Source organism: Cricetulus griseus, chromosome 3 (genome assembly GCF_003668045.3).
Source record: "Cricetulus griseus strain 17A/GY chromosome 3, alternate assembly CriGri-PICRH-1.0, whole genome shotgun sequence".
In the NCBI taxonomy this organism is placed as follows: domain Eukaryota; kingdom Metazoa; phylum Chordata; class Mammalia; order Rodentia; family Cricetidae; genus Cricetulus; species Cricetulus griseus.
The window spans coordinates 273,083,315-273,154,807 of NC_048596.1; the positions used below are offsets into that span (position 1 = coordinate 273,083,315).

At 45.5% G+C, this 71,493-nt stretch overlaps 1 protein-coding gene across 3 annotated transcripts; it reads left to right on the plus strand.

Moving 5' to 3' along the window:
* The first annotated feature begins 5,237 nt into the window (after positions 1-5,237).
* Positions 5,238-42,488, plus strand: Sfxn1 (sideroflexin 1). Of its 3 annotated transcripts, none has more exons than XM_027409887.2 (11): positions 5,238-5,369; positions 17,791-17,965; positions 21,619-21,789; positions 24,841-24,939; positions 26,014-26,089; positions 26,614-26,699; positions 27,535-27,662; positions 29,918-29,967; positions 39,314-39,363; positions 39,771-39,818; positions 40,516-40,612. In XM_027409887.2, exons 2-11 carry the CDS (start codon positions 17,802-17,804, stop codon positions 40,610-40,612), a joined length of 969 nt encoding a protein of 322 aa, XP_027265688.1. In that variant the 5' UTR covers positions 5,238-5,369; positions 17,791-17,801. The 3 variants fall into 3 exon arrangements, with proteins under 3 accessions (XP_027265688.1, XP_027265686.1, XP_027265687.1); XM_027409885.1 differs by lacking the exon at positions 5,238-5,369 and adding an exon at positions 15,704-15,814 and having other exon boundaries at positions 40,516-42,488; XM_027409886.2 differs by lacking the exons at positions 5,238-5,369; positions 39,314-39,363; positions 39,771-39,818; positions 40,516-40,612 and adding exons at positions 15,704-15,814; positions 38,527-39,279.
* The last annotated feature ends 29,005 nt before the right edge of the window (positions 42,489-71,493 follow it).

Genomic DNA, 71,493 nt, shown 5'->3' on the forward strand with positions numbered 1-71,493 from the left:
ACAGCACCACCTACTGGGGACCAAGCGTTCAAACATGCAAGCCTACCTAAAAGGGGTGTTTCACATTCAAGCCACAACAGGCACCATGCATATGGCCATGCCTGTCTGTCTAGAGGTGATATCCAGACAGTGTGAACAGAAGTTTGGAGGGTAAGAAAAGGAAATATTGGAAGGAAGTGTAATAAAAGAAAATCACTGTTCTCAGAGCAAGGGAGATGGCTCAGCTGTTAAGAATGTATTGTTCTTGCAGAGGATTTGCATTTGGTTCCCAGCACCCACACTGAGCAGCTCACAGCTGCCTTGAACTCCAGCTCCACAGAAGCTGACACGGTCTTCAGACCTCTGCAAGCATCACATGCACGTGGTGCACATAAATTTGTGCATACACACACACACACACACACACACACACACACACACACACACACACTTTAAACTAATTAACTAATCTTTTTAAGTACAGCCCTTACCTCGAAGGAAATAAGAGGTAGCTCATTTTTGAGCCAAATATGAGTGGCCATGGCCCAGAAACACAGTCTCAGTTTGCTCCAAATAACATGTGCAATGTGGAGACTGTATCAAGATTTTCTGACAATTACAGAACAAAAGAAAGTCACAAATCACAGCATTTTTCAAACACATCCGTAGAAACATCAGTTAGATGGTCACAGCAAAGTGAGGAAGTCTCTGCTATCGGCTTCGGCTACCTTACTGCCTGAGCATCCTTATCTTCACATTCTGAAAGCTTTTACTTACTATGGCTAATCAGTGGCTATTAACAGGACTAAAGTTAACCGGGGTCTGTTCCTGCAACATCCCAACTCTGTGTAATTGCAAACTTCTAACCAGCCAGCCTGGAGTGGATCATTAACACAGGTGTGGCTTTGGTTTAAAGAAAGATACTAAACTCATTTCTGTAACTTCAGTTTACAGAAAGATACTAAAACTCTGACAGGAGATTCTGGGAGGTCCTGCTGAAAGTGCATACATGCTCTTCCCATACTTATCAAGTGTGCTGGCTACTTTTGTCAACTTGACACAAGCAACAGTCATCAGAGAGAAGGCAGCCTTAACTGAGAAGATGCCTCCATAAAATTGGGCTGTAGGCAAGCTTGTAGGGCATTTTCCTAATTAGTGATTGTTGTGGGAGGGTCTCACCCAGTGTGAGTGGGGTCATCCCTGGGATAGTGGTTAGGAGCAAGCCAGTAAGCAGAACTCCTCCATGGTTTCTGCATCAGCTTTGCTTCCAGGTTTCTGCCCTGTTTGAGTTCCTGTCCTGACTGCTTGATGAACGGTGATGTGGAAGTATAAGCCAAATAAACCCTTTCATCCCCAAGTTGGTTTTGGTCATGGTGCTGCAATAGCAACCCTAACTAGGACATCAAAGTTATACCATCATATATTTCTTTTATCATCAAAACTATCTTGGGCATGGTGACCCTATCCCCTTCTCCAGGGGACAAAGTTTGTCTCTTTTAGGGTCTTCCTTGTTTACTAGTTTCTCTGGCAGTGTGGATTGTAGGATGGTAATCCCTTACTCTATGTCTAAACTCCACATCTGAGTGAGTACATACCATGTTTGTCTTTTTGTGATTGGGTTACCTCGCTCAGAATGGTTTCTTTGAGTTCCATCCATTTTCCTGCAAATTTCAAGATTCCGTTGTTTTTTTGCTCACCATCCCCTGAGCAAATTGAGAACATGGGAAAAGGGGGGAGGAAGTTACAAGAGTGAGAAGGGAAGAAAAGGAAGGATGCAGACGTCATGAGGAAGCAGAAAGGTTGAGTCAGGTGTAGATTAGAAGAAAGGACATATCATATTATAGGTAGGATTTTAGTTGGGGGGGTGGTAGGGGAGGATGGGAGGGAGAAGGGAACTGGGATTGTCATGTAATTCAATCTTGTTTGCAATTCAATTTGCTGGTTCTCAGAGAGTGAGCCTCACATGCTGAAACCGTGACTATACTGCATGCAGGGACATTTTGCTCTGATCACTAAACTTTATGATGCTCAGAAATGTGCCCCCACTTTTGCTGACTTCATCGCTGCTTTGTTCAGCTCAAAGTCCATTCGAATGCAAAGTTTTCACAGGCTCAGCAGTGTGGGAGAGCAAAACTTCCCAACCATTCAAGGCAGCTTAGTCCCTCCAAAGCTACTTCTGGGGAAAACGAACAAACGACAAAAACCACCTATTTTAAACAATGCTGGAAACACACGGGGCACCCTCTTTCCATTCTAATGCCTCCTCCAATTTCTTCCTCCTTTGCCCACCTATGCCTTCTACCTTTTCAAATTCAGTTCTATTCACCTCAGCCAACTAGGGCTGGAAATCCAACTCAAAAGACATACATGGGGTGGGGGAGGGACAAATTTCTTGCTCCTATAACCAGAAGCCCAGGGACAGACCTAGCTCCAGGATGGGCTAGGCCTGAGGTTTGACATGCCCTCCAATCTTTCAGTCTTTCGGCATGTTCACTTCTAATGGCAAAAGGGGTAACTTGTCTCCCTTGATTCAAATCCTCTTAGCTCAGCACCCCCAGTCTGTGTTCCTGTGCACACGGCAGAGGCACTGGAGAGGAGTGATGTGTCTCTCCCGGTGTGTAACACAAATTCAGGCCAAGAGTCTGTTTGACCCAGTGTGGGTCATGTGCTTGCAGCTGAGGCCGATCTGAGAGGAAAAAGGCCCATAAGTGTTCAGCTGGCCGGATCAAGTGGAAGGAGGGTCTATTCCCAGAAGAACCGAGGGGCTGAAAGGGCAAAGAGGTATATGACAGGATCTGGGGGACACCCAATTCCTCACCTGCACAGTGTGGCTTGGCAGGGATGTGATCTTTTCTTCCTGAATGGGTGATCATTTTGTTGCTTACTTGGACCCCACAGACTACAGCAGAAGTGCAAGGGTGTATGTTTTAAGTCTTGGCCTCTACTGTCTTCCTTCCCATCTGGCCCTTTGCTGTACAAACATACCCAGGGCCACCAATGCAAGACAAAAAAAAAAAAAAAGACTGGAATAGAGCAAAGTCAGCCCAGCCAATTGTTTAGCTAAGGCCTCAGATGCAGAGATGATAAAGCCACCAGCCATTTGGGGTAAATGAGTAAGCGTGCAGAGAGTAGGCCAAAGAAACAGAAATGCACAGCCAACCATAGACTTAAGAACAGAACACACTGTTACTGTTGTACAGCCTGGGGTTATGGAGTTATGTATGATATGTGGTTACTTTAGCAACAGAAAACTTGATGGGGTTGTATCTACTATGCCTTCTGCTCTGCAGCCAACCTGGTGGCCCCTATCTGGCTTGCATAGCACTTTGTTACAGATACTGTTGCAAAGATGTCAAGTTAGAAATTCTACTGTTGCAAGTTTTACACTGGGTTAATGCCATTTATCTTAGATACTTGTTTGCAATCTCTCTTTGAGTCCATTAGCTCTTTGTAAGACTCTGTGTGTGTGTGTGTGTGTGTGTGTGTGTGTGTGTGTGTGTGTATGTGTGTGGTGTGTGTGTGTGTGTGTGTGTGTGTGTGTGTGTGTGTGTGCTTTGTTGGGTGTCTTAGGGCTATCATTGCTGTGATGATACACCTTGTTCAGTGCAACTTGGGAATGAAAGTGTCTATTTGGCTTACACTTCCATATCACTATTCATCATCAAAAGAAGGCAGGAACCTGGAGGCAGGGCTGATGCAGAGGTCACGGAGGGTGTGCTTATTGGTTTACTACTCTTCATGGCTTGCTCAGTCTGCTTTCTTATAGAACGCAGGACCATGGGCCCAGGGATGGTACCTCCCACATCAATCACTAAGAATGTGTTCCACAGCCTTGCCTATAGCCTGATCTTATAGGGTTACTTTCTCAACTGACGCTTCCTTATCTTTGATAACTATAGCTTGTGTCAGCTTGACAAACAACTAATGAGGATATTGGATCTTTGTTTTCCTTCTCAATCCTGTTTTTAGTCCATCTTATAATCAGATTAAGGATAGACAGGTGTTCTGAGAACAATGAAAAACATCCAAAATGTCTGTGAAATATTGCTCAGAGTTTTATTTTCCATTTTGGTTTATGAATTTGCCTGCAATTGCGTTTGTTCTATGTTGCCTAAGGCAGGAATTCCATTGATGATGGTATGTTGAGTAAATACCTACCCTTCCCCCTTGCCTTGTGAAACAAGTATATTCAAGAGCCACATCACATTGGGGAAGTCAAGGCAGCGAGAGCTTGAAGCAGTAGGTCACATGGCATTCTCGGGCTCCAAGGCATAGCCACTGGTAGCTAATTGGATCTGTGGGCTTGGTCACATCATCCCCTTCCACATTCAGAAGGAACACTGCTTTTCTCTACAGTGTTAGCAGGGGCTTCTGGGACCAGCCTTGCAAGCAGAAGCTCCTGCCAGGAGTGTGATCTCTTTCCCATCTCACCATGGTGACCTTCTTTCCACAGGGTCTGGCATGTCTGTTTGGCTGAATGGAGCTCCTTGTTGGTCCTGGTACAAACACACTTCCTCCCTTCTTTCCCATGGCTCTGTGCCAAAGTTTGTAACTGGGGACAATCTACTCCTTCAAAATGGGTTGGCTGTTTCAGACTCTTTATTTTCTCATAAACACTTAACAGTCACATTGCTGGGTTAGAAATACACACACACACACACACACACACACACACACACACACAGAGAGAGAGAGAGAGAGAGAGAGAGAGAGAGAGAGAGAGAGAGAGAGTTTTCTACCTATGCACAGAATGTAATTCGTCATTTGCCAGATTGTGCTGGCCTTCAAAATGCGTCCAGGATTCAATACATCCCTCCACCTAGACCAAGGTGAACTGCCACCGACATTTCCTTCTGGCTAAGCTCAGTAGCCTCCAGAAAAGGCCTCTGGTCTGCATGTCCCCTATGGTCGGGTCTCAGTCTAGTAGCCAGTGACTCTTTTGAAGGTATAAATGAGGTGGTGGCACGTCTATCATCTAAGTTTCCTTATAGCGATGGTTGTGCCAAACGCCACGTTTTAAGAAACACTGACCCAAATGAATGAAGGAGCGGGTGACTGGATAAAGTGGGCACAGCAATGATGAAGGGTGGACCCCAAAGGGAAACCAAACCGAACCACAGTGGTATTGATTGACCGGGGCGGCACAGCGCGGCGAAGATGAACTTGGGCGAGAAGCAGAAGCGCGGGCACGAGGGGCGTGCACAGACCGCGGAGCTCGCAGCCTGCGGAGTGACGCCCAGGCAGAGGCAGGAGCCTCGGGGCGGGGCCGCGCGTCCTGAGCGCGCGTCAGGGCCGCGCTCCTGGGGGCGGCGCGCGGGACCGGGGCGCTTCCGGCAGCGGGAGGTGGCGCCGAGCGGGAACGAGCGGTGCGGGGAGCGGCCGGGGAGGCGGTGAGTGGCGCGGGGCTGCGGGGCGCGCGGGCCGGTTAGGTCTCGGGTTCCGCGGGGGACCCAGCGGGGTCCGCTGCGCGCGCTGGGGATACCTGGGATGGGTACCTGCGCCCGGAGACCTCGTGGGTCCGCAGATCCCGCCTGGGGCTAGGGAGGGCCCCGCGTGGAGCTGGTCTGGCTCCCCAGCGGGAGGGCGCAATACGCATCGTGCCACGCGTCCCTAACCACCGCGTGACGAAACTTGCTGGGTGCATGCAGCCAAGATGGCTGCCGGGGGACGGTCTCCACGAGGATGGACGCGCTCGATTGCCAGGTGACCAGGTGGCCCCTAGAAGCTGGGGCCCGGAGGTCGGCGAGGAGACCACCTGGTGGCCGCCCTCCAGCTCATAATCTCTTCAGACAGAACGATGGGCCCCAGATAGATGCGTGGGACCTGCACCCTCAGCTCCCACATCACACTGCAGAGCATCGCAGCTTCAGCAACCCCCAAATGGCAATGACCACATTAAGGTCTGTGCCTGCTGGGTTAGATCTGACTTTTGAGTTTATCCAGTGTTGCCAAATCCTTGATATTCTCTCCATAATCCCGATTTGAAAATTGAGGCTCAGAAGTTGAGTAACCCCGCGTAAAGTGTCACAGCTGGCCAGGGAGAGAGCAAGGCAATCCGAGGATGCCTGTATTGCTTCCTCGGTGTGCTCTCAGGGAAGGTCTTTTGAGAGACCTCATGGCAAAGCCTAGCTCTGCTGGCCTTCAGAGTTCGGGCACTTACCCAGGACCCCTTCTCCATAGTTTCTCACACTCCAGATTCCTCTTTTGCTGCACCTGTTTTGAATGCATTTCATCGGTGGGTCGCGCAAGGGGCTGCATGTCAGCTATTTATTTGCTTGATGATTCATAACAGTAGAAAATTACAGTTATGAAGTAGCAACGAAGTAATTTTATGGTTGGGGGGCCACCACAGCATAAACTGTATTAAAGGGTCACAGCATTAAGAAAGTTGAGAACTACTGCCTAGATGATTATCTCTGTCCATTTTCCAGGCAGAGGCGGGAGGAGGGGGCAGGCACACGGGTAAGCAAGGGGATTTTGTGGCTCCTACCATGTTGGGCTTAGGCTTGAGAGCTGTTTGGAGGACAAATGGAAGTTCCACAGGAAGTATCAGGACCTCAGCTTCCCCTTCTTTCCCTTCAGGACTGCAGTCCGCAAAAGTCACAGAAATGACAGTTTGGGAAGAGTTTGTCAGTTCCCACCCAGCTCTGATAAGGAATTGCTTCATCTGTTTATTCAAAGGTTAGGTGTGGGTTGCAGCCAAAGGTCTGCAAAATGTAGAGTGCATTTAGTTTTCTGTAAAAGTTTGGTAAAAACCCGCCTAATATGCAACAAAAGCTACAGGCTAAGAGGGAACATCCGCTTGTCCCTTCTAACTTCCTGCAAAGAAAGCTGTGAAAATAGCCAGGCCATAGTGAGTCAGAAAGTTCTGTCTGTGAGCTGCTAGATGTACAAGATAGGGACCAAACCCATTCCTCTGAAAGAGGACCAAGTGTTGATGGCTTGGCTGTCTCTCCAGCCCCTACTGTGTGACTGTTGCTTTCTGGTGCCTGAGAATGAAACAAAGTATCTGACTATCGCTGCAGAAATGGCAGCTTCAGCCGTGTGAGGAAGGAGCCTTTAGCTGTGGATAAGGCCAGTGTATGGTTTGGAGTTCAAGGTAAGAAGTCCATAGTAGTCTGCTTTGTTCTTTTTTTGTAGCTATTCATTAGAAAGTAAAAATTCATTGTTAGGAGTCTTATCAGTGGTGAAGTTTGTTTATCACTTATTATGTGTGTGTGCCCAGGTACTTCATGTGTACAAAGTTCAAATTTATTGTTTAGTTGATACTATTAATTTGTTACATCATTTCAGACTTTGGTATATATAATCTGTGAGTTGCCTTCCCCCCTGCCCCTCCCCCCTAAGTACTGAGGACCAAATTGAGGGCCTTGTCCTTGCTAAGGAGCACTCTGCCGCTTTGTTAAACTGTCAACCCCAAGTTGATTCTTTGTGAATGGTAAACCATTTGACTGAATATGTTCAAAATATTCTTTTAATTGTTGGGTAGAGCTACCATCTCAAGTAGAAATCAATATTTTTTTAAACTGGATATGGTTTCACGATATTCTGGGTGGCTTCGTAAACAGCCCCGGCTCAGAGGTGATCTTGAGGACTGGAACATGAACAAGGTTGCCTTGTCTGTCACCTGAGTGCTAATAGATGGATCTGCATGGGGGGTGGAGCCAGAGAAGCAGGGCTGACTTCTGTATCCAGCACCATCCTTGAAAGTGAGGCGTTTACAGCACAAACCCATTGCAACTGGACATGCTCTTATTAAAAGTTAGTATTTATTTTATGTATATGTGTCTAGGGCTGTATGTGATTATGGCAAGTTGCAGTCAGGTACCAGCCACTTGAGAATTGAACCCAGGTCCTCTGGAAGAGCAGTAAGAGCCATCTTACCATATTCTTCGAACTAGTAATTCTTTTCACAGAATATAACTTTCTTATCTACGGTTTAATCCCCTGAAAAACCACGACCATTAGGATGGACCACTGGGGGCAGGCGACTAGCTAAAGACTAAGCAGAAATTGGTAAATTGATCTAGCATGATTGTCCATTGCAGACATATCACCTCTTACATCAAAACTGTGGTAAGGACAGAACTGCCCAGGCTGTCACCTTGAACATGGGAAGATACCTCAGGAGGCCGTGAGGATTTAGCAGTCTGATGTTACATGGAAAGTCCCATGTCTGAACCCTAGGAACCCCCCAAACCGTGGACCACAGCAGCTCTATTGGGCTATTTCACACCTGCCCAGCCCCAAAGGAGCCAACCCAACACTAAGCCCCACCTCCATCTCCAGTGCTGGGAATGGAGCCAGGCAAGTGCTCAGCCACTGAGCTGTGTCCCCAGCCCTGGGCCTTTGCTTAACTTCCCCAAAGAGCAGCAGTTTTAGCCAACAACCTGTTTTCCCATTTAATATGATCACCATTGTTAATCTTTAGCCAGGGTTAAAGGTTTGTCACTGATTCTCCAAGGAAGTTCATCCTGTTCATTTTCTATGAAATTTCAGAGAACTCTTAAAAAAAAAAAAAAGGTAATCAAGTATGTTTTGGCATGTAACTAAGAGTTTGAAGTTTGGTATTTTTTTGCTGGTTTTTGTTTGTTTATTTTGTTTTGTTTTTTATCTAAGTTTCTTTTGCTGAGACACTTGTGAGGAGGATCTTTGGGAAGCTAGAGCAGCCATGCTCCATTCTCCACCAGCAGCCGCCAGTGGGGACAGCAGCTTTTTCCACTCCCCAGCATGGCTCTACCTTCTTTCTGTTTGTGAGGTCAATGTAACCCTCTACTTGATGATCCTACCACCTCTGTGAACTAGACTGGTTGTCCAGTTTCTTCATCAGAAAAATGGGATTTAAGGTGAAAAGTAATTCCTGCTTTGTGGGGTTAAAGAATCCATACTCCAAGTCTTATTTGCTTGGTCCAGTTCCCATTCTGTAAGTTGTCAGGGTTGATTCAATCCTTAGGGCAGGTCACAACTGTCCTCCCTATGCAGGAACCAGCATGGAAAAACAGGTCAGTAACAGCAGCTACAAGCTAGGGCATCACTGAAATATTTAGACTGCTCTAGCTCAGGTCTAAATGTCTTAACTCTGGGTCATCTGGTTTTTTGTTTGTTTATTTCTAGCTATGTTTCCCAACTGGCCTTAGGATGTTGCCAGTGTGCCTCTGACAGACTAGGTTTACCTCAGCTCTGCCCCTTCACAGTCTATGATGCAGTCCCTGGTCACAGGTGGTTCTCAAGGGAATAAAGATCCTGCAGCAAGTGACTTAAGTTCCCATTTGGACATTGCTGAGTTAGTGAACTGCCTTACTGTGCCGAAGGAAGTAATGGCTCCAAGGCTTAGATGGGGGGGGGGGTTGCTGCTGTGAGGACAGCTTTTAAAGTTGAAATAAAATGCTTTTTCTATTTTGGGGGGCCCACCACCCAGCTCCCATATGAATCAGACAGAGGCTTAGTCTTGCTTATGAATGTCTAGCCTTAGCTTGGCTTGTTTCTAGCCAGCTTTTCTTACCCATCTACCTTTTGCCTCTGGGCTTTTCCTGTTCTCTTATTTCTGTAAATCTCATTCTTACTCCATGGATTGCTGGGTGGCTGGTCCCTGACGTCTTCCTCTCCTTCTCTTGCTCATATTTATCCTCTCTGCATGCCAGCCCCGCCTATCCTTGCTCCTGCCTCACTATTAGCCAATCATCTCTTTAATTAGACCGATCAGGTGTTTTAGATAAGCAAAGAATCACAGCTTCACAGAGTTAAACAAATGCAGCATAAACAAAAGTCACACATGTTAAAATAATATTCTACCACATAAAGTGACTATTAGCAAATGTCAGTATTTAATTGGTAGGCAGAAATCATGTTTATAAAGATTCTGAAAATGTTGAATAGCGTGTATAAGTTTTCTAGGTAGTCAGCAGAGCTGAGATTTGAACTCGGGATTGGTTACGCCCACAAGTAGAAGTTTCTGTCTTCAGCCTTGCAGCAGTTCTCGTACACACCCCACCCTCCTCCTCCATCTAGGACTCAAGTTACACAACAGCTGGCAGAGATGAGGCGAGTTGGGCAAGGAGCTGAGTTTAAGTCAATTCACGGAACTAGTCCACAGGTTGACAGTGCCCCATCTCAGCAAACTTAACCTGGAGGCACGAAGGCGGTTGTGAAGGGAGTGCCCGGGGCCCAGCTATTGTGAGTTGGCCCTGGCCCTTGCCCTTGCCCAGCTGTATGCTGCCAGTGTGGTGTCAGGCAGGATGCTTCCCTAAAGGGGAGGCAGTGGTATTCTCACAGATGTGCTCGTGAAGATCTGGACTGCACTGTTGTAAACGTGAGGGGTCTGGTTCCCCTGTTACCCAATGAAGCTAAGAACAGGAGAAACAGTGGCAGAGACAAATGAATTTCACTGGCAACAAGCTGGTGAATTGGTTGGAAGGTGGAGGACTAACAGACTCCTTCTTCCCAGGATTGCAAATGCAAAACTTACTTGGCATTTCTAAGGGATCTAATCTTAGAGCCAGGTGGGTAGCCAAATGTTCCTAATTCTTTCAGTAACAAGTTCTCTTGATGTGGTTTTTGCAGTTGTCCACTAGTCCTCGGAGAGCAGAGATGCTTGGGGGGGAGGGGGCCGGAGAGGGGAGGGGAGATGGGGGGGACCCCATAACATCTAAAGAAACATTATGGTCAGGTTGAATGAGGAGGGGTATTCTTTGATATTTTCTCATTGTCAAATAAGAATAATTTTATTGGTTAATTATAATTCTTTGGCTAGAGTATCCAGACAGAAATGATGAAAAACAGGTTTCTAAGTGCCAGGAGCAAGTTAACTCAGTCATTGTTTCAGTTTGCGAGCTGATGCTGGCAGTGAGCTGACCCAGCCATCGGCCTCACTGTATAATGTGTGAGGATGTCGTCATCTTTGTGCTCCTCATTCTGGTTTGCATGTGACTTGGCTGATGTAAATTTTAAATCAGCTTGAGCCCATGGACATGAGGAGTATTTTAGAGCAGTGTGTGTGGATTCAAACACCAGTCAGCGCTAGCCCAGTCTCCAACAAGGTTTGTTGTTTTAGTGGTCTGACAGTACCTCTTCAGCAGGCTTGGATGAGGCCCAGGCACAGTGAGCTTGCTGTGTGAAGGGTCTCTGCGTGCACATTTGAAGAGATTAATGTAGGATATGTTCCATTATAATGTGTTTGCTTTTCAACTTGATGTTCTGCATGTTAAGAACGTTGGAGATGAGCCCAGGCCAGTGAAAAGCCTCAGTGGGCTTTGGCTGCATTTGTTAATTGTGTTGGTTAATGAATTTCATGAACCTTGACTAAGAGATTAAACGTTAGCACTAAGAAAGTTCCTGTCCCCTTTGAAAGCTGTTTTTGAAGTCTGGCACAGTGACTCAATAGGTACCTAGCGTTTAGCCTGAGTTAGAGTCCCAACTCCTGCAAGTTGTCCTCTGACCTCTGCACCAGGCCTTCCATGTTCATGTATGTGGGTGTGCACTTAAACACACACACACACACACACACACACACACACACACACACACACACGTGCAAAATGGATAAACAAACAAACAAAACTAAAAAGGTTACCTTTATGACTAAGCACTTATTGTGGGTGTCGCTGCAAACACCAGAGCCAGCAGAGAATCTGAGTGAGGCAAGAAGGAAGTCATGTTCAGCACAACTTTGAGAGCCTGACACCTGATAGTTTACTGTAGGCATATTTAAGCACAGTACAATTTTGGGGAAAGTTTTCTGGTGACAATTAACTCAATCCCATGTGCACAACAGAGCTTAAGGCATGACTACATAGAAATTCCTTGCACAGTACATGTGACATCTTCCTTAAAGGTGAGTGCTATACGGCGCTGAGCTCCTGGAGTTCATCTGAAGAGAGGGAGGAGAGATCATATGAGCAAGTCAGGTAAAGATCATGAGGGGGAAACCACAGAGACCACCAACCGACCCAAGCTAGCTGTAGCTCACGGACTCTGGACCGATACCTGGAGAACCTGCATGGGACCTAACTAAGGCCCTCTGAATGTGGGTGACAGTTATGTGGCTTGATTTGTTTGGGGGAAGGGGGAGGGGGAGGGAGGCTGGCAGTGGGACCAGGACTTATCCCAGGTAATGAACTAGCTTTTTGGAGCCTAGTCCGTATGATGGGTTACCTTGCCCAGCCTGATTTAGAAGGGAGGAACTTGGTCCTGCCTCAGCTTAGTATCCCAGACTTTGATGACTCTCCAAGGGAGGCCTTATCCCCTCTGAGGAGTAGATGAGGGTATGGGATGAGGGATGAGGGTAGGCAGGAAAAGGGAAAGGAGGGGGAACCGGGGTTGGAATGTAAAACTAGTTTAAAAAGAAAAGGAAAAAGAAAGGTGCATGCTATAGATTGACTATATATGGCATCTTAAGAGTCTGGGGGGGACTTGGCATGGTCTTGGTCATACAGATAGTGCAAAGGGCATCGGCCTGTAAACCATCTTCACTCCCAGCCTTTTGGGCAGACAACGGGTTATGTGTCTCTTTGAAGAGAGGACACTGCATGTTTAACATTGCTGGTTCCCTTCTGCTTATCTGTGAGCGCAAGGACATCTGTGCCTCCTACAACCTATTGCTCTTGCTGAGGACCCAGCAGCCTCACAGCAGCTCACACCATTTGTAATTCCAGTTCTAAAAGCAGCATAATGCTATAATTACTAATGGTCTCGATAGCTGACAACCTAAATTGTCTATGAGGCTGACTGAGAGTGGATGACTAGTAAAAGTTAATGGTTATTCATAGGCAAATGGCTTGAAATCCCTTTGCTTCTTAGTGAACTACAGAAGAAAAGTTTTAAATCTCACTTTTTGTCTCTCATAGAAACGGGTGTTTTTAGAAAACCAAGGTGCCAAATCTAAGTATTAAAATCACTCATTAAAAAAGATCCTTTAGTAAGAATTAATGCCGGTGTTGTCAAGTCACAATTAACCCCCAATTGACCAAAAATCCAGAAGTTACAATTCAGCTTTTGAAGTGCACAATGAGGCCTCTTGCCCCAAGTCATCCTTCTGGTGTGTCTGCTGCAGGCGAGCTAGCTTGATTGCATCACTGATCCCTATCCCAGGATTTCTTCAGACCATGAAACACGAGAAATCTCCCCATGTGGCATGGGAACCCGGTACCAGTGCTCACCATCTTCAGTCCTCCTATCAGCCGATAATGCCATGGGTGCCTCCTCTGCCTGCAGTATTCACTGCCACGGGCATGGAGTGTGGTCCTTTAATGTTCCTGGTTGTCTAGAGTGATTCATTTTTAGTAGTCTGGAGAACTGTCAGAGCCTCCGGTAGACTTAGCAAAGAGAATGTACTCCCAGTCCTTTGTCTCCTGTCTCCCTGGGGCACCTTTCCCTTGCCTCCAGTATATCAAGTTGAGATGTTCTTGAACATTCTCTGGTATCGTATATAATCTGTTCTTTTGAGGTATGGCATTTTTCATTATCTCTGCCTCCACCTGCAGTTTGGAGAATGTGTATCCCCTCCAACATCTTGAACTGTCTGTGGCTACATGACCATCCATGCTGTCTCCAGTGTCAGCCTGAGGCAGAGCAACAGCTCTGCCACTGCAGGCAGGCAGTGGCCTCTCCCAGTTGACTGAAGAACCAGGACCACTGACCATCAGGAACCTCTTGTTTCCTGGCTCAAGAATACTTCTCTAAAGAGTGGTTTGAACTTTGCCCAGTCTCAACCTTCAGGACAAGTCTATGACGGTTGGACAGCTGCTCTCTGCATGCTAGCCTGTTCAGGAATCCTGCTACCTCACCCACCCCACCCATATCCTGCTCCTCACAACAACCTCACTTCTTCTCCAAAGATATGTGCGTGGCTGGCACTCCCAGTCAGTCGGGATCAAGCATGCCAGGTAGATACCCCTGCAGCCATCTCCAAACATCCCTCAGGCCACAAACCCAGGTACCCTGTACCACCATCCAGCTGCTAGTTATTCATGCTGCTGTGGTCTGACCAGATGGGCAGGAGGACAGAGGTATGCCCACAATCCCAGGCAGCAACCCCCTTCCTTAGCCCTCTCTTGACTCAGAGTGAAGCTGGCCCAAGCAACATCTCAGCTTTGCTTCCTCCTCCCCCTGATACACATTGTTCCTGGGTACCAAGTACAAGAGCAGCTCCTGTTCCTGCCCATGGCTGACCCAGGTGAACTTGGGAGTCAGGGTGGGCGTGGGGGTGGGAGAAGAGGCAGGAAGGATGGTTATAAAAACCAACCAATTCCTGGAGAAAATGCAAGTGAAGAAAGTGAAAGCTATGCCTGGAGGTGGAAATTCCTACTTAAAAGGAAGCTTGTGTAATTGATCAGAGTAAATAATTAAGTTTTATCTGGCTTGTTATCAGCCTTGTCTCTGAGGACTCTGATGTGGCATTGCTGAGTAGTCTGGTGGCCTTTCTTTTTCTGGGAGTGGGAAGCACGGGTCACTGTGTCCAGTCTGTGCCAGTAGAGAGCTACTTGGACTCAGAGTGAGGGAATGGAGCCCTGTTTGTCCCCTTTGCCACACTAGCAAACCACACATTTAGTACTTCTCTTAGTGTGCTGGAGGTCAGCAGGCTGACTGGGTCAGCCTTCCACCTGGAGGCCCTGGGAGGAGCCTTTGCCTTTCCAGCCTCCCTTCACCTCCAGCTTGTAATTGTGTCCATTTATCCGGCTCCTATTGTGATCTGGACCTCCTCAGATAATCAAGTCATCCCCTCTTCTCACGGTCAGGGCTGACACCCTCAGCAAAGCTCCAGAACCATGGATGCAGCATTTGTCACTTCTGGAGACCAGGCTGTATGCACCTTGGAGGCCATTCTTCTGCCCCCAAGAGCAAGGCCATCCATGAGGCTTTGTGGTTTCTGAGGTTTGGCAGTTGAACCTGGAGTGTGAAAGTTACTGTGCAGGCAAAGCTGCCATGCTTCCCCCCTTCCTCTGTGGGTTGGGAGTGGCCTCTTAGAATCTTCCATCTGTTACGATATTCGTACTGCATGGAAAGGACACAGCTGTTAGGGGGAATGACTTACTCTAGCACTGGCCTGAGGGGAGAGCGTGTGTTCTTAAAATATCCACAATTATCCCTGTGTTTAAAAGACACAAAAACGTTCACTTCCTGGCCCATCTTTGTCCTTAGAGGGGACATTTGGTGGGGCCTCTGCAGTGTTCCTGTGGCTCCATCTTGTACTCTGTGAGGTTCTGATGTTGGAGGCCTTGCAGTATCGTGGACAAGGACAAAGGGGACCTCAGAGACACCAGTGCTCTATAGACAGTATCGTGGACAAGGACAAAGGAGACTTCAGGGACACCAGTGCTTTATAGACATTAACTTAACTGTCCTTTAAAAAAGCTGGTGAGAAAAGGTGATGTTGCTGGCCAGCCTCCTGGGGTCCCTCTCACCTTCAGCCATTTGACTGGACAGAATATTTCCTTTCCTTGAGTCTCAGTTTCCCTGTCTATATGGTGAACTTGTTGAACAACTCGTGTGTAAGATCCTGTGTAGTTCTTATGCAATACTGCCGCAAAGTATCCATTCTATTACAGTGGCATTATGTTGGTGACAATGTAGCCAAAATGTTGCTTGTACTTAATACATTGTACATAGTTTGTTGTTAAGGGCTGCACTTCTGTGAAAGCTACTTTTAAATTTTTGCCTTGTTATTTGTTTTAAGCATAAAGGACAAAGAGTGCTACAGAGAAAAATTAGGTCTCCTGTGTCCCCCCAGGGAACATCACAGTTCACTCCAACCTAGGGGATTCACAGGGAGGGCAGGAAGGAAGCATCAGCAGGACAGTCTCGTGTAGACCATGGCCAGTGCCTGCCCACCAAGCTGGAGGTTTGTGCCCTGAACACCCTCTGAGTCACGTGTCCGGCCAACTTTGTCCAGACTTAGAGTGTTTGCCTCAGAAAGCCTGTGTGTGTGTGTGTGTGTGTGTGTGTGTGTGTGTGTGTGTGTGTGTGTGTCTGTGTGTGTCTGTGTGTGTCTGTGTGTCTGTGTGTGTCTGTGTGTGTCTGTGTGCGTCTGTGTGCGTCTGTGTGTGTGTCTGTGTGCGTGTGTGTGTGCGTGTGTGTGTGTGTGTGTGTGTGTGTGTGTTAAAACTCTCCACATGATGTATCCTGTGGTGATATCTTTCTTGTACGAATAAAGCTTGCCCAAGGGTCAGAGAATGGAGGTTGCCACTAGCTAAGCATAGAGGTACAAAGGTTTACTGTGGGTCCAGAATAGAGATCGGAGGGACTTCATGAAGTAAGTGTAAGTGAACATCCAGGGACACGGTGGAAAGATTGTAAGAGCCAGTGGGTTGTGGTGGGGTGGACCTGCTGAACGTGCTGTCAGCTGCTGAAGGGGGAACCATGGGATAAGTAGCCCATGCCCAAGTGGTTGCACTGCACCCATGTGCATATGGGTAATAGTGACTGGACTCAGTATGTTTATATGTAGCATATTATATATACATATATATATTGTATAACTGTAGAAGAGCAGCTCATAAATTTGAGAGGGGAATGAAGAGGGGGGCGCAGGAGAGACTGGAGGAATGGATATAGTCAGGTATGAAGCTCTAAAATAAATAGACTTTAAAAGGCTACCAAATTATTTTTATACTTGCAAAGCTTTCCAGCAAAGGAATTTTCTGGAGACAGTAATAATTATTAAAGAGACTGGATTGTAGAAATTTTATTTCTTTGTTATTTGCATAATAAGCTTGTGGCTTTCAGCATACCATAAGCAAGTGGTAAAACACTACAGTGCGGTTCTGAAGTTACAGTAGAACTCAGAAATAAGTGAGCGAGCACTGGATAAAGTAATGGCCGTGAACCAGAAAGCAGGCATTCCCTGAAGGAAGGGGAAAGCGCCATTCTTGCTCTGTGGGGCTGTCAGGGCTGGTTGTTTGCATGCTTCCGGTAAACTGAAGACAATGATTTTTAATTTTTGATTCGTGGTTTATGCGTTGAACAGGCTGAAAGGATCTGCCTTCTTTTTCCGTTTTATAATCACTAACATTATTTATCATTATTTTTAGATTTATAATCTTGTGCATCATCAGGTACTTCCAGTGGGGATGACATTTGTTAGACCAGAACACAGTATCGTTGACATTCACTGCTTAGCTCAAAGGTCCATATACATGGAGGTGGGGCTGACATCAGGTGGCTTCCTCCGTCACTCTCCATTGATTCTTTTGAGACAGTGTCCCTTACTGAGCATGGACCTAACAGCTAGACAGACTGGCAGTGAGCCCTAGGGATCTAAACCTGGGTCCTCCTGCTGTGTGGCAGGCAGTTTATGGACTGAGCCATCATCCCAGCCCTTGTTACTTTAAAACTTTGTGTTTCTATCTTATCTAGAATAATTTTGGCTTTCCTACAGAAAAGGGAGGAGAGAGATATGGCAAATTCTTGAAGTTTGGTTGAGATGCATTGAGGTTTATGAACAGCTCGCTTTGGTTTAAAGGGGTTCCAGGTTGCAGCTTGGGGGCTGTATACACCCCATGGTAGCTATGGAAGTCAAAACTTACTTAAATATTGTGACATATTTTTGTGTGGCTTTTACAATGTGTTGTGTGTGTGTGTGAGAGAGTGAGTATGTATGTGATATATGGGAGCACTCGTAAGCACGTCAATGGCACTCCTGTGGGGTTGATTCTCCTCCCTTTGATGTAGGTTCCAGGAGTAGAGCACAGGTAACCATGCGAGTGTGTTAGAGCTTTTACCCACCGAGCCGTCTTTACACGCAGGTTGAGTGTGACTGCCAAATACCTTGCTTGTAGTAACAGTATCACCTCACTTGACTGGTCTTTCCCTTTTCAGGATCTGGGACAATGTCTGGGGAAGTGCCACCCAACATTAACATCAAAGAGCCTCGATGGGACCAAAGTACTTTCGTTGGCCGAGCCAATCACTTCTTCACTGTCACGGATCCTAGGAACATCCTTCTAACAAACGAACAACTAGAGAATGCAAGAAAAGTGGTGCATGATTACAGGTAGTGCTGATGTGTTTCCTGGCTTGCCGTGTAATGGTCGCCATGTTGCTTTTAAAGTGCTTCATGATTTTGCAGTAAACGAGTGCTTGCCAAAACAAAGACTAAATAGGGAGATCAAGTAGATCCCCAGAGCTGACCCTTCTCACAGACAGACAGCCAGAGCTGACCCTTACCACAGACAGACAGCCAGAGCTGACTGCTGCGTGGTAACCTGTCTGTGAGGTCTCTTTCCCTGGCATCCTGTACCTTTTCTCTAACACTACTGTCCCAGGCACCTTTCTGTCTTTGCATAGAAACAACAGTGTTCTAGAAACTGGCCCCAGAGAACTAGGGGTAGGGCCATTGCTGCTGAGAGACAGTCCTGGTGAGGAAGCCTTTATAGATGAGTATTCAAATGGGGGGAGTTCAGAGATGTCAATATGAGATGTACTCTATCAGCTGAGAGGAGACGCCACCTATGGGGGGGACAGTCCCTATGGGGGGGACAGTCGGCCTTCCACATTCACTCCTCTTTGCTTACAGTTTCCAAAATATTTAGGCATTAGGGTTGTAGGACTCTTTAATCCATTTTCCCAAACTTGAACATAGGCCTTCCCTTCTCCCTGTGACCTCTATTAACGTCCACGGCAACACATTCAGGAAAGCGTGAGTACCCCGTGGCATCGAGGATAAGAGCAAGTCAGGGCGCCTTAATCTTCACTGTTCAGAAACACTTTGAAACTAAGACTAGAGATATTAAAAAGATGGAGCAATTGCATTTCGCAACTAACAATATCCTAACCAACTTGAAACCTCTAACAAGACAATCTGATGAGAGGGTCTGCTTTTAATCCCATAAAGCACCGCGACAGCAGTTCACATTCATCACAACACTTCAGAATACAAAATAGGAGCAGGGGATGGCTCAGAGGTAGAGTCTGCACTCTAACCTTGCAGAAGATTGAAGTTCAGTACCCAGCATCCGTGTTGGGCAGCTCATAAACACCTGTTAGCTCCAGTTGTAGGGGACCCAACACCCCTGGCCTCTGCAGGTACCTGCACTCGTGTGAGCATACCTACACAGAGACACTGCTAAATAATTTAAATTTTTAAGTGTGGAGGGGGCTGGGAACACTCTTACTCAGAAGTATATGACAGTTATAGTTGTAGCTGTCATGCTACAAAGAAAGTCTCCGTACTATGGAGGCAACATTTCTCTCCTATTAACAGTTCCCATTAGTACAGCTGTGATCACCTAGAAGACCTAGAAAATAACTAAGGTTTTCCTGGAAGAATAGTGACTGTAACTAAGGCATAAGAAGAGTAATAGAGGGACAACACTTATCCCACCAGCAGTTAAGAAGGGCTGTTGTTAAAGTGGTGAGCGTGGTCCTCACTCTGCATGTAAGCAGGGCACAGCAAAGGCCTAGAAATCAAGCCCAATGCTCCTCACACCTCAGCTGATAGAAACCAGCCAACAGGAGGTAAACCTAAGCCAATTTCACATTCTCATACTGTACTGGCTGGTTTTGTGTGTCAACCTGACACAACTTTAGAGACCTCAGAGAGGAAGGAACCTCAGCTGAGGAAATGTCTCCACGTGATCCAGCTGTAAATCATTTTCTCAATTAGTGATCTATAGGGGAAGGCCCAGCGTATTGTGGATGGTGCCATCCCTGGGCTGGTGGTCCTGGGTTCTATAAGAAGCAGGCTGAGCAAGCCAGTTAGCAGCACCCATCCATGGTCTCTGCATCAGTTCCTGCCACCAGGATTCTGCCCTGTTTTAGTTCCTGTCCTGACTTCCTTCAGTGATGAACATTGATGCTGAAGTGTAAATCAAATAAACCCTTTCCTCCCCACCTTGCTTTTTGGCCCTGGTGTTTCATCACAGCAATAGAAACCCTAACTAAGACACATACCTTATGATAAATTCCTGCTGCTTTTTAAGACAAACTCAGACTCAAAAGCAAAAGGCAAAAGACATAGTTTTTGTGGCCACAACCTACAGCTTGGTTTCTGGAACCCTAACTAGGGGCAGAGAGGAAAGGAAGAAAAGACACAGATACAGGGCAGCTGGGATCAGGTGGTGATGTGGGCTGTGATGGAGAACGCCTACCAGGCAACCCAGCACCTCGGGTGTTTATTGGGTACAGCACAGAGGAGGGGCTGGCTGTGGTAGGTAGGGAGTCACTGTTGATGACTCTGAGGCTCTAAACATCCTGGAGGAGGAAGCCCAGGTGCTAATCTTTGCACACCCTGGCCACTCACACTGGGACCTGTTCTTTGCCATCCCTCTTGAGCCTGGCCCATATGGGGATCTGGCTTTGCCAATTGCTTTGGTCTTAGTCATGTACATCCTCTCGGGGCTTCCTCCACATCCTACAAACTCAGACTCAAGTGCAAAGGATAACAGTCATAAAAACATCTCATATTTTACATGGCTGTCACTTTAGAAAATTTACTCATTTATCTCTAATTTTGGCTGTGGGGAAGAGTTTTAATTATGAAGGCTTAGTCCCGAATTTACAAATGGAAAAGTGGAAGAATTAAAATCCCAAACTAAAATTAAAATCCCCAATAAGACTCACATTGTGGAATGATCTGTATAGTGTTTAGAGGACAACGTGCCTGCCCCCTTCCCAGTATGGAGGCTAGAAGTCTAAGTCATGGCACAGTAGGCTCACACTCCCTCTGAAGGCTTTCAGCAAGGATCTGCCTTGCCTCTTCCTGGGTGCTGGTGCCTCTGGGAATTGTTGTCGTCCCCTAACTTGTAGGGACATCCTTGGATTTAGTGACCATTCATCCAATAGGACTTCACTTTTGCTTATTATGTCTATAAAGTCACAACCCTGTTCTTCTATGTGGACATGGCATATAGGAATTACCATTCAACCCAATGTAGATGGTTTAGAAGAACGTTATATAAACAAGCGAAAAAATATTTACAAAGTATTGTTGAATAAAAACCATGGTTAGGGAGCCTCTGATTTGGGGTCATGCCTTAAACACCTTGGAAAATTGAAAAAGTATTTGCCCAAATGTTGCCAGTGGCAACAGCAGATAGGCCCGGGGGTAGCTTTAATGCTCCACTAAATTTGTATATTTTCTAAATCTCTGACAATGAGTATTTCTTTGATGAGAAAATCTGACAAATTGCACACCAAGCTCTTTATTTGTACCAAAGGGTCCCAAACTAAAGTTTGCCAACTGCAGGTTTAAAATGAAGTAACAACCTTGAGTGCCCTAACTTTGGTCCGGTTGGTTAAAAATAGTTGTTCCGAGTGTGCCAGATTCAGACTACAATATTAATATGTCACTTAAAACGATTAATATTTTCAAGTTGAATACTCCTTGATGTGAATATTGCTTTCTGTTGTTTTCCAAATTGCAGATAATTGAGGTGCAAGGGTCTCAAGTTCACTGTGGTGGTGTTTTGTTCTTGTGCTGCAGGCTGCCAGGAAGACCAGTGACAGAGCCCATGCCGTGTGTATGAGGCTTCGAGTTCGGCCCCCAGCACCCAAAACATAAACAATTTAAAAATAATTATTACCACCAGCGCTCTAACAGACCTGCCAGCTCCTTGTAGGCACAGTGAGGCTTCAAAAGCCATGAAGTTCATGGCAAACGCCTGAATGGAGCAATTGCTGGGGCTTCTTTCTGTTTTCATTTTCTAGACAAGGAATCATTCCTGCCGGCCTCACGGAAAATGAGTTGTGGAGAGCGAAGTACGTGTACGATTCGGCTTTCCATCCCGACACTGGTGAGAAGATGATCCTGATAGGAAGGATGTCGGCTCAGGTCCCCATGAACATGACCATCACCGGCTGCATGATGACGTTTTACAGGTAAGTTGCAGATGCCTGGGGCGCTTTGTTACTTTGCTATTGAGATAATATGAAGAATATGTTAATATAAATTTTACTGAAACAAATGTCACAGTGATTATGTTAACAAGAGTGAGCGATTCATTCTACAGTGTGTCAAAACATGTTGTACCCCATAAATATATCCAGAAAAAAAAAAAAAAACAGTAAATACAGGGCTGTCGAGATGGCTGAGTAAGTACAGGCCCTTGCCAGTGCCAAACCTGAACACACAGTTCGATCCGGGAAGCACTTAGTGGCTAGAGAGAGCCCAGTTATTGCAGGTCATCCTCTGACCTACACATGCATACAAAATAAATACAAATTTAAATTAAAAGTGGAACTTACAACAGCTGAAAATAAGATGAGGTGGTGGTGTGGCTTGCCTGTACCCACAGCTCTTGGGAGTCTTAAGAGGGTTGTGAGTGTGAGGCCAGCCTGGCTACCAGCTAACGCCCGTCTCAACCTAACAATAACAACAACCAAAGAAAGTAATAAAATGAGGTGTTGTTGCTTTAACATTAGGAAAGGCGTCATTTCATCTTTAGTTCTAATCTATTAAGTAGCACCTGGCATGATTCGTGAAATAAACATGTGTCTTAGCTGGGCACAGGGTCTCATGCCTGGAGTCCCAGCTTTTGGAGGCCATGAGTTTGAGATCATTCTGGGCAGACAATATAAAGCAAACAAATAAAATGATAATAATAAGTAAGTAAATAAACCACATCCATTGTATTTAAAGGTGTGTTTTGCCTCTAATGATGGTAAATCATGGGCTGTGGAGTGGCCCAGCCGTTAAGAGCACTCACTGGGAGTTGGAGAGATGGCTCAGAGGTTAAGAGCACAGGCTGCTCTTCCAGAGGTGTTACGATAAATCTTTCTGCCAAATGCCGCCTGAGCCCCACTGCCACATGTGCGCTTTATGCCAGCCGCCTGCCCGAGTTAGGCCCAAATGAAAACACAGAAACTTGTATTAGGTTCAAAGCTGCTTGGCCAATGACTAGGATTCTCATCTGTTAGCTCAGTCTCAATTATCATACATCTATATATTTTATAAGACTTATCTTATCGGATGCCTTATTGGCATCCCTCCTTGCCGGTGGCTCACATCCTGCCGCTGGAGGAGGCAAACAGGAAAAAGGGACACTTCCTGTTTCTCCTTCACTTAAATATGAGTCTCCTTGCTATGTCACTTCCTGCATGGATCAGCACTTCTCTACTACATTTCCCAGAATCCTCTTTGACTCTTAGTCCTGTCTAACTTGCTGTCTCATTGGCCAAACAGTATTTTATTTAACAATCAATAAGATACACAGTAGTACATTCCCCATCACAGAGGTTCTGAGTTCAATTCCCAGCATCCACATAGTGGTGGTGGCTCACAGTCATCTATAACAAGATCTGGTGCCCTCTTCTGGCCTTCAGACATACATGCAGGCAGAACACTGTATATATAGTAAATCTTTAAAAACAAAAACAAAAAACAAAAAACACAGCATTCACCGGCTGCTCTTGCCGAGGACCACGTGCAGCTCACAACTGTCTGTAATTCAGTTCCAGGGGATCCAGCACCTTCTGGCAGACAGTGCACATACATATACAGAAGCAAAGCACTCATGCACATGAGATAAAAATAAGTAAAGCTTTTTTAAAAGGATACTGTGTTTAGAAAGAAGTTGACATTTCCCCTAAATCTTAGGCCTTAAAGAAAATGAGATAGAAAAAAAAAAAAAGAGTCTAGAAACAAATTCTTCTACTCTTTCTTTCTATAGACGCAGATATGTTTGGATGTCTGAATAGACATAAACATGACATAAGAAGAGCCAAGCTGCCAAGTGGTGGTGGCACACGCCTTTAATCCCAGTGCTTGGGAGGCAGAGGCAGGTGGATCTCTGTGAGTTCGAGACCAGCCTGGTCTACAACAGCTAGTTCCAGGACAGCCTCCAAAGCCACAGAGAAACCCTGTCTGGAAAAACAAAAACAAAACAAAAAAAAGAAGAAGAAGAGCCAAGCCCGTGTCACTTGCAAATTTGTTTTGTTTGCCCAAGAGAAGGGATCTTCTCAATCTACTGTAGGGGTCTCTCTGACCACCCCTCCTGTAGACAGCCCCATATGCTTCAAAAACTCCTGACACCAGCTATCAGAGTTAAATACCAATACATAATCAGGTAATAGGATATTTATTGGGGAAAAATGCCTTACCTAGCCAACTGACAGGAAAGCAGAGCAAGCCAAAGCAGCAGGGAAGAAGAGGGGCTTTTCTACTTGTGTCCCTGACTCTCAAACTACCCTAATATCCCCTGTCCATGCCCTAGGGGGTGTGGCCAGCTACACCTGTAGCCAGCCCCACGAGGTGTGGTCAGAGAGACCCCTACAGTCTACTCTGTGCTAGACTTTTTATAAATTTACTTCTTCATGTTAGAAACTGTTCTGGCTAGTTTTTTTGTTGTTGTTGTTTTGTTTTTTTTCCAACTTGACACAAGCTAGAGTCATTTGGAAAGAGACTTTCAATCATAAAACTGATCTGTAGGCAAGACTGTCAGGCATTTTCTTGATTAATGATTGATGAGAGAGGGCCCAGCCCATGGTGGGTGGCGTCATCCCTGGACTGGTGGTCCTCGTTTTATAAGAAAGCATCTGAGCAAGCCGTGAGAAGCAGGGCAGTAAGCAGCATCCTCCATGGCCTCCTCGTGAGGTTCCTGCCTTAGTTCCTGCCGACTTCCTCTGATGATGGACTGTGATATGGAAGTGAAGCCAAATAAATTCTTTCCTCTAAGTTGATTTTAGTTGTGATGTTTATCACAGCAATAGAAACCCAAAGACAAACCCTGTGAGATTGGTGATAAGGAAACTGGGTGTCAAAGTAGACAGTCTGTGGCTTCAGAGGTCTGCAGCCCTGGCTTCCTCCTGCTGAGTCTGCCTCCCGAGTGCTGGGATTAAAGGCCTGCAACACCACCGCCTGGCTAACATTGTCTTTCTGTCGAAGGAGGCTCATTGGTGCTAGAAGGCATGTGACAACTTCCTCTGTTTCAGGACCACACCAGCCGTGCTTTTCTGGCAGTGGATAAACCAGTCCTTCAATGCTGTTGTCAACTACACCAACAGAAGCGGAGATGCTCCCCTCACTGTAAAGTAAGGCTGCGGGGCTGACTGTTCTCTGTGAGCCTCTGCTTCTTAAGTAGCGATGCTTTAAACACATGGCTTGCTCTGTGCAGTCTCTCCTCCCTCTGTTGGAATAGCTTTCTGCTTTTGTTTTGCCTTCTCTGATGTCATCTATGCTATTAGTGGGTTGGTGCCGTCTCTCTTATATCCCGGGGAGGGGAGGTGCTGCAGAATGCCTGCCAGGCAGCCCTCAGGCCTGTCCTCTGTTGAATAACTCCCCTCAGGGCTGCCTGCGTGAGGCAAAGCCACCAGCCTCAAAGCAGAAGGGGCTTACACAGTGGTATGGCCTTTGTAGTAACTTTACTATGAAAGCACCTCATTGCTGGAGTCCAAAGAAAGCAATGAACTTATGAACTTGTCTCCTGTTTTAGAGTGTGTGTGTGTGTGTGTGTGTGTGTGTGTGTGTGTGTGTGTGTGCGCGCGCGCGCGTGTGTGAGTAAATTGTATATATATTGTATTATGTGTGTATAGAGAGACATATAATGTGTGTGTGTATGTACATTTGTCAAGCTGAGATTAACTAAGACTATAGATATAATTTGCACAACACTTGAGCAGAAGTCATTTTCCTGTTTATCTTTGAAAATGGCCTTTGATGCCCAGTATTCTGCTGTTATCAAATGGAGCACAGGACGTGGAAACTGCAAACCCCATCCCCCAGTGGTGGCTCCAGCTCAGCTGGACTGTTTTTATACAGTGAAATAACCTTCTAAGATTGTCCTGTTGCACTTTGCTTTTGACTTGTACAAATGTGACCCAAACACTTAGTCCTGAGCCTTTCCTCTGTCTGAGCTCTCTACACACTCACAGCTCCACTCCTGTCTGTCTGTCTGTCTGTCTGTCTGTCTGTCTGTCTGGAGTAGTAGCCCATCTTAGGGATGTGTTTGCTTTCCCTCTGGATTCCTACACTGATGGAGTGATCTCAGAGTTACCCTGCAGACTCTCCATTGCAATACACTTCTGCCTCCTCAGTTTCTTCAGATCATATGCTCGTGATCCCTGTCATACACCCATCATTTTACGTGCTGTCTTTGTTGTTTTCAGTGAGCTGGGTACGGCTTATGTGTCTGCAACAACCGGTGCTGTAGCGACAGCCCTGGGACTCAATGCCTTAACCAAGGTAATTAGTTTTACCTCCACGGCAGAGCATCTTAGCCTGTTCTCACCTGTCACTCTGGGTGCCTCTGTCACTTCTCGAAAGAGCTGCAGCCTTTTGGCTTTCTTGTAGCCATCTTTGGCTGCATATTTTAATTTTATCTTCTAGTGGCTTGGAGAAGGGTTGTAACTAATAGCATCAGCCAAGCTGGTCTCTTCCTGGCTCTACGCATTAAGTTCTAAATGCCTCTCTCTAAAAGACTCTCCTGAAATTTGGGGAGGGGGGTGCCTTGAAAAGGTAGAAGAGCTGGCTTTGAAATCAAAGTTCTGGGACATGTGGCTTCCAGCCACATGAACTAAGCTATCCAAGTGTCTTAGATGGGTGCATTGTCTCAGTATGTCCTCACCAGAGATTCAGAAATACCTCTAAGCAACAAGTTTCAGACCCCTGGGCCTGGCTCTGTGCGGCCAGGGCTGCAGTATTTTTAGAAGACGTAAGAATTTCCATTCAATGAGATGATGCTTCTTCTGGAATTATCTTTTCCACAGCGTGTCTCACCACTGATAGGACGTTTTGTTCCCTTTGCTGCGGTAGCTGCTGCTAACTGCATTAATATCCCGCTAATGAGGCAAAGGTAAGATGAGCACATATATGAGCTGGGGACTTGTGCCTGATAGGGGAGTTATCGTGGTGTAGATGAAATTATATAAAATCTGAGGTTTGCTTAAACATACTGTAGGGTGGGATGGTAAGGGCAAGCCCATCAGGGTCCTACAGCTTAGAATGCACAGTCTTCTACTTCAAAGGTGTATCTCTGGCCTACGTCATCTATCTACACAGAAAAAAAATTCAGTAAGATTGAGACCGGAGATGGAGGAAGCCAAGAGCTTCTTGGTTTTTCCCTTGGAATTTTCTCATGGGGCTTAAAGTGATTTTAATATCTATCTTTAAAAATATTTTTTAGAACTGACAGAAATTAAAGGAGGAGAAGAAAGAATAAGCACTTTGGACAGATAACGAAAGAACAGGGCAGTTTCAGGAGTTGGGCTCCTGGAGTTAGGAATTGTGTGTAGCTAATGAGCATCCAGCAAGGCTATGTTCGATTACTGTCTATACGTGGAATACTCAATAACACCATGTACTGTATGTGTTTCTGATCTAGAAGGTTGTTCAGGTTTGTGCATGAGCACAGAAATTAACCTTGCCCTTGAGCTACCATATCCACCCCTCAAATCTTATCATTAGGGAAAGGTACATCCTTCTGAAAGAGTCCTCTGCTATTTTCCCTTGTCCATGACAGGAGGATTGAAACTGTGCGTGGTATTTAAAAATAGACGTATCAGTGCCAGAAATGACACTTGAGTGGGAAAGTGGATGAAGGAGGCACTTGGTCTTTCTCAACAGAGTCCTCCTTCAGGATGCTGCCTGGAGCCATCTGTGAACCCCTCTGCGTGTGTTCTGCCCTTCAGGGAACTCAAAGTCGGCATTCCTGTCACTGATGAAAATGGCACCCGCTTGGGAGAATCGACCAACGCTGCCAAGCAAGCCATCACACAGGTGGTCATCTCCAGGATCCTCATGGCAGCCCCCGGCATGGGTGAGTGAGCTTGGAGGTCCTGCCGTGTGGTTCATGCCAAGCCTTTATGTATCGGTAAACAAAACGGCAAACGGCACTCCCCTTTGTGAAAACTACCTTCTGACGGTGGAGCCTGCAGCTGAACAAGTAGTTACTACGTGCTACAAAAGGGGCATCCTCTACCCTAATGCTTGGGGCTTTCAGAAGCGTCCCAGGTTTAGGATTGTTTGGATTTTAGAATATTTACATAAATATAAAATGAGCTACTTCTCAGGAGGCCCGAAGTTAAATTTGAAGTTTATTTATGATTTGTATACATTTTGTACACGTGGCCTGAAAGTAATTTCGTGCAATATTGCTAATAATTTCGTACATGCAGCAAACGTTGCGTATGGTAGGTATATATCCTGGCTCACGCGTGTGTGCTGAGAGAGGTGACAGTTTCACTTGGGACATCATTTGGTTCTCAACAAGTTTCTGATCTCGGAACATTTCAGAGCTGAGATGGTTTTTTTATGATTTATTTATTTTTGTTTTATGTGCATTGGTGTTTTCCTGCATTTATGTCTGTATGAGGGTGTCAAATCAGTTTGAGACGGATTACAGGTAGTTGTGAGCTGCCATGTGGGTGCTGGGAATTGAACTCCGGTCCCCTGGAAAAGCAGCCAGTGCTCTTAACTGCTGAGCCATCTCTGCAGACTGTAGAGCTGAGGTTTTTTGGTTAGGGATGCTTAGCCTGTGTGTGAGATGGTAATGCAAGCTAACGGGAGGGAATGCTGGGGATGGAAGATGCCAGGCAAGGGGGTGGGTAGGGATAAGGATGGGAGGGCCTCCTTAGCAGGGCTGAATCTGACGTGGAGTGGGCATCAGCAGAGGGGCAGGAGCATCCTTTTGTGAGGGAGGCACTCTGCAAAGGAGGAGAGGCAGAAAGGATTTTAAGGGGCCTCAAAGGCTACTTGGGCATCCTAAGCTCTTTTAGTCTGTGGAATAGAGCACCATGAAGAGTTTTGGACATGGGAATTTGTGATACGGGTGCTCTGTGAGACTAGATTAAGGGGTGCAGCCGTGGTGAGTGGAGACAGCTCAGGGCTTCCTTGGGACCATAGGCAGCAGGCCACGGCTAGTTGGACCAGAGTAATGCAGTACAGTTGATGAGAGAGAGAGCAGCGGGGTGGGCTGTAAATCTTAAGATGACTCCAAGTCCATGGAGACAGGAACTTTGTCCTGACGGTCCCTCTGGAACATGGGACAGTGGTAATGCTAGGACGGCTATTAGGAAATATGCATCTGGCAGCTACTCCATTATTTATATAGTGTGGGGTCAGCATGAGCAGAGAGAACATCTGTGTCATATTAGGACCCTTTGAGAATCTCCTATCTACTCATCGGGCCGCTCAGGGAGCCTAGAGAAGGCTCTTAGACACTCAGAACTCAAAGGGCCCTGAGTGACAGCATTCTTTGTAGGGAAAACGAAGAAAGAAACCAGGAATTCATGTTCTTGAACTTCTTTACCTAAGCTGCGTGTAAACAGCACTTGGCTATTACATACAAGGTGCTCTCAAATGAAGCATATCTGTCAGCTGCTGTTGGCCATTGTCTCATGATGCTGTGAGCGGGCCAGCTTGAATGAGCAACAAAAGTTGAGGAAAGGTACATAAAGGAAAGCTGAGGGCCATTCATCCTGCAGTTGACGCTGTGTGTGCACAGCTCGGCATCCAGAGCCAACCAGCACCAAAAGGAAGACGTGTATTAAACACCTTCAGGCTTTCTTTGGTATTCCCTCCACAACATGGTGTGCCTATTTGCTGTATTATTAGCTACATTTCACCTAGAGATGACGCCAACTCTGAAGGCTGGACATCCATGCACTTTGTAAGCCCCAGAGTCCTGGACCCAGTCTCCTGTAGATGCTGAGAGCAGTGATCATGCTGCATTTCACTAACTGGGGGAGATCAGCGTTATCTGATTGGCCCGAGGGGACCCGTCTATACTCTAGTTGGAGGCCAGTGTGGTCTGTGAAGGTATCTAGGGACCAGCATGCTTGTCACTCCAAAGAGAAGGCTATGGAGCCCCCAGCATCTGAGCCCTGATTTCCAGACTGCCTGGAAACAGTGTTGCGCCCCAGTTTCCACCCAGCTTCAGTCCGACATTTGCTTTGGTTTGAGTCTTTCGCTCTGCCAGTGTAGAAATAGCCTAAAAGTGATGCAGCTTCTTAGGGAAACTCAGCTGAAAACAGGTGTTGGGTAAAGATTTAAGTGACCCTGTTTTTCTTACAGCCATCCCTCCATTTATCATGAACACGTTGGAAAAGAAAGCCTTTCTGAAGGTAAGACCCATTCTCCTGTAATTTCGTGAGTCCTTCTCTTTCTTTTTCTTTCTTTTTTGAGACAGGGTTTCTCTACAGAGTCCTCATTGCCCTGGAACTCACTATGGAGACCAGGCTGGCCTTGAACTCACAGAGACCCACCTGCCTCTGCCTGCCAGAGTGCTGGGGTTAAAGGTGTGGGCCACCACACCTGCCTGTGAATCCTTTTCACTGCTCTTCCTACTTCACCTTAGTGAGTGACAACCTGAAGGTCAGTTTCCCTCGGACACTTCTGTAAATATGAAGATGTCTCTGAAAACATCTATCTCTCCACTCTCAGATATTTTGTACATGAAGACTTCTGTTATGGTGAGACAATGGGTGTGCTGTCTGTGTGCTCCGTGTGGACTCATAGGTCCGTGTGCTCCATGTGGGCCCCGGTAGGAAAAGGAAAGCCAAATGCTGAGTGGATGTGTCATACACACTGTATAATCCAAGAAAATACACTGCAAATAAACAGTGTGAGCACCTCACTGGGCCCCGTAAGGGACAGGAACACTTGGCCATGCCCTCAGAACTCCTGAGGACATAGAGAAGTAAAAACCCCAAGCTCTACTTTCTGAAACATCCAAGGTCTGTCACTCTAACGTGGCAATGTGCATTGGAGTCACTGTGTAGTGACAAAACGTCTCTGTTCTTGGAGCATTGTCAGAGGAAATCCCAAGACCTCACGATGGAGGCTTCTAAGAGTCTCAGCCACAAGTTAGCAAAAGGCAAAAACAGAAGCTGATATTGAAGCCACAAACCTATCGGCATGGCAGTCTGTCTCTTAGGTCTTGGTTACCGAGGGTCACCCACAGTCCACAAATGTTAAATGGAAAATCCCATACACCAGCAACACATATGTTTTCAGTTGTGAGCCTTTCTGAACCGTGCTCTCCCTCCTCTCTAGATTGTGAGTCAGCCTTTGTCCAGAGTGTCCACGCTGTTCCCATTATCGGCCTGTTAGTGACTCAGCAGTCACCTCACTTATCATGTCAGCTGTCACAGTTTCCTAGTACCTGTTTCTAAGTATCCCTTATTTCATGTAATAATGGCCCCAAAGGGCAGGTAGTGATGCTGGCAGTTTCATTATACTGTATAGTAATAATTCTTATAACTAGTAATTGTGTTATCAGTGATTGTCAGTTCCTAAGTGTCTCTGATTTATGTTAAGCATGGTCATAGGGAGGTGTGTATAAGCAGAGCAGAGTACATGCCAGGCTTCGTACCGTCCAAGGTTCCAGGCAACCGTGGGCTCTTCGGTAAGGGGAGGCCGCACCTAGAACACAATGAAATTGCGTCCTTTCTTGACATTTAACCTACTGCAATTTCTTGTTATTTTGGAGCTACATGAAAAGATTTTACTGAAGACTTCTTCTAGTACAAAGTTTAGGAAATGTCACCTTTGATAGTTTATATATAACTGACTCAAGACTTCTGTGTATAAACGAGCAGTTTATAGACAGAAATTGTGGAGACCCTATGATCATATGCAGTTTGCCAACAGCAATCTCTGTGGCTTTTGAATAATCTGAAAACAAACCCATGTACCCTCTTCTGCCAGCCTCTGCTTGACTTATGGGAACAGATTCAGACCCTGGGGGAGAAAACCTACAACATGAATTGAGCTCAGGGATGTAGGTCTTAGAAACAGTGGGGCAGGGAGGGACCTTCCCTCCTTCAGAGGGACCCACACAGCAGACACTGAGTTAGTGTCCTGAGCTGTTGTCGGCCAGCTCTGGTGCTGGGGAAGCACCAGATCTTTATGATCAGCACTCAGGGCATAGATTGGCCCATCAGCCTTTTCACCTGCTTGGTCCTCTCTTAAGGCCCTGGCATAGATAACTGAAAATAAGAGAATTGAAGAACATATTAGATAATGATCCCCTCCTGACAAAAACCAGTGGTACTGGCCTTTAAAAGTAAGACCAGGGCTGGGGAGGTGGCTTGCTGGTTAAGAGGATCCTCTGTTCTTTCTAGGGGCCCACATCCCTCTCCCAAGCACCCACATTCTGTAACTCCAGCTCCGGGAGATGCAGTGCCCTCTTCTGACATCCTGGGGCATCTGTACTCAAGTACATATACCCGTACACAGACACACACAGAAGCACTCACACACATAATTAAAAATAATAAAATAAGTCTATTTTTATTTAAGTGAGGCTAGATTTCTAGTCTTGAATATTGTCATCTTCTGTGTTCATTTTCTGGCATAAAAGTAACAGCTTTTGCAAAAAAAAAGAATAGTAAATATTAGTTCTTTGACCCACAGATCATGGTCTTCAAGATTTTGTAGGTAACCATGGAAACAGTTTGCAGTCCACCTTCAGTAGCAGCCTCACTCCACGCAAGCTTTCCTGGTATAATCCCACACTCAGTTAGCTATAAACCCCTGGTTTCCATTATGTAGGGTCACCCACAGTCCAAACATATTAAGTGGAAGATTCCACAAACAGTGCAGACTTAGTACACAGTGCAGCTTGATGGTGGCGCAGGAGCTGAGAATGTCATCATTTTAGGAAGGACGTCATTCAGAAGAGCCTGGCTCCAGCCTGTGGACACAGGGTATACTCTAACTGCATCTTGATCATGGCTTGGAAGTACATCAGTTCTATAAGAAAGTTTGCATCTCGTTGGTGGAAGACAAATGGCCATGGGGGGAGCCTGAGACATGAAGTCAGTTCCTTAGTATTCTAATTCCCATGCCTTTGAACTCCTGGGGTCTCGGTGTTGGAATGGTTACTATGATAACTTCCATCTCACCATGGCAGATACTGGACAGAGGGCCTCGTTAGCCATATTGTCCATTTTTCCAGCTGTGATAGGTGGAAATTCCTGTGTGTACATCCTGGCATTTTCTTACATGAAAGAGACTAGATGAAACAAGCATTCTGGCCACCGTGGCCACGTTGTCCTAGGCTTCTACATACTTAAAAAGACATACATTTCATGGGCTACCCCACCGTATTCTAATTTTTAAAAATCTATTATTGTTGTGTATGTGTATATATCGGGGAGGGAACACATGTGCCATAGCAAACATGTGGAGGTCAGAGGACAACTTTTTGGAGTTGCTTCTCTTTCCATCTTTCTGTCAGTGCCTGGGGTTGACCTCAGGTTGTCAGGCTTACACCGCAAGCATCTTCACCCACTGACTCCTCACTGCTTTCTACCCATCTTAATTTATAGTTTGCAGCATGGCTCACTTCCAATTTGGAAGAATGCCACTTCACTTTCTCTTCACTCAGAAGCCCTCCATAAAACCCCCAAAGCGGCCACTGGCTTTGGAATCCTGGTGGCGAGGTGGGAAGACATGGCCAGAATAGTTCAGGCTCATTCCTAGAGCCTCCCTAGCTGCAGGGACTCCGGTTGTAACTGCTGCATCGCTGCATCCCTTCCCATTTCAAGGAGCATGTTACTTTGGAAGAGTCAAGGCTAAGTGTTCTTGAAGGACCCGTATGTACTCACACTCCCAAGCTCAAGGGTCAAGTACTACTTCTATGTTATCTTTGCACTTGGGGCTTGTTTGATAGTGTGTAACACAAAAAATAAATGACCGAGAGACTGATATTGGGATCAAGCTTCAAGCTGAAGGTCAGTAAATCAAAGCAGGCAGCCACTGGCTCTCACCTCTAGCTCAGGCTGAAAGAGCTAATCCATGCATGAGCTCTCCACCAAGTCTCAAACTGCTGCCTCTCCTTAGTGACTGTAAAACAAATGCCTCTTACTGAGACCTTGCTTCTGTCTTATATACTTTCCTAATGTTGGGATTAAAGGTGTGAGCTATAATTCTCTCTTAGACTGATTCACTCTTGTGTAGATCTGGGTGACCTTGGACTCACAGAAATCTGTCTACCTCTTAATTCTGAGTCCTAGGATTAAAGGTGTGTGCCACCACCTACTAGCTTCTGGCTGTCGGGATTAAAGATGTGTGCCTGGCTTCCATGGCTTGTGGCTGACTTTGCTTTCTGAATCCTCAGTCAAGCTTTAATAGATCATAAATAATATATCATTACGATAGTATGACCATTATTCAAACATACACTGGGGAAGAATATATCAGTGTTCTTATTTGGAACTTGAAGTGTTTTCTCATCACTTTTGGAAATGCAGATTTTTCTGTGATAACCCAACTCCTTACAAACATGAAACCAATTGAACATTCTCAGCTTTTAAACAGCGGCACTTGGGGAACATTGAGCATGACTCATCCTCCCCCACATCTTATCTTTTTCCAAATGGAGGGCTGGGAAAACACACTATGGGCAGGTGACTCATGAAAGTCCCTACAGCTAACCAAAAGTTCACTGCCTAAAATACAGTGCGTCCTTGAACAGTTGTCTTGAAAAATAGGCCTCATATTCTTCAAGCTGCCTGCACTTTCATTGGGAATAAAACTAATAGATTAAGGTCCTTAGTCTTGGGACTTTTAATTCTGGATCTTTCCTGTTTCTCTAATAACAGACTGCAGTGTGTACTTGGTAGCCATCCGGGGTTGTTTGCTAATGGACATGAATATGACATTCTTCATTTATTCATAGACAGTATGTACTCTTGAGCCCTTTGCTGGATGCCTGTGATAAGCAGTGTTCAGTACTGGAGTCACAGAAGCAGGGCATGAGCCTTGCTCTCAGGATGAAAGACTGAGGCTCAGAGTCAGTGGCCACAGCACAAGGTGATTTCATCTTGGGGCAACAGAGAAAGCAGAGGAGCTGTAGGTGGTGTAGACTCGCAGAGGACCAGCCGGCAGCACGTTCTCTGTAGAAGCGCAGTGAGAACAGAGTGGCTTGTCAAGGGTTTGTGGGTGGTTGGGTTGCATGTAGAGAATTGATTCTACCCTCTATACAAATTAACTCTCCATGGTTTATGAAATCTAAATCTAAAAACACAAGTATAAAAAGAAAGTATTATTGAACACAGTTTGAGCAAAGATTTCTTGAATACAAGACTAAAGAAAAAAATTCAAAATATTTTTAAATTCTGTCTTTCAAAAACTAGACAGAGAATGAAAGGCAAGAAACTGACTAGGTGAGACAAGCAGCAAAGCCATTTTGGTAAGAAAATGCATCAAGAATTTGCGAAGAACTTAAAACCCCCTACAAGAAAATGACAGTGGAAAAATAGGCAAATAGAACACAGAAAGGGCGTGGGATCTCGTAGTCATTGGAGAAATTAAAATTAAAACCACACGAGCTGCTGTTAAACACCTGTTGGACTGGCTACAGTTAAAATTTGATAATAACAAGTGTTGACCAGTCTGGGTAGGACCTGGAACTCTCACAACCTACTGGTGTGTTTGTAAAATGATACAGCCACTTTGGAAGATACTTCAGTCACTTATACAAACATATGCTACAGTGTAAGCCAGCCATTTCTAAGTATTTTCCTAAAAGAACTGGAAGCAAATATCCATAAAAGATAATCACATCTTTGTTTGCATTAGCATCAAAGTGGAAACAACCCCAAAGTCAACCAGAAAGGGTTTCAGCCCATTCAATGGAATACTTACCTTGTCAATGAAAAGCAGTTAATTCCCAAAGTAACAGCACAAAAAAAAAAAAAAAAAAAGTAGATACTGTATATAACCTGAGATCCAGACCTGGGTAGGACCTGCCTGTAATGCCAACAATTGGGAGGTGGAGATAGGAGGGTCAGGAGTTCAAGGTCATTCTTGATTCTATAGTAAGTTTGCTTAGGCTAGCCTGGGCTACACGAGACTGCACAAAAAAAAAGCAAACTCAAAACCTAGGAAACATTAGCTAATACATAGTGAATGAAACCAGAGCTGCAACTTTGGCAGAGGACAGAGGTCTGGAAAGGAGCAGAATCCCAAAAGGGCTCAAGGAACATGGAAAGCACTTAAGATAAAAGACGGGCTCATTGTTTTTATTGTGAGGACAGCATCACAGCTGCACATATAGGTCACAAATTACTTTGTACACATTAAGATGTATAGTTGATTGTGTGCCAGTAAAGTCCATGGAAAGGGAGCCATTAGGAGAAAAGAATTGAGACTCATATTAACATTGAGATACATATCCAAGTCACCATGTATCGCAAGCCACGTGAGTCTGAAGATACATATCTTCTAAACTTAGGGTGTTATTTTTATTTCATCTGGAGTTTCTGTGTAATGTACCTCCTTTTTTCACAGTTTGTTAAGCATGACCTGTCCCTACCCTGAGGGGTTTGTGTATAAGTAGTGAAAGATCAGACATCCTCAGTTCACCCATTTCTTGGCCTCTGACCAAATTCTCTCTGAGGAATGGACAGGATAGGGTGGTGAAGATGTCAGGAATGAGGCTGATGACGGGTTGGATTTCGAAGCAAGTCGGATTTCTCCAGAGTCCTTGACATTATGAAGAACCCTCAGCCAAATCTAGCCTTTAACTTGTGTGTGTCCATCCTGAGGTGACACCCAAGTGCACTCTGTTGGATCCGTCTGCCCCTGTATACTTAGAAAGACAGGCCAATAGAGAGGAGGGGTCCAGTATTACAGGCTCAAGTTCATCTACCTGAACCAGCTCACTCGACAGTTAGCCCGATGTCCCACCCCTAAGGCTGTGCACACCCTCGATGTCTCATGTCCAGAAGGATCTTGGGTGAGAATTATTTATCATCTCCTACCAAGAGACCAGCCCTAAAGCAGGCCAGGTAATGAAGAGGAGGCATGGAGTTGGAGCAACAGCATACACACATGGTAAACTTTGAGGGCGCACGCTTAATTCTTCATTTCATTTTTCTCTTGTCTGCCATTCCTGCTCTGTTCATTCTGTCCTGTCCTTCTAGCTTTCCTTCTCTTTCCCAGTTGTTCTCCTCTCATCTCCCCATGCTCTCCTCATCTCCCCATGCTCTCCTCATCTCCCCATGCTCTCCTCATCTCCCCCATGCTCGCCTCCTCATCTCCCCCATGCTCGCCTCCTCATCTCCCCTTGCTCTCCTCTCATCTCCCCATGCTCTCCTCCTCATCTCCCCATGCTCTCCTCTCATCTCCCCATGCTCTCCTCTCATCTCCCCATGCTCTCCTCCCCATCTCCCCATGCTCTCCTCCCCATCTCCCCATGCTCTCCTCCCCATCTCCCCATGCTCTCCTCATCTCCCCATGCTCTCCTCATCTCCCTATGCTCTCCTCATCTCCCCAATGCTCTCCTCATCTCCCCAATGCTCTCCTCTGCATCTCCCCTGATGTTTTCTTTGACATCTTTCCTTATTTTTCTCTTATCCTTTTTATACCTCCTAAGACAAAAATTTCTACACAAAAGAAGATTACCCTGTAGCCACAAGTTACATACTTTCCAAAAATAAATTAAAATCTTTACACAGGAAGAAATCACATTGTAGTCACAACAATGGTTCTTTTATAACTGATTAACAGAGTTTTAAACAAGCCACCTGTAGTTCAGCCAGTTCCTTCTGTACTGGCAAGCAGTAGTTTGCGGTTTCAATGTAGCAAATTTTTATCCTATAAAGAAACCTGAAACAAGCAGTCAGCTAACCATCTATTTTCTTAGCACAATAAGGTCATTTAATTTCCTTGCACAGTCTTGTTTTTTTCGAGGTGCATACTGGGGCCTGTGATTAATTCTGTAAGTTACATGACCAAGGAACTCAGACCTAACCCTGGGTGTAGGAACATAATTGCTTTCTTTAATCATCAGCCTGTCTTTCCACAGGCAGAATTCATGGGTCTATAAGACATAAAACTTCCTCATTCTTATTTTCTGTATTCTAACAATCTCACATCCAACAAAAGAGAAGGTGACCTTTAGCCTATTTTTGCCTCTTTTTTTTTTTCTTTTTGTATCTCTTACTGGAACAATTGTCAGAATAGCCCAAACCATGTCCCTAATCATCTTTATTAACTGTCCTAACCATCTGTATCTTAGGTTAACTCAGAAAGTCCAGTTAAGTCACAGATCTAACTAATCGTCATCGCTCTTATAAGAATCATCTTCATTACGATCTGCAAGTAAACTGCCCAGCAAGGAGTGGGATTTTCCCAAGAAACACTCACAGTGTCCTGGCTACAGTGGGATCCTTTCATGTAGTATTCACACCATGCCAAATACAGCAGGAACACGGCAGCAGCAAGCAGGAGGAAGCACAGCTGAAGCAGGGTATCCTGGAGACAATCCTCCCAGGGCTTTGCCTCTCCAGGATGTACCCAGTGTCGCTTTGATGTCCACTGGGCTCCATTGCTGACTGTATCTCCTCTGACATGGCCACCAGCAGTCTCCCTCATCAAACAGCCCAGCCAGTTACTTGTGTAGAGGTGGAGGAGTATATGTATTGAAATGATATAGCCCAGTGAGCTGAATTTAGAATGTACTCTAGTGGGTACTCAGACAGCCTGGCCCAAGGATGCATTTTCAGAACATATCCCGTCGTTAAGTGGCACGTGACAGCAGCTTCCTCTTTCAGTGTTTTAGGTTAAGCCCCCCCCCCAGCATGGCCTCTGTGGGTTGGTTTCATTTTGATGATATTTTCCCCTTTTCCTCTTCATTCCTTCTTTTCTTCCCTCCCGATGACCCCTTTTAGCAAAGAAGTCGCCTTGGGCACCAGGGTATGCCTTCTCTGCACGTTACCTTGCAACAGCTTGTGTGACTCAGAACTGAGTGGCTGATTGCATCCCAACCAACTCAGAACTCAGTTGCAGAAATTCCTTTGGTCTTACTGAGATAACCCTGTGTCCTGTGCTATGTATTTTCCTTTTTAAAAATACTAAATATCTAACAATGTTTATTTTCTCAAAGACCAACCTACTCATTCATGACTAGGAAAGATATTTTATCCTGGAAATGGTTTTAACCTACTGACAGCAACTGAACCCATGAAAGAGCATGTGCAAGCAGGTGGAGCCTGGTGTCTGCAAGGCTCCTCCCACTCTGCTAGGCTCCTCCCACTCTGCTAGGCTCCTCCCACTCAGTCACTGTCCTGGGTTCCTAGCTTGTCTTCATCTTCACCCTTAGAGGCACTGCTCATTTTGCATCCTAACAAAGCCCGGGCTCTGCCTGCTTTTCCCACACAGGTTTTCAATGCTGGTGAGGCAGAGATTTAATGCAAGGTCATGTGTCTTCCAGATTGTGTGTTGAGCTCTTCTGCCTCCCTAACAGCAGATAAACTATAATTAAATGCTAGCTAGCTAATCCCCTACCTCGTGTACACTTGGAGGAGCGGTGGCTTACTTCTTGGTCATTCATTGCCCAAGGTCTCGCTAACCTTGCATTGGGTCTTCTACTGTGGGGGTGTTGTTTAGTCAGGAGGAGAGATTGTCTTGAAGCATTGTCACAGGAGAATATTCACACTTGTGCCTTCCTCAATACAGAGGTTCCCGTGGATGAGTGCACCAATTCAAGTCACCTTGGTTGGCTTTTGGTAAGTGGAAATGAACCATTAAAAACCTAATAGCTGCTATTATTACTGTTGTGCGTGTGTTTATTGAAAAGGTGTTATTATGTGTTAGTTACCACGGTAGTCAACACAGAAATCATATAAGTCCTTTGTGCTGCCTGTGGGAGGCAGGATGCCTGGAATTTGTGGCCCAATAGTTAAAAAGATGGAAACTGTCTACACAGGAGCCTCCACATTCAGGGCTATTAGAGTGTGCTCATGTGCATCGAAGTCACCCCTTTGTTCCTGGGGCTTTTGTTTATCGTTTTGGCCATTAAGCAGCACATATTTGTAAGGCAGTAAGAGGTTGTCACTGACATACATGGAGAGAAAAGGAAGCCGAGAAGAGACCACTTCAGCCCCACTGATCTGCCGTTGTGTTTGTTTTTAAGTTTGGTGTTCGCCACCCCCCTGTGCTGTGCTCTGTTTCCTCAGAAGAGGTAAGTGGTCTATCTTTTTTACAAAATCACTGTGAACTTTGATCCTTAAAATGAACTGGAGACATAAGTGTGGATAAATTGATTTCAGTGCTGAGAAGTCAGGTCTGTAAAGGGCCAGGGAAGCCTCTCAAAGGAAGAGAGAGAGTGGGCAGACAAGCTCCGGTGTGTGGGAACCTCAGCACTCCCTCTGCCCAGTTCTCTTCTGCCCCCTACTGTTACTTTTGAGAACATTTTAGCATTTGTGAGAGTGTGGTTGCCTGGTGCACATTTTGCTTCTATAACCTTTAACATGATTCATTTCACTGGAGCCGCAGACAAGCACATCTGTAGTGTTTGTCTACCAGAATGGGTTCCCTGACCACAGCTCTGCCCTTAGCTTGTGTAGCTGCTTGCAGTCACAGCGCTACAGTCACGCAGGCCTGTGCATGTCACTGCCATGTGCTCTTACAGCAATGAGCCGTTTTCAGCTTGAAATAACAGAGGTAAACAGGCTTAGCAATTAGTTCTCCCAGTTCTTTGTTGTGACAGTAGTTATTCTAGAGGGCACAGAATGCTCGTTCTGTAGCCTTGTGCAGCCTTTCCGGTGTGTTCATGCTCCAGCCCTGGGTCTCTGAGCCGGTGTCCCCTCCCTGCTCTTCCTAGTTCAGGTCCTCCTCTTTACCCAGACGGTAACCTTGTTCCCTCTGCCTTGCCCCAGTTCCATGTCTGTAACAAGCTTGGAGGATGAGTTGCAAGCCAGCATCCAAAGGAGTCACCCTGAATTACGGCGCGTGTACTTTAACAAGGGCCTGTGAAGCCAAGATCAAGCCCTGGAGGCTCCTCCTGCCATCTGGGAACCTCCCGAAGCCACAGCAGCGAGGAAATCTAGTGTGACGGGGCCTTGCCAGTTACAAAAACCTCTAAAGATCTGCATTAGAGTCAAACTGCCCCTTGACATAGCACCCAGTGCCAGTCAGGGGCCTGACATTTGGATCATGTTGTAATTTACAAACGTACCCTTCTGGTAGACTTTAATGACACCATTTTCTCAAAGCCCTCACCTGGAGCTTCCAGAGCACCGCTAGGCACAGCATAGGTGCTCCAGGTGCCGCTCAGTCAACGTTGGTTGTCAGTCGTTGGAAAGGTTACCTGTTCAAATACCAATTTCATTTCCACTTCTGTGCCACAGAGGTCTGGGCCATGAATTAGAAAAACACAAAGGTCTGAGACCAGATATGCGAGCTAAATACTAAGGAAACTTTGTCTCGATGGACCAGTCCAAAGGACGCGAACTACACTGAGGTTCAGAAGGTCCACACTCCATACACCTTCCCAAAGTTGGCTCCAGGGCGGGGCGTGAAGCCACCCTGCAGTTAGCATGTGTCCGTGGTACTTCATTCTCTCCCTTAACTTTTCAATTTGTCTAGTGTTCTTACAAAATCATTAATCTGACCTCAAAGGTACTTTATAATCATGAATTTCCACCAAACAATTAGCTGAAATGTTTAGGAATATATTCAGTACAGTGCAGTGTGACTGGATGAGGCTGGTTTGTTGTTTTTTTTTGTTTTTAATTTTTTTTTTTTAAAAAAAAACTGTGAAAACAATTCCCAGTCCCTATTTGCCCTTTTTCTTTTTTTGGGTCTGGCTTTAAGAAATATACAAAGACAATACATGAACAAGTCAGCAACGGTGATTCTTGTGTTGCATTCCACCCTGCTTGAAGACCAGGGAATTACGTGGCATGTCTGCATCTCTACACATGTTAGGTGTAGCTGAGGTCGTGTTGGAAGTCTGTAGATGTCTCATGTCATACACAAGCCACTTGTTACACTGAGTGTAAATCATTGTAATTCAGAGATTTGTAAGTGAAAAACAAACAAACAAAAAAACTAGAAACTATCTAGTTTCTCTAGATCCTTTTCCCCCATAATGTGTCCAGATTGAATTTCCTCATAAAGAGAAACTGGTGTACCTGGTGTCTGTGTTTCCTTTTCTCTAAAAGGCTGTATGGATCTGAAGCTCTCAGCCTTCCCCCATGTGCTGGAATCTTCTGTAGAATTAAATGCCAAGCCACTTGAAATGCAATGGCTTCCTGTGACATTCTGGATGAGCCTTGTTGCCATCAGTGCTTCTGTGTAAATGGCAGTGAGAGCCAGGAGTTCAAGGCAGGGCTCCACAGGTGCCTAACGGACATTGCCGTGAGAAGCCACAGGCCTTGAGGCCCACCCCACCCAGCTCTTGCCCCAGTGCATGTTTAGCTGTGAGTGTGAAAACTCAGTAGCTAGTTGGCAGACTGACAGACTCTCCAAGTGTCAGCCTGGGCATAGTGAGAAATGCATAGAAGATATGGAGCTGGGCTCTTTGAAACTTGTTTTTTGAAGTTTGGGCCTCTTAATGCTTTTGTATAGGAATACTCACTGTGTGTTTTAATCATGATTTTAAAAAAAAGAACAAAGGAATGAAAATTGGCAATCTTTGCTGATCTTTTAAAAAAGCCTTTTTCCTGAAGACAAAGCCACATGAAGTGCAATAAGATTGTAAGGTGACTAGATAATGTTTCTCTAACGTGGGAGAGAGTTGTGTGTGTGACTGACTAGCAGCTATCAGTATTAGTGAGGTGTCTTACAGCCAATGTGTCATTTCAGTTTAACTGGATGAAATGTTGAATAAATGCAGAATGAAAGTAAACTCTCTCTTTTATTTATGTGCAAAGCCTGTGATTTGAGTGTTATGAGCTGTGTGTCTTTTATCTGAGCTTCGTCAATAACTCCTGATCCAATGTTCTGTGGTGCCGCCTGTGGTTGCTAGTCTTCCACCCCCGTGACCTTCACAGGGACACTATCCCTGTCTTCACAGCCAACATGCTTAGAGACTCCCAAAGGGGACCTGAAACAGCCCCTTTGAAGAACAGTGGTAAAAAAAAATGTCATTGATGGCTTAGGCACAAGAAGTTTAACAGTGATAAATAGCAATAAAGGTAGTGAACTATAACAATACCATAATAAGTTATTTAAAACTCATGAATTGGTTTTTGTTGTCATTGTTTTTGTTGGTTTGTTTGTTTGTTTTGGTTTCTCGAGACTGTTTCTCTGTAGCTTTAGAGCCTGTCCTGGAACTGGCTCTGTAGACCAGGATGGCCTGGAACCCACAAAGATCCACCTGCCTCTGCCTCCCTAGTGCTGGGGTTAAAAGGCATGGGCCACCACCACCTGGCCATGGATGTTTATTTCTGGAATTTTCCATGTGATCTGGATGGTGGATGATGAGTAAAAACAGGAAAAACAAAAGATACAAAGAGTCAGCTATACACAGAAGCACATGCCCCCACCCCACCCCCACTAGTCTAATTCTAGAGGGTTGATTGTGAACTTGGAGGGGGGGTGAGTCTCTGCTTCAGACCTCAGGGCTGAGTGCCACACAGGATGCTCAGGGCAGTTTGTTCACTTGTCGGGTTCTAGCTCAGACCTGGCATTTGTAACAGAAACATCCAGATTTGAGATTAAGGAGTGATTCATAGCCGCACAGTGGTGGCACTCGCCTTTAATCCCAGCACTCGGGAGGCAGAGGCAGGCGGATCTCAGGGAGTTGGAGGCCAGCCTGGTCAATAACTCGAGTTTCAGAATAGCCTCCAAAGCTACACAGAGAAACCCTGTCTCAAAAAAACAAAACAAACAAAAAAGAGATTCGTTAATGAACAATACAGAGGTGGGCTGGGTACTTTAATTTTTTTTTCTTTTAAATTTCTTGTGGTTTGAATAGGAATGATCGACACAGGCTCATATTTTTGAGTGCTCAGTTATCAGGGAGTGTCACTAATTGAGAAGGAATAGAGGGTGTGGCCTTTTGGAGGAGGTGTGTCATTAGGCTTTGAGGTTTCAAATGCTCAAATGCCCAGTGTCTGTCTCTCTCTGCTGCCTGGAAATCAGATGAAGAACTCTCAGCTGCTTCTCCATCACCATGCGCCCTGCCAGGGTGATAATGGACTGAACCTCTGAAACTGTGAGGGAGCCCCAATTAAATACACATAGTAAACATTGCTTAGATGGTTTCTGAATGAGAAAGAAAGAAAGAAAGAAAGAAAGAAAGAAAGAAAGAAAGAAAGAGGGAAGGAAAGGGCATGACTGCTCCTAGGTACGGTGGGGGAGAAAGTTTATTGTAGATATGTAAGAGAGTCCAGGGCAAGCCCATTCCACTCTGGAACAGAGACAGTCTCTATTCCAAGGAGCTTTTGGGTTTGGAGATTACCAAAGGCTACACTCCAAACTCAAGCCTTAGCAGCTGCCCTGAGGCCAGTGGCACTCCTGCAGAGGGAACAAAGGAAGGCCTCAAGGTTCCATCCTGCCAGGGCTCAGCCAAAGTCATCTCAGCTATGCTCTCCTCCACTAAAACGGTTGAGGCAACAACCCACCTGGGAGCAACTGAGAAGGCGTATTATCCCCAGGGAATCCAATTGGTCCACATCCAGCCTCTTCCGGAGCACACACTGTGCTTTCTAGAGACTGAGAAGTGGATTGGCGTGTGCTCTGACTGGCTTTCTGTCAACTTGACACAAGCTAGAGTCATCAGAGAGGAAGGAGCCTCAGCTGAGGAAATGCCGCCATGAGATCCAACTGCGAGGCAGTGTCTCAATTAGTGATCAGTGAGAGAGGGTGGGCCTGGGCTGGTGAGCCTGAGTTCTAAAGAGAGCAGGCTGAGCAAGCCATGGGAAGCAAGCCAGTAAGCAGCAACTTTCCATGGCCTCTGCATCAGCTCCCGCCTCCAGGATCCTGCCCTGCTTGAGTTCCTGTGCTGACTTCCTTAATGGATGAACAGGGATGTGGAAGTGTAGGCTGATAAACCCTTTCCTCCCCAACTTGTTTGGTCAAGGTGCTTCAATACAGCAATAGAAACCCTAACAAGACAGCGTGTCCAGTGTCACTTGGCCGCTGAGCCTCTATCTTGACCCATATCTGCAGAACTCCAAAGTGCTTTGCACCTGCCCCTGCCTCCCCATCTGTAGTTACACCCCTGCCTCATCTGTAGTTACACCCATGCCTCCCCATCTGTAGTTACAATGTAACGGGCCACGTCACAGCACTCTACAGTCTCCACAGTAACCCCCAAAGGTTCCTATGAGCTTTGTCTCCACTAAATGTAAGAATCTTCATAAGGAAGCAATAACAAACAAACAAAAAAAAATCATGAAGCAAGAAAAGATTCCAGGGCTCAGGAGACGGCTCAGTCAGCAAAGTCCCTATCATACAAGCACGAGGACCTGAGTTCTGATCCCAGAACCCACGGAAAAAGCTGCGTGAGGTAGGCCATGCCCATAACCCCAGTGCTGAGGAAAGATATTCCAAGTCCACCTCTGGCCTCCATATGCACAGACATACATGTGCAAAAAGACACACACCACCATAACAAGTGCACACAGCATGTAACATGGTAGCAAAATAGGAAACGGGGTCACCACAGACCTTACCTGAAACATTCAAAAGACCTTGAAGGAAGACTCTGATCACATGGATACAAAGTTTATAACACAGTGTTTCAACGCACACCAGTCAAAGCTCAAGTTTAGCATGGCCATGGCCCATAGTGGGGCAATAGGATCAATGGTTGTTGGAGTGTGCTCCCTGGAACACGGTGCTCCATCTCTGGAGACTGAGAACTGCCCATTCTAAAGCCCACTCTATGCTTCCTGACCCAGATACTGTAGGTAGACCCAGCCAGCGTCTCACAACCCCCCTGAGGGTTCTGACAGACACAGGCCTGAGAACCATGGGGTGAGAGAATTCGGGCTGTGGCTGGATACTCTGGTGCTCGATTCCTTCCATTGTGGCCAGCCAAGCTCTTTAAACCAGTTCCAGAAGCTGTAAAGCAGCCAGTACTTCCTTCCCTGGGTGATAACGAGGGCTCCCCCAGCACGCGGCTGGCAGGCTGCATGATCAGTACTCTGTGCTAGAGCTTCACAACGTTTTGTCTGCAGCCCTACTTGGAAAACTGGCACGCTTGACTACAGAGTGCAAGGTTTGACAATTTTTCAGCAAGGGTTTGACAGCACCTGTCAAAATTTATAAAACTAGCGTGCCTTCTTTTTTTAACTATTTCAGGCCTACAAGAGCAATCTCACAGAAATACATCCTCACACTCTTGGTAGAATGTGGCTTCTCCCATAGGAGCCTAATGAACTGAGTTTGTTGGGGGATGGGGAAAAAGAGAGGTTGGAGGATGTTTCCAGAAGGTGGTGAGATATTTCCTAGCAAAAAAAAAAATAATAATAATAGTCGTGTACTGATGTGTGGATAATCAGAGATGTTACTAGCTAAATAGGTACATTACTGTTGATGGTCATAAATGTAAGCTAAGCTGGAAAGAAAGGCTGCCACTGGGTGCTAGGACTGGCAGTGGCCTGAGTTGGGTTTTTGTTGTTTTGTTTTGGGGGGTTTTTTGTTTGTTTGTTTGTTTGTTTTCCCAGGTTTTCTATTTCTTTAACTCAGGACATGTTGGTTGCTATTTAAAAAAATAAGTTTATTTTAGGGCACAGTAGTACATACCTTTGTTCTTAGCACTTGGGATACAGAAGCAAGTGAGAAGCAGACTCTGTGAGTCTGAGGTTGAAGAGATAAAGTATCATGAAGCCATGAGGACATGAGTTTCATCCCCAGTACCCACATAAGATGCTGGGTGTGGTGGCTGCTAATCACCTGTAACCCCAAACTGTGGAGACAGACCAACAGATCTCTGCGGCTTACTGGCAGCCAGCCTGGCCTAACTGAGGGTCCCAGGCCAATAAGAGACTATGGATCAGAAAGCAAGTAAGATGGCTCCAGGAACAAAGGCCAAGGTTAGCTTCTGGCCTCCAGATGTGTATACACACACACACACACACACACACACACACACACACACGCACACGCACACGCACGCACGCACATGCACGCACACGCCCACGCACACACACACATATACATGCACACAGACTTGCACATACACACACAAATCTCCTCTGTATATTCTAAACCCAATTTTATAATAAATGCATAAATAGGTTCAAAAGACAGATACCCTCTAAAGTAGTCATCAGTAGATATCCATGGGTTTACAGATAATCTTTATTCCTTTTCAGTTTCTCCTTCTCAGACTTTTCTAGAAGGCAACCAATACTCGGGTTCAGGATTCTGAGCAACCTCCTAGCTTGAGTCAGCTTTGAACCAAATCTTTGGTCCTTCTGAAGAGACCCCAGCTCGGGCTGGCTTGGCGCAGCCCTGAAGGGAGGTTCTCAGCTCCCCTACTCAATCCCTGGAGATGCTGAGCCAATCACAACTCCCTCTCTAGTTCCAGCTATGCACAGGCAATTACAGAAGCACCATCTACCTCAGGGCTTCCTTGTCAGGCCTGACTGAGCTAGGCTTTGCTATCCAAGCTCCAGGCCAGAAGGGAACAGCAGTACTGGGAGAAGACACCAGAGAGCAGCATTGCCCGCAGGATCTCATTGCTGGTGAGGGTGCTTCCAGGAGCTGTCTGCCAGTGACCAGAGGCAGCAAGCTAGTCCAAGCATAGACCCTAGCATTTTCAAGCCTAGTGGGCAGGTGGTCCTGGATGCTTGGGAAAAAAAGATGTCCTGACTTGGGGTCCATGGCAGGATGGACTTGTCCTCTCTGTGTGCATTTCTTTGGGGGTACATTGTAAAGGGGGTCTCAGAAGAGGTAGGAGAAAGGCATTGTCACACCTAGGACTAGCATGGTCTAGGCCCTGTCCTTGCCCTGTGTGTTATCTGTGATGACAGAAAATGAGGGGTAACCTTGCTTCGGAAGGACACAGGGAGTGGGTGTGCCCGTGTACCCGAGCTGTCACTAATGAGTCATCCTCAATGGAAGAAGAAATCAGCAGGGAGAGAACTCTGCTTGCAGGAGAGCACAGCATCATTTGCCATTTCAGGAGGAGTCCCTGGATCCTGGTCCTGTCTCTGAGCCCCATGAGACACTGCGACTTCATCCCCAGCTCTGGGCTGCCTTCATAGTCTGGCACTGTCCCTGCCTTTGTGATATGAGACATCACAATTTGGATCTCCAAGTTGTCCCCTCATCTGGGCCAATCAGCTCCACCAAATTAAGAGTTCACGGGGAACTATGGCCAGTGTCCTGTCCATGTCCCTCTGCCCCTTGTCTTTTTTTTTTTTTTTTTTTTTTTTTGGGAACAGCATCCAAATGGAAAAGCATCCACACTGCTCTTGGAGCTTTGTGCCCTGGAGAGTCATCCAGCTGCTTGCAGGGCCAGGAGCCCAGATCCCACAGGGCTGACAGCAGACATGAGCCAAGCCCTGCTGCCTTCCATTTTTATAGTAGATTGTGCTCGCCTCTGATAATGAAAATGCTGACTGCAGAAGCGCCGTCTCCGAGAAAGATGGTAACACGAGAGAACAGCTTTTTAAAACTAAAAATAGACAGGAAAGTACCAGTTCTATTGAAAGAAGAAGGGCCCAACCCTGTGGTACAAACTCTGAATAACAATTTCAGACTGGAAAGGAGAGACTGGGATCCACTTTCGGAGAGGAGGTCTTGTGGAGAGGAAGGAGGGGTGGGGTGGGAGGTTTTCAGGGCCGTGTATGGGTGAGGATGGAGCAGGCAACACAGGCCAGGAGACATCAAGGAAGGTGGAGGGGGGCAGGTGCGGGTGCTGGCGGTTCTGATGGAGGAGGAGGAAGGGGAGAAAGAGGAAACTGCTGTGTGAAGTAGGGCTGCCACAAAGAGAAGCGGTGCCTTGTGAACTTAGCTTGAGGAACAAAGGAATCCCCAGGTGCTTAAGCAGAGCTTCCCAGCAAAAACTGGAAGGAGGAAGCAGATCTGGAAAGAGAGCCAGAGAGGGAGGGACGGAGGGACAAGGACAGAGAGTGGCAGCAATGGGGATATCATCAAAAGTTGGCTGAGCTCTCACTTGGTCAGGTCAGCTGTTTCTGCGGGTTTCTCTGGCACAGTCTTGACCCCTTTGCTCATCGCTCCTCCCTCTCTACAACTGGATTCCCGGAGTATGGCTCACCCTCCTTAGGGATTGGATGGATGGGGGTGGTGTCGTGTTTATGGCTGACCGCTATGGCCGGTCGCCATAGAGAGGCAGAGAGAGCGCGTAGATGGGAGAAGAGAGAGCGAAGAAACAGCAGTAGAGAGAGAAGAGAGCGAGTAAAGAGAGTAAAAAAAAAGCATAATTGGGCAGGGATCCGTCCTTTAAAGGGTCCTTTGCACCTGCGTGCAGACTCAGTTCCCATGGAACCCTGGGCTGACCAGGGTTCCGCCAGGTAACAGGGGCGGCCAGCGTAATGCCTGAACCTTTCAGGTGGGATGGAGGGATTGGTGGGGGGGGGGGGAATGGGAGGATGGGAGGGAGAGGGAACTGGGATTGATATGTAAAATAAGATTATTTCTAAACTAAATAAATTTTTTAAAAAGTTGGCTGAGCTTTAGAGTGCTTGGTGTCCACTCCAGGTTCATCTGGGGGGGGGGGGATTAAAGGGGCCTAGTGCTCCGTCCTCGTTCCCGTCCTCATCCAAACCTTTGTCTGCCGAGGAAGGTCTGGGGCTGGGAATTTAAGCTCTGGGAACTGGTTTTAAGGTGCATCTCTGGCTGAGAATTTACAGTGGCAGGAACATACCAGAAGTCTTTTGGGGACTTTGGCGATACTCCAAAGTAGATTAAGGCCCTCACAGTGATACTTGGTCCAGCAATGAGCTGAGCTTATTGATGTGTATTCATCTAAATAATAAAAACCCAGAGTCAGATATGGAAGAAAATCCTGAGATCAGAGAGAAGACGGAGCAAGCCACAGTCACCTTTACCTCAATTAGCTTCCCAGCGGAAAAGGGAGCAAGTTCCTCTTTCTTCCTGCTTATATCCTCTCTCCACCCAGCCATTTCACTTCCTGTCCCTGCCCAGCCATCTCACTTCCTGTCTGTCTGTGCAGACCTCCTAACCTCTACGGTTAGCCAGTAACAAGCTCTATCCTCTGATCTTCAGACATGCTTTATTTGTACAAGCAAGCTATCACCACAGTTCTCCCATGTAAATTTCACCCACCAATGAGCCCCGTTTTGCAGACTGTAGGCTCATTTATTATGTTTCCATTTCCCTCTGGAGAGCCCTTCATTTCATCCCACACAAGCCTGTGAATGGCTGCAGTAGAAATCCCCACTTCACAGGTGGGGACCATGACAAGCCCAAGATTTACCAGCCACTATGAAACAGGGAGAGCACTGAGCAGGGCACCCTGGCCAATCACATTGGTTGCCTGCCACCTCCATCTCCTTCTGGGCCCAGCCCTTAGCCTACCTTCTACCAGTGTCTGGATGGATAGGGCCAGCCTCTGTCCCCACATTAACAACCAAGATGTCCTAGAGCCGTCCTCGAGGTCACAGCTCTTCTGCACAGACACAGTTTGGAGAGGATCGCAGGTGAACAGAGCCTTGAAAGCTCAGGTTTGGAGCCCTGTTTTGGGCTCGATCTGCTCTTTGGTCTTTTGGATGTCAGTGTGAGGTTTCGAGAAGTATCTTTTCTCCTTGTAAGGTGCTTATTCTAGTATATGGACAATCTGTCTTTTGCTGTACAACAAACCATTACAACCACTTTCTCCAAGAGGCGTCTGCTCTTCCTAATCCTGTAGCTGGCAAGGCTTCACCACTCCAGGTTTTACCTGTTCTCATGCCAGGAGCTGCACGTGGTTGCTGGGAAACCCAAGATGTCCTCAGTAACATTACAAGCCTACTAGTCAGGCTAGGCTTCTTGGCTGGGCACCCCAGTGCTCCTCCATGTAGCCTTTCACCACCTAAAAAGCTAGACCTCATTATTCCAAGTATTTATCACACTCCTAATTGTGCTATATTTGTAAATATCCACTGGCCAAAGGAAACCACTTTTGCAGCTAAACCCAGAACAATGGAGGGAGGAGCCTGGAGCTCACCTTTTTTGAGATAGGGCTGTTGTGGAATAATCTTTTTGCACACTGTTAAAATGTACCTCAGCTACACAACCCTCTGATTGGTTTAATAAAGAGCTGAATGGACAATAGACAAGCAGGAAAAGATAGGTGGGACTTCTGGGGAGAGATAAGAACTCTGGGAGCCATAGAGGTGGAATTCGCAGTGAGACACAGGGAAGACGGCTGTACAGTATGAGGAGAGGTGACACATGGCACATGACACGTGGCACATGAACCACATGGCAGAGCATGGATTTGTATAAATGGGTTAATTTAAATGTCCAAAGCTAGCTGGGAACAAGCCTAAGCTAAGGTCAAGCTTTCATAATTAATAAGTTTCCACATTATTATTTGGGAGCTGGCAGTCCAAAGAAAGACTCCTTACACAGGGTCTCAGTATGTGGCCCCGGAGCCTCTTCATGTTTAAAATGTCATTGGCATGTGATGATGGCCTGTCCCGGGAGCCTCCACTAGACGCTCCTATAAGCTCTTTTACGACTCAGAATCCCAGTTTCTCCAGCACCTCATGATCCTAGGCTCCTGACTTAAAGGTGACTATCATACAGACATTCTCTGGCTCATTGCCACCTCACCTCCAAGGTACATCACACCTGCTTATCAAAACAATATCTGCTTCTCTAATGGGGCCTTTTTAGTCACGAGTTGTTTTTCTTTTATCTTGTAGAACTAGCCATGCGTGTCTTCTTACAGAGTAGATCTTACCACACAACAGGAAAGCAGTTAGTTGCAACCATATCAGCTATGCTGCTGCTGCATCATCAGACATGTCTTGTTGCCTCGCATGTTGGTAATGTAGCACACAGAATCCATAATTGGAAAGGATTGTCAATGGCAATTCTTCAGAAACAGACTTCATCCTACTTTGTGGCGCTATACCAAAATGCAGTGCCTTCAGCAATAGGGACTTACCATGTAGTTCCGGGAGGCACCCAACACCAGTGGTGATATCTTGTATGAGCAAGGGCACCTCCCTAGCTAACACCTCATAAGGAGGGAGCTCACCTCTGGCGCTAAAACCTTTACCCAGGTATCTATGGCTCCTGAGCATGTCTTTTCACTCACTCATGCAATGCTTTTGTTCCGGCTCTTCAGCCACTATTTTTAACTAATTGTCTAGATGCTTTACTGAGTCTATAAAACATTCAAGGGGTAGCATTATGTAATGGATGTTTTGTTGAGAGGATGGACAAGAGCTCTGTCTACTTCAGAACTTCTCACTCCAAGAGGGAATGCTTCTATTTGAGGAGAATGGCTATACAGCAGTCCACTGTAAAGCCAAGGCTGACTAAGACTAGATTTCAAAGCACAGGTGTTTTTACTCCACCTCCATGCTCTTCAGTTGGAGTGGTATCTAGTCATCCATTCGTTTCAGATATTCTGTGTATGGTCCTGCTTCTGGAAGCTCAGGATCCAGAAAAGCTCTGTGTGTGACAGACACAGAGCAAGATGTTCACACATACCACGAAATCGTCACATCATACACCTTGAATGTATTCCATCCCTGTGTGTTTACTGTGCTTTTGCAGGGCTGGAGACTGGACCCAGGGCCTCATGCCTCAATTGAACTTTTTTTTTTAATAGACTTGAGCTCCTGGCCCAATGCTTATAGGATTCTATACACTGGTGCACTGTGGGTCAGCACTTTGAACCTACCTAGGATCTAAGTTCTTGTGTTGATATTAGTTGAGTGACTGACATCCTGGGCAAGTCTCAGGCTGCTCACCTGTTTTAAAAAAATAAAATAGTAATAGCAAGAGCCCACCTACAGACAGCTTGGCCCAGTGCCTGGTACACAGGAAGCGATGGGTAAAAATGTAAGCCATGATTTCTTTTCTCAAGTGGGAAACACAGGTCTGTCTGGTCCTGAGTGATAAAGTTAGTGTTAATGAGAGGGAGGATGTTGGTTTTGCTTTCAGCTTGGGCAGGAACAATAATTGGAAAGAGAATTTCCCCAGGGAATGGGGACCAGGTTTCAAACAACTGAGGCTATGTGGAAGACAGCTAGTTGGCTTCTGAGGAGAGGGGACTGAGAAATTTTGAGCCTTTATTTCTGCTTCGGTGCTTCATTTATCCTAAGAGTCTTTATTTAATTATGCATGGAAGGTAGACTCAATGGGAATCTATTTGCATAATAAAAGGGGTGACTGAATTCAGTGCTGTGGAGCCTTTACCTTTCAGGGTGCCCGGGCCATTCTGTCTCCTTTCTAATCATTTCTGGCATTTTCTAAAGGGAAAAAAAAAAAGTGGCATAAGGAGATATCAATTCAGGGAGAGGGGGTGCTATGGTAACCAAAGGGGTTAATTTGACCTATGGGCAGGAAATTTGTCTTCTTCTACTTTTCCTGTGAAAGGCAGTAGCTAAAGAGGGAAGCAGCTCAATTCCTCAGTTGGTCAGTCTGTCTGTCTCTCCCTGTCTTTCTTCTCATGCCCACTGGGAAATTTCCTCAAAAAAAAAAAAAGGTTAAAACATTCTGAATACACATCCATTTTTAAAACAAAAGTAGCTGTGGACATGCATTTACTCAATAAATGCAAGCAAAATACCTGAAATGGATTTAAGCTTCAATGTTGTGACCAGTTGGGAAACAGAAATTCACTAGCTAAACATCTCCCAGAGACTGTAGTCTTCTCAATTCCTTGATACTGAAAACTGAAGATTCCAGGGGGAAAGTCACACCTATGTGTTAAGGATTCTACAAGACAGATTGTCTAATTAGAGTTTTGTTAGTGTGGAGAGCTGAAAATTACAGATCCAGGATCTAATTACAATGGGCTACCTTTGTCCCCTTAGTGCCCGTTGGTTGCCGATCTCTGGGTCTAACATTTCAACCATCAGTTAAGACTAAGGATGTCCTAACTCCCCAGATCACTAGCTTCCACCAGCCTGCCAGCTACAGACCTGCTATCAGATAGCATCTGCCAGCTACAAACCTGCTATCAGATGGCATCTGAAACTTCTCACCGTCTCTACTGCTTGCTAGACTCTGCTTGTCCTGTTGCAGTAGCTTTAATCAGAGCTTTGCTGACGCTCATTAAGGAAAAGCTACTTCCTTCTAGCCTTGGCTGGAGACCTAACATTCAAAGCTGCTCGGAACATAAGAGTTAATCAAGCCAGGCAGTGGTGGCACTCACCTTTAATCCCAGAACTCAGGAGACAGAGGCAGGAGGATCTCTGTGAGTTCCAGACCAGCCTGGTCTACAAGGGCTAGTTCCAGGACAGGCTCCAAAGCCACAGAGAAACCCTGTCTCGAACCCCCAACCCTCCCCCCCACAAAAAAAGAGTTAATCAAGTTGGGCTGTCAATCACCTGACTAAGGCCACCCCTCAAAGAAGGTGGATTCACTTAATGCTATAGGATAATGTCTTTTATGGTAAGACGCATTTCTTGCAGTCAACAGATAGATGAGCCTTGCAATCTGCTAACGTGTGTCCTTTGATGAGGGACTTAACCATTTTGTCTTTTCCTCAATTTCTTTGAGAGAGTTTTTCATTTCTTTAGGGGTCTCTATTGTCTTCATAAAGTTATTTTTAAGGTTATTTTCTTCTGCTTCATCTGCATTGGGATGTTCAGGTCTTGCTGTTGTAGGACCACTGGGTTCCGGTGCTGCCATAGTGCCCTTGGTGTTGTTGAATGCATTACGACACTGGCATTTACCCGTCTGTTCTTCCAACTGTTGTAGGTGGTTCCTGTGCCTACAGGGTCTGCTGATGTTGCTGGAGAGGCCTGTCTGCAAGGAGGATGCTGGGCTAGGTGTGGCTGGGTGGTGGAGTGAGTCTTGTGGGAACAGAGTCCAGTGTGAGGGCAGCGGCGGTGGTACAGTCTCCCTACAGGCCTCTCATCTACTGGACAGCTGCTGGGGTCTGCACAGGGCAGTGAGGTTCCACCAGAGTTGGGGGCAGGGCCCAGCTGCCTTTCTGGGGCTGAGATGGGAGGGGGCACGGGATGTGCCCTGAGTAGCAGTTTAGCTGGGTGATCAGTCACTTGCCTATTCATCCAGTTGGTGTAGGTGGTTCTTGCGCCTGTAGGGGCTGCTGATGTTGTGAGGATGATGGGTTCATGGGTTTGGGTGGTAGAGTGGGTCTTGTGGGAACAGAATCCAGTGGGTGGCAGCAGTGGTAGTGCAGCCTCAAATCTCTCACCTCCTGGCCAGCCGCTGTAGTCTGGCTATCCCATAATTTTTAAATGTGACCTTTTAATAGTGCTCCATCCGCAAAGTTCTCAGTACTGTCTTCTAATTAATTTCTTATTTATACTTGTCGGAATATTCTGGTTTTTCAACCTTATCTTCAAGCTCAGATATTCTGTCTTTTCCTCCATACATTCGATTTTCATAGCATATTTTTCAGTATTTTAGTTTGGTTTTTAGTATTTCTATTTTGTTACTGAGTGCCTCTTTTATATCTTGCATTGACTTCCTTATTTCATTAGCTGTTTGTGTTTCTCGTTCAGTGTTTTTTCCTTGGATTTTTTTTTAACTGATGGATGTGTCTGATCCCATCTTAGCATCAGAAGCCCTCTTATTACAAGGTCAAGATAAGTTCATTTCTATTTACCGAAAAACTTAAGTTTGACCAGGACATAATCTATTCCTTGTGGAATTTGACCCTACCTTGAACTCATAAGATGTCTGCCAAGGAGTCTTGAGATATTCCATGAAGATGTTCTACCAAATAATATTATTTGCTGTCTGCTTCTATAATTAACTTGCCAAGTCCTTACATTACCAAATTTCTCTGGAAATCCCCTGCCTGTGCTTTTTTTCCTACAAAAGAGGATAAAAAATTTCCCCATCACTGTTCTCTCAAATTCTGCTTTAGGGAGACATCCCTGTACAGAAATAAAGCTTACTCAATTCACCAAAAATTGAGTGGTGGTCTCTATTCTCACTTAGTGGGATTAACATCTGGAAGCCCCAGCGAGATAAGACCACAACCCAACTTTGGGGACTCTGGTACCCAAAGTGCTGCTTCCTTTGGGGTGTACACCATGAGGTAGTTCCAAGGTCCAGATATATGCTTTTGGGTCTACAGACTGTTATGTTTTTGTTTAAATTAAAGATAAAGAAAAAGAGAGGAGAATGAGACATGTTAACCAGTTTATTATATGCCTGGCAGAGTAGGGAGACTAAGAGAGAAGAGGGACAGGGGTAACGGCTGACTGCCATGGCCAGTCACCATAGAGAGGCAGAGAAAGTGTGTAGGTGAGAGAGCAAAGAAGAGAGAGTAGAGAGAGCATAGCAGGGAAGTTGGAACTTTTAAAGGGAACAGTGTGCGTGTGCACTGAGGTTCCACACATTCTCAGAGTCCTCTCGCGGTGGGTGACGTGGTGATGGCATGTCCCTGTGCATGCCCTGACTATTGTCAGGGGGCGGGGTCTGTCTCTTAAAGAGGCAGAGCTGATCAGCATTAAAGCCTGAACCTTTCACAGACTATCAAGGCAAATGTCCAAGACAGAAAGAAATCAGCAAGCATCTGTCCCAGGAGGCCTCCATTGGTAGGTCATGGTAAGGCGTCTCCCTCTGTGATATCTGATACTGGTTCTAGTGGGATCCTATTTGGGGGCAGTGAGGTGCCAGACAAGGCACATGAACTCCTATCCAGGTCACTAGCAAGCCATTGCACTGCCTGCCTAGATTTTTTTGGTGCCTGGTTCTTGGTCCCTTGTGTCTTGTTTTATGTTTTGTTTGCCTGTTTTGTCAGGTGTTCAGTCCATGTGGGACCATGGAAGAAACAGGGTCACTTTAGGACGATTTTTTGGCCTTTACAGCTCCAGTGGAGTCAGCTTCTGGTAAACTGATTACAGCTTTGCAAAAGGCTTTTTTTTATTATTATTATTGTTATACAATTTACACCTTAGCGAGTCAATTTCCACTTACCTTTTATCTGAAGCTCCACAAAGAGACAAATGCCAAAGCAGTTCTCAGCTTCAGAACTCTTGGGTTTTCCCAAGTTCTTCTGCAACCAAGTTTTGCATAGGCTTTGAATCTTTTCAGAAGCTCTCAGATAAGATTTACATGCTTCAAACAGAAGGAAGCAGACACAAAAGGTAGCTCAAGGCCCAGGTGCTAACACTCCAGAATCAAACCAGCTGCAGAGCTCTGCGGGAACTCCTGGTACATTTTCCCCTTCTGTTTGTGCTACAATTAATTATGTTGAAGATTATGTAGTCTTATGGTAAATATAGCCTTTTTCTGTCTTTTTTTTTTTTTTGCTTTACAATCTTATGTAAGTCAAGCAAAAAAAACATTTTAAAGTCAATAAGGTTACTACTGTTAGAATGAGGACAGCACTTGCTAAAACAAGGAATCTACTGAAGTGATTTACAGGGCTGAATGAGGCTATTGGATTGCAGGGCTTTCCGTACGACCCATTCCTGTCATGTCAGGTAACTTTTTGTAAAAGTTTCCTCAATTTCTTGCTGCAAATCACAAATCATTTTAGAAGAACTGGGTTGAGCCATCAAATGCAGCTGCTGCCCCTGTTTCATTAGCGTTTAAAAATTTTAAAGTTAGCAAAGCATTATGCAATTTATCCCTGGGGTGGGGTCCTCATCTCCTTTAGAGTACGATTCAATCTTTCAACAATTGTTTGATCTGTAGGATTAAATGATATCCCTGTGATGTATTTTACATTATAACATGCAAAATATTGTTTTATTTTATTGGAAACATAAGCTGGGGCATTGTCAGTTTGAATTTGTATCAGTATACCCATTACCACCATTGTCTCTAATAAGTGTTTAGTTATAGAATCAGCCTTTTTAGAATTTAGGACAGATGCCTTTTGGAACCCAGAGTGTGTGTCAATAGTATGACGAATAACTTTCAATTTTCTAAATTCTGTTAAGTGAAATTCAGCCATTTGTCAAATTTTAGTGTGTGTGTGTGTGTGTGTGTGTGTGTGTGTGTGTGTGTGTGTGTTTTCAGAATTAAATCCTACAGGTAAAGAAACTTGATTACACAGAGAATAAGCAGGACAATTTTTTTCTTTATGATTTCCTTAGCTTATTGTCAGGTAGTGAAATTTTTTTTCTTTAAGCATTTACTATTAACATGATGTTTCTTATGAAATTCTGAAGCTTTTAACACATTTCCTATTTTTAATTGATCAATTTCCTTTTGTTAATGGCCCAGGCATCAGACCAAATATGAATGATATACAGTGGATAATTTTTGTCCTGGATTGCTTGTTGCAGTTGCATGAATAGCAAAGTTAATTCTGGAATTACCAGGAATAAGTTCAGCAGTTTCTATATATAACACAGCCTTTTCTGTATATTGAGAACCAGTAATTATATTAAGAGATTTATTAAGGGCTAATAAAACCATTAGAATGGCATATAATTCTGATTTTTGAGCTGAATCACATGGACTTTGAATTACTTTAATGATATTTCCTTCCTTATATCCAGCCATTTCTAATTTATCTGCATCAGTATAAAAACATAAGAGACCCCTTTTCACTATGAGGGGAATAATCCATCCATTCTTTTTATGAATTGAGCTCCCCATAATTGTAATAAATCTCTCCCCCATAAATTCATGGCTATACCAGCCACATAATACTTTAATACCCTTGCCTTTGGGCCCTGTACATTTAATCCACTCCATATTCACCTGAGATAATGTTCCAATGCCTAAGAGCTGGGTGGAGACTTCTTGTAAAGGTCAGTTGGGATTTCAAGATCCTTGGGAAATTATAGATACATCAGCTTTCAAGTCCATTAGAACTTTTCTCCTCTCAATGACATTTACTTAAAATTTTAATTTTGGCCTCTCATCATCAATAAGTTTGCCAAAATACTTTCTTTTTAGTATTTTTTAAACCTCCTGCCCTACATATTGGAGTTGTTTTACTTTTAAAATATGGGAGCAATAACAATTGAACAATTTTATCACCAGTTTTTATCTGTATAGTCCTTTTTACATAAGCCATCTATAAAAGCATTGAAAGCAATCTCTATAGTATTTTAAGAGGTAACTTCAGGAAATATTCATGGAGTATTTTTATAAAAATTTAAAAAGAGGATTTTTATATAGTTCACAAGTAACATGTGTAACACAAATAATAAAAAAGCCCAGAGACAGATATTTGGATTAAAGGTGAAGATCAGAGAAGCAAAGCGGCAGTCACTACGGAGTTCGCACCTCTACGATCCTGTCCTCAGACTGCTCCCTCCTCTGACTCACCCAGACTGCACTGAGCTCCTGCCTCCTCCCACCTCATATTCCTCCCTAGTTCTGGGATTAAAGGCTTGGGATCCCAAGTGCTGAGATCACCTTTGTGTGAGCTGTTTCTCTTTTAGACTGGATCAATTTCGTGAAGCTCAGAGTGGCCTTGAACTAACAGAGATCCGTCTGCTTCTGTCTGCTGAGTGCTGGGATTAAAAGTGTGTGCCACCACTACTTGGCCTTTATGGCTAACTAGTTGGCTAGCTTTGCACTCTGATCTTCAGGCAAGCTTTATTTGTTAGACCATAAACAAAATATCACCACAAATATGCTAATGCAACTCGCTAATTATTAACATTGTGAAACAAACAATTTATGTTTTATTTAGTAGAAAAATAATTTTGTAGGCTCCTTATCAGTAAGAGATTACTTTTTAGATTTTTGCCTTAGTAGCCACATTATCTAATAAGCTAACAACCCGATCTGTTTCGGACGTTACACATCTATAAAATTTATCAAGAATTTCCAGAAAGCAACTTAAAGACCAGAGCCAAATGCTCAGGAGTGATAAACAGACAGGAGTAGACCCAATAATACCGTTTAAAGTCATGACTTTTGTTAGTTCATTTACTATGAAAAGTACACGTTCACTTAAACATTAATTAGACAATCAAGAGAAGAGAACATGCTTATACAGCGAATGACCAAAACCTCTGGAAATTCAAACAGCATTGGCTTAGCACTTTATACCCTAACTGCAAGAAGCTGGGCTGGTTATAGTTTTTTTTTTCTTTCTCCCATGAAGGAACCTTTAATATTGAGTTAATCCTGCTCTGAGGGAAAAACAAAACTCATTTAAACCAAAATTAAGCAAACAAACAAGAAACTTTGAAGCGCTGGGCAGGCTCTGCTAGATCAGGCTGCAGCCGTGATGATGCCCAGCCATCCTTCTTTGAAATTCAGATGCAGCCGCCCAGGGCTGGCAGACTCTTGGTTGAAAGAGCAAACAGGCAGCTTGCAGCCAGAGAGCTCGAGTTGCAGCTATCCTTTATTTCTTTTATCACAAAGAGCCTTTTTTCTTCCTCTATTTCTAATGGAAAGAGGGTTTTTCTTCACTTTGCTTTATGTTTGTGGTGATATTTTGTTTATGATATCACAGATAACGCTTGCCTGAAGATCAGAGTGCAGAGCTAGTCACAGCCATAGAGGCCAGGCAGTGGTGGCACACACCTTTAATCCCAGCGCTAGGGAAGCCGAGACAGGAGTGACTCGGCTGGGCAGAGAGGAAAATAAGGTGAGAGGAGACAGGGGCAGTTCAGTCTGAGGTTTGGTGGAGACAGATGCAGTCAGATTCAATCTGAGGATACCTGGAGACAGGATCACCCTTTCCATCTGAGGTAGAGGCAAGAGCTAGTGGCTGGCCACTTTGCTTCTCTGATCTTCAGGCAAGCTTTATTTGTTAGAACATGAACAAAATACCCCCACACATGTTCATAGGGCCGTTTACTTTCCAGGCCTGATTAAACATTTTCCCTTTTTCTACCAGGAAATTCTTTTTTTCTTGTTTAAATATTTCTCTTTTTTCCAAGAAATTTTCTTTTTAAATTTCCTTTCCTTCCCTCTTCCCTACTGAGAAGGGCCTTTTTCTTTGATTTATTCATTCTATTTCTATCTTTAATATTTGCCATAATTGTGCAGTTAATGCTTTTTCTTTTAAGAAGCGTTTTAGTAACTGTACATTTTGTTGCTCCTGAGATGGGGAGTTTAAATTCCCCGTGACCCTGCCAATCCTGGAGTCCTCTTACCTTGAGAGTGAGACACTGTTTTTTAAACCTCCAGTCTTTAAGAGTGTCTGGATCCCTTTTTTCTTCAAGCCATGTGCCAAAAGGTTGTGTCGGGTGTTCAGTTCACTCGGGGCCAGGGAAGAAGCAGGGTCACTCTAGGATGAGTTTTAGCCTTTACAGCCACAGGGGAATCAGCTTCTGGTGAACTGACTGACTGTAGCTTTTTTAGTGTTATAGATTTACATCTTAGCAAGTCAAGTTCTGCTTACCAAAACCTCTTATCTAAAGTTCCACAAAGAGGCAAACACCAACGCAGTTCTCAGTCACAGAACTCACGGGTTTTCTGAGTTCTTCTGCAACCAAGTTTTGCATAGGCTTTGAATCTTTTCAGAAGCTCTCAGATAAGATTTACATACTTCAAACAGAAGGAAGCAGACAGCAAAGGCAGATCAAGGCCCAGGTGCTAACACTCCAGAATCAAACCAGCTGCAGAGCTCTGCGACTACATTTATCTCTGTTTCCTTGTCGTAAGTCTTCTGTGGTCTGAGTTTGAGGTGACTGAATGGACAGACAGAATGGGTATTAAGACTAGTAATCCCGGCGCTCTTCTAAGCTGTGATGTCAGGAACTTTGACAACTCCACTCTCCTATCTTAAGCAGGATTATGATGACCCTATCACCAAGGATCACTTCTGGTCCTCCTGTGGGCTAGAATGGCCTACATTTGGGGTCAGATGGCTCCTGGGGGGCACTTATGACCACCCAGGTGGTGTGGGCAGTAGTCAACACCTCCCTTGGTAATCCTGGCCACCCAGACCAGATTGGGTAGTGTGGTGGTTTGGAAGAAAATGGCCCCCATAGGGAGTGGCACTATTAGGAGGTGTGGCTTTGTTGGAGTGGGTGTGGTCTTGTTGGAGGAAGTGTGTCACTGTGGGGGGGGGTTGGGGTGTCCTATGCTCACCCTATGTCCAGTGTGACGCAGTTGCTTCTACTCCCTGTGGATCCAGATGCAGGACTCTCAGCTCCTTCTCCAGCACCATGTCTGCCTGCTGCTGCCATGTCCCGCCATGATGACAATGGACTGAAACTGTAAGCTAGCCGCTGAAAGGTTCAGGCATTATGCTGGCCTGCCCCTGTTACCTGGTGGAATCCACTCAGGCAATACCCTGGTCAGCCCAAGGTTCCATGGGAAAGAAGTCTGCACGCAGGTGCAGAGGACCCCTTTAAAAGATAGGCCCCTGCCCCTTTACGCTCTCTCTCTCTCTCTCTCTCTCTCTCTCTCTCTCTCTCTCTCTATCTATCTCTCTCTCTATCTCCCGTCTTTCTGTTTCCCCGCTCTGTCTCTCTATGGCGACCTGCCATGGCGGTCAGCCATTACCCTGTTCCTCTTCTTAGTCTTCCCATTCTGTCGGGCCTTATAATAAACTTATAGTCAATATGTCTGTCTCAGCAATTTCTCTTTTCTTCTTTTTAAACAAAACAATAACAGCCGCCCCAATTAAATGTGTTTCTTTATAAGAGTTGCTGTGGTCATGGTCTCTCTTCACAGCAATAGGAACCCTAACTAAAACGGACATATTCTACCCTGGGCAGAGGCAACCTTTAATCCTACCCCATGGATAAAGGTTTCTATGGTGTCAGAACATGGTCCAAAAAAAAAGAAAGAAGGAAGGAAGGAAGGGAGGGAGGGAGGGAGGGAGGGAGGGAGGGAGGGAGGGAGGGAGGGAGGGAGGGAGGGAGGGAGGAAGGAAGGGAATGACTCCTTGGGGAACTGTGAGAAAGACTCTAGGAGAAAAGTCAGAGGGCCTTTTATCTCTGTTCCATTTTGTTCCCTGGATTGTTCTGGGACACAATTTCATGCCTCCTGTGACAAGCATCTACATTCGGTGTATAAGACGTGTTTATTCTTGTTGGAAGTGAGAACGTAGCTATAGAACCCAGTCTGGCCAGTGTACGGTGACTCTCATGTGGCCTTCTGCTTTGTTTTTGTGTTCTCCCAGATATAATCTACAGTACATGCCAGGCAATTGTGTTTAAATTGATCTGTCCTGAGAAAGCTCTGGGAAAGGACTGCTCTGTTAATATTTAATGTGTTACTGACATTTATTTTACATTTTTCTGATCATGTTTTTCTGATTATGTTTTTCTGAACTCCAATACCCTTCCTTGGATCATTGCTTTTCTTCGTTTATGTATAAAAGTAGCCTGGGACTGAAGTCAGGTTGTCCACAGAGTTTTCATTTGTGTATAAAAGTAGACTGGGACTGAGGTAAGGTTGTCTACAGTGTTAGACTGGAGTCTGCCCCATTCTTTCAGAGCCTCAGATCCCAGGTCCAGCAGACAAGATCTGCGCAGATCAGCGAAAGTGACAGCATGGTGGGGAATGGGAAGGGTGGCCATGGCAAAGAAGGCCCCCAGGGCCCCGAGGCTGGGGACCAGAAGCGCTCCAGATTCCTGTCCTCAGGACTCTCCAGAGGACCCTCTTCTTCCCCATGCACTCCTCAGTACCCGCCGCGGCCCCCACCTCTCCTGAGCCCAATGGCTTCTCCTCCTCGTTTCCTTCCCTCCCCTCAGCCTCTCCCACAATCACCCCATTCAACTGCTCCCCCAGTTCTGTCTTTTCCCTCTCCATACCTGTCAGGGCTGCTCTTATGGGCAACCAGACTCAGTTTCGTCCCCAGACCAGATAGAATATGTCCGTTTCTATCCCTAAAGCAGGCGTAGCCCTGGCTCCCATGCTTCCTCTCCATCGGGTCCCTGAAGGTCAAATGCCTCCCCAACCTCAGGTGGCATTCTTCAGACAAAACTAGTTCTGACTCTGAAAGAATAGGGGTGCATGACTCTTTCCAATGGAACATGCTCCATTCTACAGTGGATCTCTACAACCGGAAAACTCAGAACCCCCCTTCAGCACAGACCCCAGCTCTCTAACCACCCCGTAGATTCTGTTTTCTTTCAGCACCTTCGTGACCGCCAGCAGATTCTCCGCTGCCCGTTCTTCACTACAGAAGAAAGACAGTGGCGCATCGTAGCAGAAGCAGCCAAGAAACTGCCTGGGCTAAGAGCTCTTGATAATGACCAGAGAACAGTGACAATTGACAAGAGTTCTACCTGAAAGGATACCAAAATGGGACTATGGGAAGGAAGAGGGTGGGAACTCACTCAGTGAGACCACTACTGGAAAGTCTTAAGCAAGCAGCCCACAAACCTACAGATTTGTCTAAAGTAGCTGATATGAATCAAAGCTCAGACAAATCACCTTCAGTGTGGCTTAAGCACTTGCTGGAAGCATACCGTCTATATATGTCTATAGACTGGAGGACCCAACAAACTTGAGGTGATTCACCTGGCCTTTGTAGCCCAGTCTGCCTCAGATATGTAAGAAAATCCGAAAAGATGGATGGGTTTACAGGGAAGAATAGGTCAGAATTATTGGAAATACGCACCCCCCCCATGTTTGACATTCGAGACAGCAAAGAAGATAAGCTAATGAAGAAAGTAAATTGGGCCATGGTGGCTGTGCCACATACACCTGGGGCTTTCAGTCATGGAAAAGCAACACACACACACACACACACACACACAGACACACACACACACACACACACACACACACAGAGACAGAGAGACAGAGAGACACACAGAGAGAGAGAGAGACAGACATACAGACAGACAGACACACACACACACACACACACCACACAGAGAGAGAGAGACACACACAGAGAGAGACAGAGAGAGAGAGACAGAGAGAGAGAGACACACACACACACAGAGACACACACACACACACCACACACACACACACACAGAGATACAGAGAGAGACAGACAGACAGACACACACACACACCACACATACACACACACAGAGAGAGAGACACACACACACACACACACAGAGAGAGAGAGAGAGAGAGAGAGAGAGAGAGAGAGAGCCCCTGCAAAAAAGATAAATGTGCTTATTGCAAGGAACACTGAAGAAATGAATGCCCCCAACAGAAATGCCTCCCCAACCTCAGGTGGCATTCCTCAGACAAAACTAGTTCTGACTCTGAAAGAATAGGGGTGCATGACTCTTTCCAATTATGCCCCCCAAGAGCCTATGCCAACCTTCTCTATTGGGGGCCAACCTGAAAACTTCTTGGTAGACACAGGAACTCCGTTTTCAGTATTACCAAAACCCCTGGGACCCATCCAAAAAAAAAAACAATAAAAATGCAAGGGACAAGAAGAGTAATTAAAAGATATGATTGGACTACAAAATAGACTGTTGACTTAGGAAAAGGAACTCATTCTCTCATTGTTATTCCTGGATGTTCATTTTCCTTGCTGGGGAGAAACCCCTGAATAAGTGAGCTCCAAACAACTATCTCATTCTTAGGAGAGATGCCCAAGCTGCAAATAGGGAATCTAGCCACAGCCCTGACCATCACCTGCACCTTAAGTTAGGAATATCACTTCTTCCAAAACCCAACCCGAGACCTAGAGGAGGAACTAAAGGAAAACTTGATGTAAGATGTTCCTTCTGTCTGGACTGAAGATATTTCCCCAGGTCTGGCCAAGCATATGCCGCTAGCCATAGTACAGCTGACCTTGGGGGCCGTTACTATCTGGATGAGGCCGCATCGTATTAGCTCAGAGGCCAGAGAAGGGACCAGCATTCACATCAAATGTCTCCTCAAGGCAGCATGCTCATCCCATGCCAGCCAGCCTGGGCCACTCCTCTATTACCAGTTCAAAAGCAGAAACCCAAGATTATAGGTGGGCGCAGAGTTTAAGGGAGAACAAGTGGATAGAAACGATTCCCCCAGCTGTTGTCACTTCCTGTACTCCGCTGAGCATGCTGCCACCTGAGCAGAAGGTCCACACTGTGCTGGATTTAAAAGATGTGTTTTTCTCCATTCCTCTGTAAAAACTAAGTCACCCCATCCTTGCATTGAATGCGTGCGCCAATCCTAAACTGGGAATATCAGGACAACTGACCAGGACCTGATTACCTTGGAGTAAGAGAATTCAAGAATTCCCCTACCATCTTTGATGGGGCTCTTAGTTTCCACAGTAAGTACCTAACAGTTACCTTACTCCAATATACGGGTGTCTTATTCTTGGCTGCCAAGGACAAAGAGCAGTGTTCAGAGGCTCCTCAAGGATTCTTGGGTTGTTTTTGGTTTTGTTTTTTGGGTTTTTTTTTTTTGTTTGTTTGTTTGTTTTTGTTTTTGTTTTATCAAGACAGTGTTTTTCTGTGGCTTTGGAGGCTGTCCTGGAACTAGTTCTTGTAGACCATGCTGGTCTCGAACTCACAGAGATCCACCTACGTCTGCCTCCCGAGTGCTGGGATTAAAGGCGTGCATCACCAACGACCGGTGCTACTCGAGGATTCTTAATGACTCTGGCTCAATTAGGCTACTGGGTCTCCAAAAAGAAAACTCGGATTTGTACACCTCAGATCACCTATTTGGGATAGAAATTAAAGGACAGAAAAAGACTACTGTCAAAAGGCTGCAAGAAGCCACGAGTGTCCTCACCCTGATCACAAAGGAGCAAGTTAGAGACTTCTTGACGGCATCGGGTATTGCCATCTCTGGATACCTGGGTTTGTTGAAATTGCCACAGAGGAGGCAATTCCCCCTTGGAATGGACTCAGAAACGTGAACAGGCTTTTGAGAGCTTAAAGGAGACTCTTGTGGGGGCTCCCACTTTGACTCTCCCTAATGTCACCAAGCCCTTGTGTCGTTATGTTCATGAAAGAAAGGCTATTGCTAAGGGAGTCCTGACCCAAACCTTGGGCCGTTAGAAAGGGCTGATAGCCTGTATTTAAGAGAGATTGAATTCAGTAGCCTCAGGATAGCCACCCTGCCCACAGGCCTTAGTGACTACATTGGTCCTTGGGAAGGACCAAATTCCTCTGGAAATCCCCAGCCTGCACTTTTTTCTTATAAAAGAGGCCTGATAAGCTTCTCCATCACTGTTCTCCCAAATCCTGTTTTAGGGAGATGATCCTGCACAGAACTGCTCATCTCAGGAAAGCTTGCACCAAAAATCCAATCAGTGGTCTTCACTCTTGTTGGGTGAGAGTAACAGAGCATATTAGTAATCATCCTTTTTGAGTTCTGTTATTTTAATTTCTTAGATTTTTTTTAATCTAATTAACTTTCATTGGAGGCCATTACTGTAAGATTATTGAGTTTGGGGAAATTTTAGTTGCCTTGGTTTCTCACATTACTTGTGCTTTTGCCCCAGGACTCGTGCCTGTATAGAGAGGTCATTGGTAGAGTCCATTTGTTTCTTCAATATTTACTTATTTTAACTCTTTTCTTTCAAAGCAAGTGTTTGCTGTATTCAAGAGGAATGAGATTGTTGTAGCATCTTGTTTCCCTGTGTTATAGTGGCGGTTGGGACATCAGCCTCTAATCCAGGTCCTTCTGAGTTTTATTTTCACCAACTCCCCTTTCTCACTCTCTATGGCCTTCCGGAATGCCATTCACTGGCCAAATAGCTCCGATGCACAGAGTGCCCACAGACCCGACAGAGGCAGAGTGAGGCAGGTTGAACCATCATAGACAGGGGTGGGAGGTGCCTCCGGCATCCAGACTCTGAGTGGGCGCGATGCAGAGCTGGAGCCTTTGGGGTATGAAGTCTTCTAGGTGGTGGCCAGGGCTGGAGTATCCTGGGCACACAGTCCTCACAGAGGTGACAGGCAAGGCTTGAGCCCCAGAGACATACGGCCTGATTGGAGTCATGTGTGGGCTACAACTTCCCAGGTACACCATTCTCACTGGGGCAGTGGACAGGGAACCTTTTCTAGTTGTCCTTGTCAGTTCAAGCAGCTATAACAGAACAGGACACCTAAACTGAGTGGCTTATCCACAACAGAAACCTGTCCCAGGTTCTGGGCACTGGAGATTTTGTGTAGCTTTGGGTTCCCTTGCTGACTCATAAGTGTCTACATTTTCACGCCTGATGAAGCCATGTTTTTTGTCATGGCTGTTTGCTCACCCAGATCGTACTTGAACCGAGTCTTTATGTTTAAAAGATACAAATTTTCACTACCTTCATGAAAAGATTTTCTCACTTTTCCATACAATTTGGGTGGGAAATCAAGTTTTCAGACTGACAGCCCCATTTTAAATCTTCTAAATGAAACTTCATCAGGGGTGGGGAGAAGTGGTGACTACTTTCAGCAAATCCTACCAGCCTTTGACACCACAACCAGCTGGTACCTGCATTTTACATACAAACTTCTAGAGCCCCAAACAATAGAATGTCCTGTAACATGAATAATAAACGACCCAGAGACAGATATTGAGGTTCAAGCTGAAGATCAAGGAAACAAAGCAGCCTGACACTAGCTCTCACCTCTAGCTCAGGCTGAAAGGGCTGATCCACACACGAGCTCTTCATCAGGCCTCAGACTGTAACCTCTCCTCAGCATGGCTGGAGAAAGAATGCCTCTCTGAGACCTTTGCTTCTGTCTTATATACTTCCCTAATTTTGGGATCAAAGGTGTGAGCTATAATTCTCTTCTAGACTGAGTCACTCTTGTGTAGATCTGAGTGGCCTTGGACTCACAGAGATCTGTCTACCTCTTAATCCCGAGTCCTAGGATTAAAGGTGTACACCACCATCTCCTAGCTTCTGGCTGCTGGGATTAAAGGTGTGTGCCTGCCTTCTAAGGCTTGTGGCTGACTTTGCTTTCTGAATCCTCAGTCAAGCTTTAATAAATCATAAATATCACTACAATGTCTTACTTCAAAAAAGGAAAGACTATTAACTAGGACTGACCAATTGGATTGCTTTATTGCTATTGATACAAAAATTATTAAGATATAACAAATTTAGATCTAGGAAGTCCTATGATAAACTCAGAATTCTGTCTCCTTAGAATGATTTCAACTACTAACTTTTATTAGAGACACCCCAAGATTTGGGATTGACTCTTTTATTCAAATTATACAGGAAAAATTAACAACAACAGGTCTCTGGGCACTGGAGGCTGGCTGCACCAACTGTTCATAATTACAGGATTATTTGAAAGCATCAGAAGTGAGAGTGAACGTCCTTGTTTCCCATTGGTGACCTGTCTGCCCTCCAGTGAGGCTGGAGAACTGTGACTACTGCCTGCCCCCCCCCAAAAAAATTGAGAGATTCTTAGAAACGGCAGGAAGGGTCAAGACAGCACAGAAAGGAACCACGTCTGCAAGCACTATCGAATCAGACTGCAGCCTGCGAGTCTCCATACATATGGATTCTACCCTTCTGCTGTGAACTACAGCCTAACTTGGTCAGTAAACAAGCTGAAGTGTTGCCAGTTTGCTTTTTATGGCAAGTCTCAGCCAATCACACTAGCCAAGCCTGAGTAACACATGGCCAATTGATGGGGGAAGTACTTCTGTGTATGTTTATCTTATTGATTGTTGAATAAAGCTCTGTTTGGCCAATGAAACAGCAAGTTAGAGAGGACTAGGAGTCAAAGAGGATTCTGGAAAATGTAGTAGAGAAATGATGTTCCAGGCAGGAAGTGACATAGCAAAGAGACTCATATTTAAGAGAGGAGAAACAGGAAGTGTCCTTTCCCCCTTCCTCTTCCAGTGGCACCATGTGAGTCACCGGCAAGAGAGGGTGCCAATGAAAGGCATCCTCTATGAGGTAAGTCTTATAAAATATATAGATATATGATAATTAAGACTGAGCTAACAGATGAGGAATCCTAGTCATTGGCCAAGCAGCATTTGAAACTAATACAAGTTTCTGTGTATTAATTTGGGCCCTAACTCGGGTGGGCGGTGGGCGTAAGGCGCACATGTGGAGGTGGGGCGAGGGAGGCCTTTGGCGGAAAGATTTCTCGTAACAGCCAATCGTTAGAAGGAACCAAACTGAATTGAGACTGTTCATACCCCACTTCCACTTTTGAAAACTTTTTTTACCTGTCTGTAAATGTTGCCATCCACAGGGAAACTTCAGACCCTTTCTGCATCGACTGTGGGTCTGGGGGCTGGCCAGCTATTCTATACCAAATAATCTCTTTTAAAAAATTGTTTTCCTATTTATACCATTGACTTTCAGACTCCTTGCAGGTGGGAAGGGCCCCAGTGTTTCGGGCACTGTCATTGAGTGCTCTGTTACTTCCAGTCAGAAGCATCAGGCCAGGGAAGGCAGCAAAGGGGCCTCTGTCTCCCTTGTGTGCGTGCTCTCTCCACCAACCTGCCTTCCCCACTCTGCTCTTACAAGGACAGCCTTGGCCACTCCAAGCCCCACTGCCAGGACACCTTTGATTCTGCAAGCCAGGGGGCGCTCCTGTCCACACAGATGACTGTGAGTCCAGCATCAGTACATGCAGTTGGGTGGAGTCGCTCAGGGAGTGCAGAGCTGCATCTGAACCAGAGAGAAGGAAGGGAGGTGAGAGAAGAGAATGCATGGTGGGTTCAGACATTTGCATTTTCAAACAGCATTCTTTTCCATGTTGCAATTAGGCTTCCATTTAAAACGTATTCATTATTATTCTGTTTCCTGCTGAGTGTGTGCCAAGCTACAGCTCATCCTACCCCCTCCTCCAGGTCCCAAGAGACAGCCTGGGGGACTCTGGTTTGCAGGAAAGGTTTGGATGCTTCCCTGCTTGTTTAGAGACACAGCAGAGATGCTAAAGCTGCTATGGGCCCAGTTGTGTCTGATTGGCTGAGTGAGCAGAGGAAACACTCCTCCTGCATGACAACGCCAATGCTACCCAGTGCAGGACGCTACAGGACTCTTCAGAGCCGCCTGTTCCATGCCTCCTTCAGCAGGCTCCAAGGCAGCAAGGACTTCCCACTGAACTTGGATCCGTTTCTCTGCAAGCCAACTGTGCACTTCCCAGGAACTGGGAGAGACAGGGGGGACACAGGCTGAGTGTAGCCTCATGAGATATGGGTCAGCAGGGGAAACCTCCATCATGAATCATTTTCTAACCATGTTGCTCACCATGTGGTCTTCCTGGAGGAGAGAGAGAAAGGATAACATTTTTGACTGATTATATTAGTGGAGTTTCATTCTTCCACACAGAAAAGACTCTGAACGCCATTCTTTCACGTAGACCTTCACATAGAATGTGAAAAGAACCTAGGTGAAAGAATCTGCTGCCTTCTATCACATAAAAATGCTTGCCCCAAAATAATCAAAGACCTAAATATAAGAGACACCATCTGGATGTGCAGGCACAGATTCGTTTTCCCTGCTAGTTAAGAATGGAAAGGAAGGAAAAGTTTGAAAGTCAATGAAAGCCAAACTTTAGCAAAAGAGGATCGTCTCATCATAGTTTTACAAAGATACCCCAGAGCAGGGCCAAGTGCAACTCTCAGCAGCTGCCCGGAGGAGAATAAAGGAAAGGGAAAGGAGAAAAGATCAAGCTGTTTGAGTTAAGCTGCCATGGATGTCATTTAGGTGGTGGGTGGGGAGCCTTAGAGAAAAATTAAGAAAGCCCACAGTATCTTAGGTTCTGGCCTGTATTGGAAAGAGATGGGGAAAATGGAAAATGGCACCTTTCTGAGTCAGGATCCAGAAAGTCAAGGCAGGCAGACCCATCAGTGGAACCACGGTAACAGGAAGTCAGCATCAGCAGAACCACGGTAACAGGAAGTCAGCAAAGAAAATGCTCAAATAAGCCAATATAGGAATTTTGGAAAGTGGGTATGGTGGTTTGAATGTATTTGGCCACCATAATCTCATAGGGACAGCACCATTAGGAGGTATGGCCTTGTTGGAGACAGTGTGTCACTGTGGGGATGGGTTTTGAAGT

Coding starts and splice junctions, on each gene's coding strand:
- Sfxn1 (XM_027409887.2), top strand. CDS start 17,802: ATGTCTGGGGAAGTGCCACCCAACATTAACATCAAAGAGCCTCGATGG. Junction 27,663..29,917: donor CATGGCAGCCCCCGGCATGG/GTGAGTGAGCTT, acceptor TTTTTCTTACAG/CCATCCCTCCATTTATCATG. Junction 29,968..39,313: donor AAAAGAAAGCCTTTCTGAAG/GTAAGACCCATT, acceptor TCCTCAATACAG/AGGTTCCCGTGGATGAGTGC.